The sequence below is a fragment of the Cupressus sempervirens genome, chromosome 10 (assembly GCF_028749045.1).
Source record: "Cupressus sempervirens isolate cs-2001-9-10 chromosome 10, ASM2874904v1, whole genome shotgun sequence".
In the NCBI taxonomy this organism is placed as follows: domain Eukaryota; kingdom Viridiplantae; phylum Streptophyta; class Pinopsida; order Cupressales; family Cupressaceae; genus Cupressus; species Cupressus sempervirens.
Window position 1 is genome coordinate 363,970,136 of NC_143127.1, and position 72,089 is coordinate 364,042,224.

Genomic DNA, 72,089 nt, shown 5'->3' on the forward strand with positions numbered 1-72,089 from the left:
TTGAAGTGTTATCATATGCATAAAATGGAGTATCTTGAAGATAATGAAGAAAAAATGAAATTGAACTAGAAAAAGAAGATAAAAATGGTATTGAAAAACAAATGTAATGACTAGGAATGTTAATAATTTCGTATTTTTATATTGTTTCAAAAAAAATGTGATGCAATATAAGAATGTAGGATGCAAGTTTTTTGTATTTTACAATGCAAATATATGAAATGAAAACAATACAAATAAGATAATGAAAAAGGAGATCTAACTAGATGCATACAATGAAAGCAAGTAGATCTAGCTAAGGATAGCAATCTAACAAAAATAAAATGGTAAGCAATCAAGTCTGCCAAAATGCTTAGGGGAAAAATGGAGGAAACAAATTGGATATGTAGATATGAGACTTGGACACTTACAAAACATTCAAATACAATAGAACATGGGAATTGTAAAGTAACTATAAATATAACTCAAGTTAGATGATCAAAACCTAAATAAGATGAAGGGATTCCAATAATAAACCCAAATTATACTTAAGGAATTATGCAAGAAAGTTCACTTTCACACAATGTTCATTATTATTAAATGCGCAATGTGATATAATTTAATTGATCAAGATAAATTAAAATTCTTAGGATTAATAGATCTAGGAGCAATATAAGATCATTCTAATTAAAGTAGAAAATATATCTATTATATAAAATAAAAAGAAGAAAGAAATCTAACCTCAAAAATATGCAAGGGAAGGTGTCTTTCTGCTTAGGAAACTATGGACATAGAATTGAAATGAAAAAATTGACTATAGATCTAGAATCATAACAAAAGCCCATAAAACCCTAAATATATCAAATCCTTGGGTACAAGGCAACCTATGCCGATAGGTTTACAAAATGATAGAAAATTTTTCGAAGGGAACAAGAAAAATTGACCCGAAATCTTTTGGAAGTTCCCAACTATAGGTTTCCAAATATAAATTTGGAATTTTGATAATCTATTCCTACTCACAAGGAAAATTGGTTTAGTTTTTTGGGGGAGGGATTTCTTTGGTCACGTGCTAGATTGATGAATCAACCTTTAAATTAAAATGATAAAGGAAATAGTAGAAAGTAGTAGAATTGACTCTAATAATAAGGAATATAATTACCTTTGTAGATGCAATTAGATTTAGTATGCAATCAAGAATGATAATGTAATAGCCTTGAATTAACATAAAGAAACCACAAAACTAAGTAAGTCAAAAAATCATGAATGGAAGAACACTAATATTTGATGGAGGATATCCTTCTTAGAAACCAAACTCCACTACTAGCTTGAAGGAAGTGTAGACACCTAAATTTGATTACACCACTTTGGTAATCCTATTTAGCTATCTCTAAAGGCATCATTAATTAATTTCCTATTTAATTAATCTTTTTCCATCCCCTAGCTGATTAATTTAATTAAATCATCTATAGTCCTAATTGATAAATCAAATAACCCATCATTTATCAATTAAATCCTATTCTCCTATCTAATTCAAAATCCCAAATTTATTAAAATCTCTTTAATAAATAAAACCCTCAAATCTAATAGCCTCTAAACTATCCTAAATCCTCCATTTAGCCTAATCCACCTCATCCACCCATACTAACTAAGCTTAGCCACTAACTCACCCACCCTCATCAATACCATCCACTTGCACATTTCTAAAATCCCTAAACTAATCCTAATCCAAGCCTAACCCATCCCCTAATCATTTGCACATTCCTAAGAAAGCTTAAGACTTTCCTAAACCAAGCCAAAGTCTCCCCTCAAAATATCCCAACCACCAAGCCATAAGTGCTCTTACAAGCCCATTTATTGCTCTTGCAAGTCATTATGAGGTTCTTTATGAGCTTTGAGCCTCCTTTGTTGACCCCTCAACCCCTCTTGCTCTAACCAATGACCCTATGACATGTGTCACTCCCTGATTGGCTATAAGGAAGCTTTATCCTTTCCTTCCATCCTAGCCATCGATCCCTCAAGCCCTTTGCCTATATAAGGACTCCCCTCCCAAGCCATTTTAAGCACAATCCATTACCATAAACTTATAATGCTATTTTGAGAATCCATTTTACCAATCTCACTCACTCACACCAAAAAGCCATCAAACATCCATTGAAGCCTTTGGAAGCAATTGAGCATACATCCTATCAAATAGACACATCTCTAAATCAAGTGATCATCCTCATTGAGAGAGCCTATCCATGGCTCATATTCTCACTTGAGGACCTCACTTTGTCTCTCTTTATATGTTTTGTTAGTTTGGTTTTGTGAATGCTTTGTTTATTTCATTATTTTCCTAATATCACTAAATTCACATACACATTTTGGCACGCCTGGTGGGACCCCGCATTTGGGTCAATCTAATCAATTTTTAGATTTTTTTTTGTTAACTAACCAAATTAACCTTGTTTGCTTGTGGGTTTTTGTGTTAGGTTTGCTGATCTTGTTGTAGGTACACAGGTCACCTTTTAGAAATTGTGCTCCCGACCATCTCATTGCTTTTAATTTTTGAAGACTTCAAAACTAATTTGTTTTGCGATCCCACGAATCAGGAACGTGATCCTACAACCATGGGAACGTGGCCATTCACTGGCGGGAACGCGAACCCATGACAGTGAGTTCACAGTTCATCACCAAACAACTTTCGCCACGTATCCTAAAAATTGCTCTGCATCCCTGTCGACAAATCCTCCAGCTAGAATGCACCTTAGAGAAGCAGGATCGTCATTCTCGCTTGTGAGAATGCACTTTGTTTTTATAGCTGCTATTTAAATTGTAATAAATTATCTTTTCGCGGGACTTTCATTCCCGCGTGCGAGAAAGTTGCAAAAATCCTAAACTAGCGGGATCACTCTATTCAAAAAAAGCTCCCTGGTTTTTTTTTTTTACCAATTTTTTTTGGCATTCCTGTGCCTGGGTAAACTTGCGAGAACACATCCTTGCAAAAGAAAACTCCAGTGGGATCACAAACCCGCTTGTGGGAATGCTAACCTTGCGGGAACACTGCTTCTCGCATTTTCCTTGCGGGAACACTATCTATTTTGTAGAGTTTGGTCGTTGTCATTGTCTTTGTGTTTATCTTGCATGGTTAAATCTTAGGAAATGAACATGTATGCATAATCACAAACAAAAACACACATCTCAATTTGGGCTTAAAATGAACAATATTATTTATTTATTTATTTATTGGAATGTATGTTCACTCAAATTCACTCTTGAATGCAAAGCTAAAATGAACACCATCTTGTCATGAAGGGCCTCTAGGTGCATGTTGAAAACAATCTTGCAAACACACTTCATCTTTTGGAGGATAAAAAGAATCCACATTTTAGAAACTTTCTAAGTTATAAAAACAAATAAAGACACTTTGAGTGAGTTTGTTGTTGGACTCACCCTCTTTAATCACCCATCATTCTAACCATTGGTTGCAATATCAGTACCATATATGGGGATGGGTCTACCTAAGAGGGTGTTAAGTGCTCCACAAAAATCAAATTCCACTCACTTGAGTTTTTATTGGGTTTTCTAAGATAGAAAATTTCTTGAATGCACATTAGTCTCACTAACACTTCATTTGGGCATAAAAATTCAACAAATCTTGACGTGGAGGGCCTTCGGGCACACACTTGAAATCAAGCTTTACACACATCTTTGTTTTTTCCTTAAAACAAACAAACACCAACTCTTGAATGCCTTAAAGGAAATCAATCAATACTTAACGTGGAGGGCCTCTGGGTGCATAGGTTTACTTTCTTGTTGACCCTAACTCTCCTTTGTGTATTCATTCTTCAATCACATTTTATTTTATTCACATATATCAAGTTGGAATTGAACATTTGCATTGTAAACATGTGTTTGCAAGGTCTGGACTAGACTACTTAAGTGTCAGTGGAAAAGAACATCTGTCTTTTAGCCCAAGATCATCCGAGTCTTCTCTCCCCTTATCGCCTTTGCAGGCCATCTTGGGTGCATAAGATTAGAATCCAAAATCTTGTCTTAGTTTGTTTTAGGAGGCCTACTTGGGGATTTCATCACCCCTTGGGACGACCTCAACTCCAGCGCTCCAATGGAGTATAAAGATCGAGAGGTGAATCCAAAGACACCTCTCTTGGGATCAAGATTTTGTCACTTGGGCTAAGCCTTAAGAAACTTTATACCCTTGAGAAGTGAAAGAGGAGAAGTGGGTTATCGCTTCTCTCAGCTGTGTGACATCTTTTTGGTTTCATCTATAGATTTGGGCCTCACGTACCTTGCGTATATCAAGGAATCCCCAAATAAACCAATTGTCAAATTTGTAGCCAACCATCTAGGATATTCATGTGCTTGAAGTGATTGTTCGAAACATTTGTAAAAACATACACACTCCTTGGCGCAAGTATCACATTCTAGGAATAAAAGCTTCTATCTGGTTGTTCCTGTCTATTGCTTGATCTTTTACTTGTTGAATGAATGTTTGTCAAACTTGGTCAATCATAGCTTAGGGCACTTAGTGTGGTCACCACCTCCAAAAACCCCACGGTTGTGATTTTAATCCTTGGAAATATCTCATGTCAAGCCATCCCAAGACTAAGTTTAAGAAGGCTAAGCTTCCTCAAATACTAGCCTATAAGGAAATCAAAGCAGAGTATAAGAAGCATACCCCTAATCCTAGGATTGTCAAATTGGATCAAATTGAGAAAGATGGAGCTGAGGTAGCATTGCAAACTGAATGGGACTGCAAAATCCAAAACCTAACCCTTCAATGTGGTGTTAATATGAGCCTTATCGAAAAGTCTACTATTACTCATTCTGATTAGGTCCTTCCTTTTTCCACACACACTTACACACTTATAAGTTTAGTCTCTCATCTAGGAATTACACTATCCCATTCAAGCATTTGAGGTTAGACCATCTCCTCTCATCTTGGGTTGTTGAAGAAGAATCCTCCACCTGCATTGTTAAAGTCTTAGCATTATTTCCTCACTCACTTAGAAACATTTTTGCATCACATCTCTCATCATCTTGAGTATCCTTGAAACACAACACTTTGCTAGGAACATGTTGTTATTAGTGTCCCACATCACCTTGAGCCAAAGGTCAGGGTCGCACCTTTTGCATCACCATCACATTTCCCACATTCGTATTTTAGGAAAACAGAAGCTTCTTGTGCAAGCAACATATCATTTAGACACCCTTAGTATCATCCCTCATTGCATTTTCATCTTTAAGGGAAAGCATCCTTTCATGCCACCCACCACATGTTTTGGTAGGCACAGATGCAAAAAAGACATGGATCCTAGTCATAGTGGTAACACATCCTGAGCTCAGTCATACTCTGTAGTATCTCTGACACCATCAAACCCACCACCACAAATCCCAAAAGAACGAAGATCATCCATAGATATTGAGGCTTTCATGAACCAACCTGGTCATGCTACTATCGTAAATGCCATCATAGTTTGCAACAAGGAAACCATCATGGAAAATTTCTTATGAGACAATGTTGGTGTCTTTGAGTTTGGACGTCCACCACCTATCAACATAATAGATCCTACTCACCCATTGTTTGGATGGAAACCACCTCAAGTAGAACTAGCAAACCCAAATATCCCCTCGACCCAAGTGCCAGTTCCCATTCCACAGAACACTCATCCCATCCCACTCAACCATTAGTGCATACTACATCTCAACCAACCTCAAGTATACCATTTTCATATGTTTCCACCACTCATTTTTCCGCTCCACCAAATCCTCCATTTGCATCTAGCATCACTACCTTTTCACTTCCACCCCATATCATATCTAGTTCATTTTCTACTCAAATACCACCATTAGGGTCCAATACGTCATCCTCCATCCCACCGAACATCACTATCAACCCCTTTGTAACTAGCCAAAACTCTTTAGCCGCTTTTCCTTTGGGAGCTTGGAATATTGCTGCGACACAGGCACCTATCACTAGTCTTCCCCCTAGCGCTTTAGTCATGTCTGCACCTCCAACACTATCATCCACTGCTTCACATAGCTATTCACTCCCACCCCTCACCAACTATTTCTCCATGACACCTCTAGGAAATAGCCCAAATCCACCACCACTACAGTTCCCTACAGTAAACACTTTGCCACAAATTAACTAACTTGCACCTACTCCAAATTAGTCCTACTCTCAAGTAGGCACAAAACCCACATGTATTGGGCATGGCATATATTCCTAGAGCATAGAACAAGCATTATCTTCATTACAACCTTTTTAGCCATAGTCTTCACATTAGCAGTATGTCCAAGCACCCACACAGAACTACCTCATAGGGTAGCAACCTCATAGTTATCTACCACACCCACCTCAACAGATGCAATAGTATGCACAACCCACCTTCCAGCAAACCATAGCATCCACTCTGCCAGTTATGCAAACCATTTTTCCATAGATGCCATATGGTCATCAGAGTTCTCCATATCACACTTCAGATTCTCGCACGTATCCTACACCTGGGGCACTTGGATTGGGGGCACCCGCTCCTCCACCTGTAAAGTCTGAATGGGAAGAAATGAAAAATGCTCTCAAAGCCCTCAAGGATGGGATAAACACCAAAACTTTAAAATTTGAAAATGATTTCCCATACCCATTTGATAGGACTATCACATTTACTCCATTTCCTAAACATTTCGAGATCCCCAAGTTTGAAAAATTTAGGGGGAAGAGTGATCTAGTCACACATGTTAAGGAATTCTATATGCATTGTCAAGAGGTAGCTTATAATGATGTGTTCCTCATGCAGCTCTTTCCCAAGAGCCTAGTAGGACCAGCCTTGGAATGGTTCTGTCGTATCCCTCAAGGTACTATTAAAACTTTTGTAAAACTTTTTGAGGCCTTTGTTGCTTAGTATACCCATCTCGTTGAAACTAAATTATCTATAGTAGACCTCATCTACACTAAACAAAAGGGAGGAGAAAGTCTTACAGAGTACCTACAATGCTGGTAGATCCTCACAACAAGGATCTCTTGAACCATCCCTGAGCGCCATCTTGTCAAGATGTTCATAAACAATGCACACCCTAGCCTCACTCATCATATGGTTATGAACTATTTGCAAACATACAAGGACATCAAAGAAAAAGGAATGGGCCTCAAGCAAGGCCTCATTAAGGATGGTCTCATTAGATTGTACAAAGAAAACACCCAGGACCACTTTTTGAGCAATGATAAAACCCAATATTGGAATAAAAACAAGAATACAGTGACAGATGGTGCCACTAACACTCGATAGGTCCATATTGTTGGGGTGGCTACTAGTGTTCGCACCACATTTTTCCAACAACATACTTATCAACAACAACCTCCTGCGTATCACCAACCATCCATGCAAAGTCATCAACAAATACCCGTTCCTCATAATCAAACTAATGCTATCACATTGTTGATAGGTAATAAACCTCATGTTTAGAGAGAACCATGAACATACACCTTGTTGGGGGAACCTCTTGATAAAATCTTTGAAAAATTGGCCAAAGATAACGTTGCTCGATATCCACAAACGCAACCCTTGGAACCCAATCAGTCTAGAGCATCCTAGTACAAAGATAACAAATATTGCAAATTCCATTGTGTCAAAGGGCACACTACCCTTAAATGCATACAACTTAAGGATTATGTACAGGACCTCATTGATCGGAAAGAGATCACAGTGGGTGCACAACCCTCACCTAATATAGGATTAATGATGTATCAAAATGCTTTCCCTCCTCATAACACAAACCCGAGAAAGGCACCTGCAAACCCTCCTATCAACAAACCTAACAATGCTTCAGGTAAACAAGATGACAACTGAGATACGTCTCATAATTATACCTCAACATACTTAGACTATGGTAGCTTAATTGGTTGCATATCCACAGTTCAACCATCTGTCAATGTCATCAATGTCAAAGGCCCAGACACTCAGTGTGTAGTTGCTACTTGTCAGATGCGACTCAATATAGCTGGTCTACCTATATCCACACAAATTAGACCACCATTAGCATGTCCACCTCCATCTCGAGCATCTCCATCAGAATCACCTTCACTAGGGCCACAATATAACATTTTGGAACACCTTGGAAACACGCCGGCCCAAATCTCCATCCTGGATCTCTTACAGACAAGCCCACTTTATCAAGAGATCCTTGACAGCACTCTATGTGAGTCCTACGTCCCCTATGACATAAATGCCACTGAGTTTTGCAACTTGGTTGACCATCTTTCACCCTCCTGTGCCTTATCTTTCAAAACCACTGATATCCTAGTAGTTGAACTCGATCACATCCTCCCACTTCGCATCACTTTCATGGTCTCTGACTTTGCAGTTAAACATGTCATGATAGATAATGAATCGACTCTAAACCTATGTACTCTAAATTTCATCAAGCAGGCAGGATATGCTGAAGCATATATCATCAATGAGGTGATCACCATCAAGGCATATGACAATTTGGAGCGTACTATTGAAGGAACCATCTTGCTCCCTATCAGAGTCGGCCCAACCACTCAAGAAACACTTTGTCAAGTAGTTGATCTTAATCTTCTATATAAGATCCTCCTCGATCATCCATGGATTCATGCCATGAAGGCCATTCCATCCACATATCATCAATGTGTCAAATTTCCACATAATGGCACTGAGATAACCATCCACGCAGATCCTAAACCCTTTGCTTATTGCAATGCAGTTGAAGCTTCATACACCAATCACTATCCTAGGATCAATATTGACACCACCATAGCTATGTTGGCATTATGATACATTTTTGTCATTAGTTACAACACTTATTGGATTCTGAATGCTTACTGAGCTCTCACCGGAAGCCAAGCTTTACCTAGTTCTCAGTGTTTACCGAGTAATCAAGGTGAACAAAGAAGTCAGTGTTTACCAAGTAATCAAGGTGAACAAAGAAGTCAGTGTTTACCGAGTAATCAAGGTGAACAAAGAAGTTAGTGTTTACCGAGTGATCAAGGTGAACAAAGCAGCCAGTGTTTACCGAGTGATCAAGGTGAACAAAGCAGCCAGTGTTTACCGAGTGTTCGAGGTAAAGAAAGGAATCAATTTTGACCAAGTGAAGATGTACTAAGATGTAACCGAGAACTTCATGATAACCGAGCTCCTGAGGTTATCAAGGAAATTATTTTTTACCGAGCTCAGACGGATATCAAGGAAACTAACTATCACCGAGTCACAAGGTTCTATCAAGTGTTTCCTTTGATCACCGAGCTACAGTTCAGATAGAAGTATTCACCGAGTGACATCTCTTCTACCGAGTCTCCAATGGTTATTGAGTTTAGAACTACTCGAAGTGTTTAGTATGAACCGTGCCTTCACTTCTACCGAGTGCATGACGATGCCGAGTAACGCAGTGGACGCCGAGTATCAGAAGGACACCGAGTCAGTTCAGTGAACCCGAGTTTTTACCTTGGGCCGACTTTGTATAGAGATTTGCACTTGTTGTTTTGGCCGACCTTGCATGCATTGTTTATTTGGATGGTATATATATGTAATGTATTGTATCATTCAGAAGAAAGGAAGTAAGAAATGAGATGAAAAGAAATTGCAATGGCAATAGAAATTGTAATTAATGAAACTGCGAAAGTGTGAAAGAAATACATGCGTGCGAAAGTATGTGTGCTGAGTTGTGAAGGTATTCAGCAAGGTCAAATTTTGGAGCAAAAAAGTTTTATCTATCACATCAAGGTGAATCAGAGCATAGCGGATCTTATCAGCAATTCGTTGTAATCAGATCCACTGTTTCATTCTAACAGGTGAATCAGTTTTTGTAAATCCTTTAACAAGGTAGACTTAACAGTCTTTTGTAAATCTCCTAACAGAGTGCATACTTTATTGTATGTTTGGAAATCCTCTAACAAGGTGGATCTAGCAATCCTTTGTGCTCCTAACAGGGAAGATCACTAGAAGTGGTCATTGTAAGCCTTAACCGGCCAACTTCATACTGCAGTAACGAAGCTTGTGGGTTTCATCCCCACCCCAGTTTTACTTTCTATTTGGAAGGTTTCTGGGTCACCAAATCTATGTGTTCAAGTGTTGCAAATGATTTTGTTTCATGCTTACAGTAGGTTACTTGGATGAATGATGAATATATCAGTATGCAGTTTTATTGTTGAAGTTTTAGAAGTTATTGATTCACCCCTCCCCTCTCAGTAACTTGTCATATCTTGAATATTTCCAACAATTGGTATCAGAGCATTAAGGTTCTCAAGATAAAAGTTTCACAGCTTGAGCAAAGATCAAAGACAATGGAGATATTCAGACTTGACAAAACTATTGAGAATGAAAAGCTAGATCTGAAAATGGCCATGGCTCAACTCAATGAAGGAAAAGAGCATCTTTCACAATCCTTGAAAAGAAGAAAAGAACTTGCAAAGCAAATGAATGACCATCAGTATGTTGAAGAAAAAATTGAAGATCTCTCACCATCAAATAGTTTAGATGAAGCTGACAAAGCAATCAAAGAACTTTTAGAAAAGAATGGATCTCTGCAGGAAGAAGTAAGAAAGCTCAAAAGGGAACAAGGAATCCAGTCCATTAGGCTATGCAAAATCTTGGAGCAAAGGAACAAGGCAGCCGAAGACTTAGAGGTAAGGAACAATCAATCCTCTCAGCTTGAAAATCTTGTAACTCAATTATCTAATGCAAATGAAGAAATTATGAATCTGAGATCTGAGAATGAGAATTTGAGAAATGACTTAATTACTGAAAGAAAAATCAATGCAAGCTTACAAAGTGATCTAATCTCTGAAAAACAAGTCAATGAGAGAATGATAAAATCTCAAAAGGACATGGATCAATTGAATCTGCAAAATGAAGAAAACTTTCATAAACAAAATGGTAAAGCAGGCCTTGGATACAAAGAAGAAGGTGAATCCTCCAAACAGGGTACTCAAAAGAATCAAAAACCTACTTGCAGCCACTGTGGTAAGTTAGGTCATACATCTAACAGATGTTGGAGCAATGGAAAAGGCAAATTTAATGGAAAGTGCTACAATTGCAATCAGCATGGACACAAAGCCAATGAATGCAAAAAGAAACCGAAATTTGAAGGTAAATGTCACAAATGCCAAAAGCAAGGTCATAAGGCATCACAATGCAAATCCAAATCATTTAATCCAGCTGAACAACTTGTCAAAGAAATATTTGGTTGGGACTACAACACTTGGTGCAGATGTCATTATTGTGGAGAATATGGTCATACTGGCATAAACTGTGCAAGGCATCACCTAAGAAAAAGGGATACCACTGTAAGATGTTATACATGTACAGAACTTGGTCATATATCTAAAAACTGCATGAACATAAAGAAAGTCGAGGATGAGAAGAAAATCAAAGTAGACAATATTCAGAAACAAATGAAGCAGCAATGGATTCCAAAGTCTACCGAGCCAGATAATTCAAGTAATGGAATGGTCACTCAAGAAGTGAGTGACTCTCCCATTTCCAATTAAGACTCATCAGGATAAGACCAGGACTGTATCTACAAAGCAATATCCTAAGCAGTCCTAGAATGAAAATATGATCAAATTAGTATTTCAGATACATCAGGATCATGGTCGGTACATGACCTTACCAAGCTCAGTCGGGTGCAATAAGGCCTCTTTCACCAAGTTGCACTTACCGAGCATGGTTGGTTCTTCTCTTACCGAGTTAAGGGCGGTTTAACCTATTTTCTTTTGGTCACCGAGTTGCGAAGTTTAAGCCAAGCTAGTGGATGACAGTCTGTCGATCACAGCTACCTCCGTACTGAACATTAATGGCAAATTTTTCATCAAAAGGGCAGATTTCAACCTCATTTTTCACCTCGAATTCAAGATTTACAAAAAGAGGGCTTTCAAGCGAGTTCAAGTGAGTTGAAGAGATTTTCCAGTGAAGTATTCTTACAAAATCTTTTCACTCACCAAGCAGCAATGGCTTCCGCAAGCACCAGCAGCAGCAAGGCGAAGAAAGGATCCGAAATGCTTGTGAAGGGAACGGAATGGAAGGCACCTACATTCAAGCTTGTTCCTGCCATCGCTGAATCACTCGACCCGCATGGATCTCAATCACAGATCCCTCCAAAGGTACTTCTAATCAATGATATTCGTACTCATTTCAAGTGTACTGTGCAAGAAATAGGGACACTAGATATGGATAGCACCCTAGCCGAATTATGCATGGATGGAACCCTAAAACCTGAGTTCAAACATTTGGAAACCAAAGGCTTAACCCATATCCCACATTTGCCAAGAAGTTTCCAAGTGAAATGGGTGAGGTATATCTTGAGCCGAGTGCATAATGGTCAGTTGTGGTTGGAACAACCAGTTTTGATAACCAAGAAGATGATTCACAAAATCACGGGTCTCCCGATACTCAGCAAAGCCAAAACCACCAAAACCCTAGGACGGGATGAGTTACAGAGGAAAACCCAAGCTGAATGGGATGGCAGAGGTTTAAAGCTCAACAATGTTTTAGATATAGAACTGAAATTTGGTATTTATGTTATTGCATACAAACTGTATAGTTCCAGCAGGCTGAATAGTGTACCTTGCGAGGCTGTAGATTTGGCATATAAAATTGTAAAGAAAAATATGGAGTTTGACCTAGCTGATGTGCTATAAAAACAATTCAATAAAAACATGGAAAGCATAAGGACTGCAAAGAGAAACCCTTGTAAATTTGGTTCTTTGCTAGTTTGTTTATTTTTCTATGTACAGAAATTCTTTCCATGTAAGGGTGCAATTGTATGGAGGAAAGATACTCCAATTTTGTATCAAATAAATGAATTCATAGTAGAAATGGGTATGAATTTTGACAAAGTAATGGATAATTATTTTGAAGATTTCAAGGAAAGGATGAACAACAGATTCAGAATACCTCCAAAACTTGTTGAAGAGTATAAGGATGATGTCTATTTCATGGTTGACTGTGACAAGGTATACATACAGGCAGTTAGACCCCGAGTTGCATGGGTGAAACCTCTTCCATATGAGGTAAATATTGATGAAACAAGGGATATCATTGAAGCACTAGTAAATGAGCCAGTAGACCCAAGGCAACGAATTTTTGGTACTTATGATGAAGCAAAGGCCAGAATTGAACTGGAAATCAAAATTTCACAGGCCATCAGCAAAGGTAAGAGGAAAGTGGCCAAACTGAAAACTGAAATGAGTCCTCTTGTGCTCACCGAGGGAAAAGGTGAAGATAAAGAAAGTGAAGAAGAAGAAGAAGGAGAAAAAGAATCAGAAAAAGAGCAATCGGCAAAGAAGAAAGGCAAGGTAATCATTACCAAGCCCAAGAAGCAGCCTACTACAGTATTCACTCGGAGGACGAGAAAAGGTATTCAGGAACCTGTATTGGTCAAACCTGCACCTACATTCGAGCAAAGGCTCAAATCATTGGAAGAAGGAGCTGGCATCGCAAATTTCAAGGCATTGAGATTTGAGACAAGGACTGATGCAGAGAAAATGCAAATTGAGGAACTGGTACTTAACAAAATGGGAAAATGGAAATACTCCCCGGACCAGATTGCTCCTCATATCTCTAAAGAACTACTAGAGAGAGTACAGCCAAGATGGGAGTTAGCCACCAAGACGGTAAAAGATATATATGAGCAATCCCTGAAGAATCTTTGGCCTAGTCTCACTGGAGCAAAGGTAAAATTTGAACTGAAAACCTATGAAGGTAAAATGATGATCAGATTCCACACTCGTTTGATTTTGATCAAAGATATAGAGCATGTTGTAAATGATGCTACAAAAATGTGGAAAAACATCTATCATCTACATAAGCCTAGTGTAGACCCAGTAGAAATAAAGGATGATGACAGCAGCAGCAGAAGTGATGAATCAGATAGCACTCCATCCATCACAGTTACACCAGGAGAGTTGCATGCAATGATGGAAGAGAAAGAGGAAGAAGACAAAGAGGAAGAAGCTGAAGAGGAAGATAAGGAGGATGATACGGTAAAAATTGCAACAACAGTTATTGCATCCCTTCCTCACTCCCCAGCTAAACCTGTGACATCATCAAGGTTGGAGTCCGCTTCAGCAGGTTCATCTACACCAGATTTACCATCTACACCTGCCATATCTCAGCTCCAAGTATCATCAGTGGAAGTGACTACCACTTCATCTACCGAGCTGCATCCCTCTTCGTCTACTGAGCTGCACCCCTTTTCATCTACCGAGTTGGCCTCCTCGACTCCATCATCATCAGTTGGTATTGCTGTAAGTTCTCCAATTTTGACTACTCCAATTTGTTCTACAATTTTGTTGCCATCTACTTCAGGCACAGTGAGCTTAGATACTATATTACCGAGTGTATCACCATTTTTGGCCAGCACTCAAATTTTTGACCCTGTACATACTCCTATTGGCACTCAAACCTCAAGCATCCTAGTTTTTATTGCTAGTCCTTCTGTCTCTACTGTTGTGTCTATTCCAAAGGTCAAACCAGTCATCTCAGAAGTCAAACAAAAGCAACCATTAAGACTTATGATCACTGGAAAGGAAATTCCTGAAGACATTGACTTGGACACAGAGATAGTAATTCCAAAGATTGACTTTGATAATGCTACCATTGAAGAAATGAGGTATGCTAGTCAACTTATTGAGAAAAAGGCTACTCAGATGCAGTTAAGATCGGAAAGGGATAAGGAATATAGGATAATTGAGGAAGCCTGAAACATAATTACTGAGGCTATAGGTGTTGATGTTGATACTTCTCAACACATTTTGATTCAATTGGAAGAGGCAGTTAATAAATTCAATGAAGATGCCTCCGGACAAGAAAAGCTAATTGAGCGTGCAGAAAAGAAATTTGATAATAAGGTATTGGGGCACATTGCCCAGAACATTGCAATAAATCAGGTTGCATTAACCTCAGTTTTGGCAGATATGGAAAATTCTTTTAATAATGTAACATCTCTTTTTGCTAAGCTTTGTGATGTTACCGAGTACACTAAAGGAATAAGAGAGAAACTAAATAAAATTGATGAAGATCTGAAGGTGAGCGCACATAACTTGAAGCTTGACCCCAGTTCAAGCTCATCTCATCACCTCAGAATCAAATTTTTGTCAGAGAAGCAGGCAGAGCTGTTGAGGGAAGAGGCAAGGATCCGATCTACATTGATAGATATCCAAAACATGATCCTTCCCATCATGGATTCAATGCAGAAGCACATTGCACATTCAAAGACATTAATACATGATAATAACTTCTCCATTGCAGACCATGTGATTGAACTTTCGGCTGAAGTTCAAGTAGCTCTTTCCACCTGCAAAATTTTGCAAGAGAATTGGGATAAGACTCTCCAGCTTATTCTCCAGGTACATTCAGAGTTCATCTCTCATTTTGGTGTTTCTATATAAGTATATATATTCTTTTATTCTTTGGCATTATTGTCAAAAAGGGGGAGATTATTGTTAGATATGTATACTATGGGTGAATAAGTGTTTTCAGAAAAATTGTACAAAGGAAGAGATAGACAGCTCATGTAAATAATGTATGTACATTCTATGGGGGAGTTGTATATAACAAAGCTATTCTATGGGGGAGTTGTATATAACGAAGCTATGTATATTTAGAATCAGTCATCAGCATGTCAGATAAACTTTGTCTCATAAGTGTTTTTGTCACTAATGCCAAAGGGGGAGATTGTTGGCATTATGATACATTTTTGTCATTAGTTACAACACTTATTGGATTCTGAATGCTTACCAAGCTCTCACCGGAAGCCAAGCTTTACCTAGTTCTCAGTGTTTACTGAGTAATCAAGGTGAACAAAGAAGTCAGTGTTTACCAAGTAATCAAGGTGAACAAAGAAGTCAGTGTTTACCGAGTAATCAAGGTGAACAAAGAAGTCAGTGTTTACCGAGTGATCAAGGTGAACAAAGCAGCCAGTGTTTACCGAGTGATCAAGGTGAACAAAGCAGCCAGTGTTTACCGAGTGTTCGAGGTAAAGAAAGGAATTAGTTTTGACCGAGTGAAGATGTACTAAGATGTAACCGAGAACTTCGTGATAACCGAGCTCCTGAGGTTATCAAGGAAATTATTTTTTATCGAGCTCAGACGGATATCAAGGAAACTAACTATCACCGAGTCATAAGGTTCTATCAAGTGTTTCCTTTGATCACCGAGCTACAGTTCAGATAGAAGTATTCACCGAGTGACATCTCTTCTACCGAGTCTCCAGTGGTTACCGAGTTCAAAACTACTCGAAGTGTTTAGTATGAACCGTGCCTTCACTTCTATCGAGTGCATGACGATGCCGAGTAACGCAGTGGACGCCGAGTATCAGAAGGACACCAAGTCAGTTCAGTGAACCCGAGTTTTTACCTTGGGCCGACTTTGTATAGAGATTTGCACTTGTTGTTTTGGCCGACCTTGCATGCATTGTTTATTTGGATGGTATATATATATGTAATGTATTGTATCATTCAGAAGCAAGGAAGTAAGAAATGAGATGAAAAGCAATTGCAATGGCAATAGAAATTGTAATTAATGAAACTGCGAAAGTGTGAAAGAAATACATGCGTGCGAAAGTATGTGTGCTGAGTTGTGAAGGTATTTAGCAAGGTCGAATTTTGGAGCAGAAAAGTTTTATCTATCACATCAAGGTGAATCAGAGCATAGCGGATCTTATCAGCAATCAGTTGTAATCAGATCCACTGTTTCATTCTAACAGGTGAATCAGTTTTTGTAAATCCTTTAACAAGGTAGACTTAACAGTCTTTTGTAAATCTCCTAACAGAGTGCATACTTTATTGTATGTTTGGAAATCCTCTAACAAGGTGGATCTAGCAATCCTTTGTGCTCCTAACAAGGCAGATCACCAGAAGTGGTCATTGTAAGCCTTAACCGGCCAACTTCATACTGCAGTAACGAAGCTTGTGGGTTTCATCCCCACCCCAGTTTTACTTTCTATTTGGAAGGTTTCTGGGTCACCAAATCTGTGTGTTCAAGTGTTGCAAATGATTTTTTTTCATGCTTACAGTAGGTTACTTGGATGAATGATGAATATATCAGTATGCAGTTTTATTGTTGAAGTTTTAGAAGTTACTGATTCACCCCTCCCCTCTCAGTAACTTGTCATATCTTGAATATTTCCAACAAGCTAGTTCCTCTAGCACCTGCCATGATCCAAACACCATTTTAGCCTCCACTCTTTCCATAGTTAAGATCAACTACTAAGGTTGTGGCGAGTATAGTCTCATAGATGCTTTTGCTGTTGGCGCTCTACCACTTGACCCACATACTCAAGGACGCCCAATACATCAAGGGCCTATACAAAAAACCACCTCTCAACTTCACTAGTTAGGCCCTACCACTTTTTTCACCAAAGGTATCCTTGATGGAGCAGAAAACACGCCAGACATTAACACATGGTTATACAAAGAGCCACCTCCTAAAAGTGAAGCACTTCTTGATCACTTTAAACAAAAATATCCCTGGTCACATCGCTTGGCCACGGAGCAATGGGATTATCAAGGAGATGGTTTAGGCTACAAGGAATCAAGTATGAGATAGCCTATAGAAGCACACCAAGGGTAGAAAACCAAAGGCTTGGGCTATGGACTCCCCGCAACTGGAGACACTACAATAGAAGGCCACACCTTTATGAACATCCAAAACACTCTCGTCGAGGTTGAAGACATCCCTGAGGAAGTTGAAAAGAAAGCTTATGACGATATTTTTCTTGACAAAATAATCCTTGGAGCCTCTGTGCTCTACCAATTATCCTTGAATCTCATCGATCTCCCCCTTGCTCACCTTGAACTCATAGATTGGGACCAACTAACTGTCCTTCATGTTGACAAGTTCTATACCGAGCATGCGCTCCTTAAATTCATGGGGGTAGAAATGCCACATAAACGGCTGCCTCCACCATCGACATATGTCTACAAGCTGGATTCTATAGGTTACTTTGGGGAGGAGGAAATCTCTAGTCACAAAAGTGAAATTCTAAAAAAAGCAAAAAAGCAAAAAGATAAAAGAAAAACATCCTATGGTGAAAACTCCTCTGGAGGACCATTGGGTGACTCAAAAAATGAAACAAAAATAAAGCACGTATCCAACAGTGAAAACCTCTCAGAGGCACCGGAGGATGGAGATTTCATCCTCCGCCCACAAGAGCATCGACCTCCTATATCTTCAATTTTGATAGAAGAAACTCGGCCTCTAAGCATCAATCTGACAAAGATACCACATATCACATACATCACAGCCTCTCTACCACCTGAAAAAACATGTCTTCTTCTTGAAGTTCTCCATGAAAATATAGGCCGCTTTGCATGGTCATATCAAGATGTGCCAGGGTTGGACCCCAAATTAGTTGTACACCATCTGGAAGTGGATCCAAGGGCCAAGCCCATCAAGAAAAAACTTCAAAAAATGCACCCCAAAGTGGCTTTATTAGTCAAAGCAGAGCTAGAGAAGTTGCTAGAGGCCAAAATCATTCGACCAATAGATTATTCTGAATGGATTTCTAATATGGTACCTATTACCAAGCCCTCTGGTGATATCAGAATTTGCACCGATTTTAGAGATCTTAATAAAGCTTGTCCAAAGGATGACTTTCCCCTACCAAATATCGACATAATTGTGGATCTCACCGCAGGTCATGAACTCTTGTCACTAATGGATGGTTTCTCTGGATATAATCAGATTCGTATAGCAGAAGAAGATCAGCATAAGACAACATTTACTACACCTTGGGGCACATTTTGCTACAATATTATGCCATTTGGGTTAAAGAATGCCGGGGCAACCTATCAGGGCATAATGATGGTCATCTTCCATGACCTAATCCATAAGATACTTGAGGATTATGTGGATGATATTCTAGTCAAGTCTCTCAATGCTTTGGATCACTTATCTCACCTTGAGGAAGTATTCAATTGACTGGCAGAATATCATCTTATGCTGAATCCGAAGAAGTGTGTCTTCGGTGTTACTTTAGGGAAGCTCCTAGGCTTCATTGTGTCATAGTGCGGTATTGAGATTGACCATAAGAAGGTCAAAGCCATCATGGATATGGCTCCTCCTAAGACACTTAGGCACCTTCATTCTTTGCAAGGAAAACTCTAATTAGTCTGGCGGTTCATTTCTTAGCTTGCTGATAAGTGTCAACCTTTCACTCACTTGCTTAAGAAAGATCAAAATTTCAAATGGGACCCAGCTTGCTAGCGCAATTTTGAGCTCATCAAGCAATACTTAGCTAATCCACCTATTTTGGTTCCTCCAATTGCAGGGCGCCCCCTCATATTGTACATCACAACTACTCCTATAGCATTAGGTGCTCTGCCAGCACAACTTGACAATGTAGGAAAGGAACGAGCTATTTATTACATCAGCCGAACATTAGTGGGCTATAAGCTCAACTACACACCAATGGAGAAGGCATGCTTAGCAGTGGTGTTTGCCACCCAAAAGCTATGCCACTACATGTTGAGTCATAATGTACAACTGATATTAAAGATTGATCCATTGAAATATATGCTCTCTTGTACAGTACTCACCAGATGCCTGGAAAAATTGGTTATGCTTCTCAGTGAGTTTGACATTCAATATGTTGACAGAAAGGTCATCAAAGGCCAGTCTATTGTAGATCACTTGGCTGATGCACCCTTAGTTGTAGATCACCCACTCATCATGGAATTTCCAAATGAATACCTCTATTTTATAGAAAAACAATCACTTTGGAAGCTATATTTTGATGGCTCCTACACATTTCATGGCTCCGGTATAGGCATACTTTTGGTTACACCTCAAGGTGATTATATCCCTAAGTCTTTCGAGCTACAATTTTGATGTACCAATAACATTGTAGAGTATGAGGCTCTTGTTGCTAGACTAAAAATTGCCATTGAATGGAATATTACAGAGCTTCAGGTCTATGGTGATTCTCAGCTTATCATCAAACAAACTTTGAATGAATATCAAACCAAGGATGATAAGTTACTACCTTACAAAGATCTGGTTGATCAACTAAAGGAGCATTTCACTCAGATCCAATTCATACAGATACCTAGACTCCAGAATAAGGTAGCTGATGCTATGGCTACTATTGGTTCTCTCTTGGAAATACCACACGAAGCTATGCAATATGAATTCTTGGTTGAGCATTTGCATGAACTCGCATATGAGAATGATGAATCAACATGGGTTTGTATTTTGGTTGGTCCCCAATCTCCATGGTACCACAAAATTCATGCTTACCTACTAAATGGTATCATATCTCCTCACCTCACATGAACCCAATGCCAAAACCTTATTCGAAAAGCTTCCCATTACACTATCATCACCCAAACCCTATATTGTCGTGGTTATCATGATACTCTTTCTTGATGTTTAGATCAAAATGAGGCTGTGATGGCTCTCAAAGAGGTACACGCTAGACTTTGTGGTGCTCACACGAGCAAGATGGTGCTAGCAAAGTAGATCCTTCGAGCTAGATATCATTGGCCTACTCTAGAATAGTATGCATGTGAATTTGTGAAATGATGTTTACCTTGTCAAAAAAATGCTAATTTAATTCCGGCTCTAGCACAAGACTTGCAACCTATTGCACCACCATGGCCTTTTGCCTACTGGGGATTTGATCTTGTTGGTCCTATCGGGCCACTTTCTTTAGAAGGGCACAAGTGGATAATCACCGCCACTGATTATTTCACTAAGTGGGTTGAAGTAGTTCCCCTTGTTATGGCGATGAGAGTTTAGGTGTCCAAGTTTATATTGTTTCATATCATATGCCGCTTTGGCATCCCAACTACCATTTTCACAGACCATGGAGGTAATTTTGAAAACTTAAATATGGAAGAATTGTGCACTTCCCTCCACATCCACCACCGCTTCTCGAGCCCATATTTCCCACAAGGTAATGGTTAGGCTAAGGCAACTAATAAAACCCTCCTCAAAATCCTCAAGAAAGTTGTCAATGACTCTGGCCATGATTGGCATTTGCAAATTAATCCCGCCCTATGTGCATACCACACTTCATTCAGTACAGTCACTGGCACAACTCAATACTCCTTGGTCTATGGTGCTGAAGCAGTCTTTCCTATTATGGTTGAACTCCCATCACTCTGCATTTCTCTCTGAGGACAGATATTTGATGAAGAATATAGAGTGGCTCGACTTACTCAACTTGATCTACTTGATGAAAAAAGGCAACAGGCCTACAACCATCTCATGGTCTATTAAAGTCGGCTCAAGCGCAATTTCAATAGGAAAGTCCATCCACACATTTTTCAAGAAGGTGACATGGTCCTTAAAGAGAATATGAAGGTTCAAGCTAACAGAGAAAAGAAAGGCAAGTTTGAGCCCACCTGGCTTGGTCCTTATGTGGTCATGACGTCTTTTGGCTCAGGAGCCTATCAACTAGCTATCTACCCTTGAGGGTGAAGTCCTAAATGATCCTACCAACATTATTCACCTCAAGAAATTCTATGCCTAAGGATAAAATTTGAAAATCAAGGAAATAAAAAAGGCACAAAATAAAAATAAAGCATCCAATGGTGAAAACTTGGCAATTCAGCGCTTTAGATACGTCCTTGGTAAAAACCTAGCAAATAGGTGCCAGGTGTACTACAACTCTTCCATTATCTATCATTGACAGACACCCCTTTATCACTCCTCCATAATATATCACTCATCCCCCCCCGCCTTTCCAAGGTGTTCCTTATTGTTATTCGACATGCTTCGCAAGATCATCCTCTAGCACTTTGCACTAAACCAACATCCCACCTCATTTTGATATTATAGCATCCCATGTATCATACTTGATGTATCCCACCACTGTACTTTACTAGATCTACCCTATTAAGTGCTTTTTATTTGTGTACTTTACCATGTGTAGCATATACAACCCATATAACATGTGTCTTGTACCTCTACACTAACCCTTGTCTCCCATGTACCCTATACCTATGTGAATACAAAAATATCTGAACCCTTGTACATAAATCACGCTTTACATAATCCCACCTAACCAAAACCATGTATTATAACAATGCTATCTCCTCATCCTAAGCTTTCCCCCGTCATGCATATATCTACTACTATGTTTTGCTATCTAGTCACGAGTTCTCATGTCCTTAACTAGTCATACTTGTACATACTATCCCAGTCTTGTTGCAACCTGTCACTTGATCCCTTTGACAAAAGGTTCCTTTTTCACTTTGTGGAATCTTTTGTTGTTTCTTTTTTGGTTGATTGTTTCCACGTATCTTTTGTTGTTTCCTCCTCAAGATTTCCATGATCATTTCATATCATGGTGTTTTTTGACTAGGACAACTAAGGAGGTTGGTTCGATCATAGTCTTTTGCTGCTTGTGAGTCAATTTGATATTATCCTTGCATATTTCCAACATGTTTTCATCTTTTGATAAAACATGATGCACTTGGGTAATCTCATTTTCTTGTGGATCATCCAGCATCATTCCAACACTGATCTCTCCGAGACTCATGTGTGTGCTGGGGCAATCCTTGCGTGCCTATTTGAGTCAGTCCTATGGAATTTTTGGGAAAAGGCGTTAATGTTCTTAGTAACCTAATACTCCTATATCAACTAAAGTGTTCACAATACATAGTGGTAATTCCTCACGAAGTTCCCCTGCTCAAGCTTCCCCTACGCCTCACTTTTATTTTTAGAAACCCCTGGTATCTTCCTCCTTGTCATCACTCCTCTCCCTTGAACTATCACTTTTCCACCCTCAGAATCATTTTATTCAAAACCTTGAACATCAATCCTTATTCTTTCTCATGATGTGATCCCTATCATAAGTTACTATCCTAGCTCTAAAAAATCTCTGCTATCCTCCTGATTGTGAGTTTGTTGGTCACTTTTTTTCCAACATTATTCTCCTTAGAGTTAGTATCTCCTATGAACACTTTTTATATCATAAAACACTATCATAAGTTAAAACATTGGTTATCCTATTCCACCATCATTGTTTGTCTTGCATCTCCTAGAATCTCGTAAGTTGTATTATCATAGCTTGTATCCTTTTATCATATCGTAGAATATCATTGGATTTGGTCTTTTTATGTTATTCTCACATGCTTATCATAAATCCTAGGTGTATCTTTTAGTTTGTGTTCTTTTTAGCATATCATAAATTTACTGTTCTCTCTTTTAGTTCATTTTAGCATAGTCATCCATCATTAGGTTATGGTTCATTTTAGCATAGTCATTCATCATTAGATTATCAATCATTTTAGCATAGTCGCTCATCATTAGATTATGATTCATTTTAGCATTATAGTCATTCATTATTAGTATAGGTTTCATTTTAGCATTAGAGTTCATCATTAAGTTGTACTTTATTTTTTATATTTTCATCTTTTATTTTGTAATTCTTTTGTTTTAATCTTTGATCCATCTTTAGTTTGTGTTAACATATCCTAAGTGTCATGACATTATATCCCTTTTTCGTATCATAAATTTGTTGTTTATCCTTTATTTGGTGATTCATTTTACATTTGTCACTTATTTTATAGTTTGTACTTATCATCATGCAAAATCATATCAAATACTCTCCAAAGAACTTAATTTTTCAGGATCACATCACATCCATCATAAGCCACATCACATAATCAGGATCGTATCAAAAACCTATAACATCTATCATACAAAAAATCTCATCATCATCACATATACAATATCATAAGGAAAAACATGTCATCAAGGATCACATCAAATCACATCACATCATATCTGCACTATCATAGCTGAATCACATCAAAATCATATTATATCATGTATAAAATGTCATCAAAAATCACATCCTACATCACAAACTGTTAGCACAATCATAAAATCATAGCACATATCACATTCTGCATCACCAATCGTCAACAATACCATCAAAACATCACTCTCAACCACTATACATAACACCACCAGTCCATAACACATATATCACCAGAATCATCAGATCTATATATCAATGAAAGAATGAAAGAATAAAAGTCCACCAGTGTAAAATGTCCATATAATACAAAAGGGTCTGAGCTCGCACAAAACCTCCATGTGTCTTAAAAAGGTGATATATACATGGTACTCAGTATCCCAAAAAGTCACCTGCTCCTTGACGATCAACCCATCATACCTACCTCATCAGTCTCCTCCTGTGCCCCTCTCCCATCACTTGACATTGGTGGTGGTGGCCTCATCAATCCTCCGCCTGTCCCAAAGCTCTCTGCCTCCTCTCTCATCCCATTCCACTAGCTTGACCTTGCCCTCTGACTCTACCCCTCTCTATCATCCCACCCTTCAAACAAATTCCCATCTCGCAAAAACAAAACAAAACAACTTTGTACACTTGTAACATCTCTTGGTCTGTCAGCTTGTCCATCCTTTTTTGCTTCATATCATTGTCTCTATCCCATCTTTTGCATCTGTTCATCCTTGCTCCGCATCTTGCACACCTCACACAACTCTTGGTTAGCTATTCCAATGCATCCTTTAGCTCGATCTCCTGTCACCAAAGTGTTATCCTTCTTCGTTTAGCTTGCCAGATGCATCACTCATCCCAATCCCTCAGCTTAGGTGCTCTCTGATAGATCCTTGTAGGATAGAGCTTTCCTCCTATCTGATCTTGGTCCATTAGTACCTCATCCTACACATCTCATTGGCAAACGGTTCTCTTTTGGCTTTTGGCTTTCTTTTACTTTTGGTGCGTTCCCTTTGGGTCTTGACGTATCTCTTCCAAGTGATTTGGGTTGTTCCCTCCTTACGGTCGCCATGATCTTTTATATCATGGTGTGCTATGAATGGGGCAATTCGAGTGCAAGGTCTTGATTAGGTCTTTTGTTTTTTTTTCTTTTCTACTTGTGGGTTACCTAGTATCAATTCCACGCTGCTTCCTCTGTGATTAATGTGCAATGCTGGGGCAATCCTTGCGTGTTTGTTTTGAGTCAGTTCGTCCATACTTTGGAAAGTTGGTAAAAAGGCCTTACTATTCTTTGTAACCTTGGCCATTAACCAAAATTCCTATATTAAATCTCATGCTCAACTACATGTTAGTACTTTCCTTTGAAGTCTCCCCCTGCTCAAACTGCTTCCATGACTTCCCTTCATCTCCATTATCCTCCATCCAAACCACTTTATCTTCCCATCATCCATCCCCTCCTCTTAGTCTCCTTTTATCATGCTCCACCCCTTCATCCCTTCCCCACCCCCCCCACCCAATCTTGGCTCATCTTAGGCTTTCTTTTGCTTGTGCATCTGACCTCCCTTTATCATTCTCCCATAGTGAGAGTTTGAGCTAATTCAACCCCTTCTCTTTGCCAATCTGTGTCTCTGCTCATCTTGAATTATTTTTCTTTTCATGAAGCCATCGAGCCTCATCTTCACTCTCTACGACCTTCTTGAGGGGGCATCTCTAAGTCTAGTCTCTCCTCTTCTTATCCGAGACTGGGGAAACCTTGTTGCTAAAACATCTTCCTCATGTTGGCTCCGTTCAAACTTTTTTGAAATAGTGTTGTCTCAACACTATGTCAAAGAGGGTCAAAATGTAGACATCTAAATTTGATTACATCACTTTGGTAATCCTATTTAGCTATCTCTAAAGGCATCATTAATTAATTTCCTATTTAATTAATCCTTTGCCATCCCCTAGTTGATTAATTTAATTAAATGATCTATAGTCCTAATTGATAAATCAAATAACCCATCATTTATCAATTAAATCCTATTCTCCTATCTAATTCCAAATCCAAAATTTATTAAATCACTTTAATAAATAAAACCCTCAAATCTAATAGCCCCTAAACTATCCTAAATCCTCCATTTAGCCTAATCCACCCCATCCACCCATACTAACTAAGCTTAGCCACTAACTCACCCACCCTCATCAATAGCATCCACTTGCACATCTCTAGCATCCCTAAACTAATCCTAACCCAAGCCTAACCCATTCCCTAATCATTTGCACATTCCTAAGCAAGCTTAAGACTTTCCTAAACCAAGCCAAAGTCTTCCCTCAAAATATCCCAACCACCAAGCCATAAGTGCTCTTACAAGCCCATTTATTGCTCTTGCAAGCCATTATGAGGGTCTTTATGAGCTTTGAGCCTCCTTTGTTGACCCCTCAAGCCCTCTTGCTCTAACCAATGACCCTGTGACATATGTCACTCCTTGATTGGCTATAAGGAAGCACAATCCATGTGCTCTCCTCTCATTCAATTTGAGCCCTCCATAAGCTTTCTCCTTTCCTTCCATCCTAGCCATCGATCCCTCAAGCCCTTTGCCTATTTAAGGAATCCCCTCCCAATCCATTTTAAGCAAAATCCATTACCATAAACTTATAATGTTGTTTTGAGAAGCCATTTTACCAATCTCATTCACTCACACCAAAAAGCCATCAAACATCCATTGAAGCCTTTGGAAGCAATCGAGCAAACATTCTATCAAATAGACACATCTCTAAATAAAATGATCATCCTCATTGAGAGAGCCTATCCATGGCTCATATTCTCACTTGAGGACCTCACTTTGTCTCTCTTTATATGTTTTGTTAGTTTCATTTTGTGAATGCTTTGTTTATTTCATTGTTTTCCTAACATCACTAAATTCACATACACAAGAAGAAGCTTGATGCAAGAAGGAAATGCTAGATCTTAATGAATTCTTGATGTATGCATTTAAAATCCTTTCTTTATGTATCATTTACATGTGTATGATTGATCTTGAATGCTTCATTTTTTGTGATGAATGAAAAATGAAATTTCCAGGCTCCGTCATATACTAGTTTTCAGGATAAAAAATAAAGCAGGCTAACGAGGACATACAATAAAATAATTCAAATACTTGAGACATATTAGGCCCTAGGATCAATATCCCTCTAAGTATAGGTCAACGTTGTTGACATATACCCTAGGGTATCACAAGGAAAGATGACCCCGAGGTCTAGGGGAAAGTGCAGAAAGAATTAGGAAGTAATGAAAGCATCAAAAGATATGGCCAAAAGGTGATAAAATAAAACCTAAAGGGTCATGCATAGAAATGGGAGAAGACCTAGAGGTTTTAGGAACACTAATAAATTTGATCTATATTTATGATGAAGAAGGAATTTTTTGTGAATTTGTATTTCTTTAAATACCCCCCAAAGTTTGTTGGAATTTTGATGACCTATGTTCATTGAAATGATCTAACAAACACAAGCACTTTAAAAAAAAATGCATCATCACATATTTCATAACCATAGGACAATAGAGTGATAAGTGATGATCGATGGTAAGAAAACTCTTGAAAAAGGTAAGGGCCAAAGCTTCTCAGTTGTCATAGAAATTACTAAATTAAAATGACAATTTAATGTATTTTGGGGATTATTATTTTTTTATTTTATTTACTAGCTAATTTATAGTAGTTGGATTCCAACTAATTGGAATTGATTTTTTAATTTGGAAAGTCTTAATTAGATTATTTAGTTATTTAAATAATCAATTTTGAAAGTCACTTTTGGAGAAAGTGCTTATAATGCCAAAATGTGAGTTTTACTCTCACTTCTCACTTGGATGCTATAAGAACTGGACAATTTTTATCCAAACCTCTTGGAGAGAATCATTTACCTTTTGATAAGATAAATAGGTTTTACAGGGACCCTGAAACACAAATGTACCTACAGAACCAAGGCTGATAATAAGTAGTTAAAGCCCAGCCAAAAAAGACAAGTCACAAGGCTGATAATAAGAGAATCATTTAGTTACTCATTATGTTTGACCTAGTTGTCAAATTTTCCAATGGAGTAGCTTGTTAAAATCATGTCGAAATTGCTTTTCTTTATTGAAGATTTCATGTGAATTGGTGAAGTCTTTATTTATTTCTTCCTCTTCTTGTTTTTAACCATTCATATGATGTAGGGCCTTCATATTTTTTTGTTTTACATTGTCTAATTGATTTTTTAAATTGATAAATACTTGGGGTTTGAAAACTATTGTTCTCATACATTTTTATGCAATTCCATGACTTGGTTGGAGAGGCATGATTATTTATGTGATTTTATGTTTTGAAAATGGAAAATTTTACAAAGTTATGTTGTTGAATTTTCCTTGCATGCCTAAAATATATTTTTTATTCAATATTTGAGAGTTTAGGTATGTTTTGGAAATAGTTTTCACTTTCATTGATTTTTGGTGTTTTTGGTTTCACCTCATTTTGCATACCGCCTAGTAATTATATGTCACTTTTTGGCTTGATTCAAAATTTGAAGTTAGTAACCTCTACTACAAGGATTAGGATTGTGGAGAAATAACGGTTAGACATTATGAGTATTTTAATATGAGGATCCAAAAGTTATGATCTTAGATCGATTTTAACAAGTGAATGCCAACACACTTAAGCCATTTACTTTGTTCATGTCAAACTAGTAATATGTGTCAAGTACAACATGTAAATATTAGACCGTGCCGAGTTGCAATGAGTGCCGAGTCACTCATGTGCTGAGTCACTTAGGTGTTGAGAAAATAGACCATGCCAAGTGATTCAAGAGTTGAGTAAATAGTGGATGTTGAGTAATGCAAGTGCCGAGTCATAATATATAGAACAATGCATGCTGAGTATTAGAGACTTCATATGCCAAGTGAAACAATTTTGACATATTTGTTTGTAATGGCACGAAAAGCTATGCAAACCATTTTTGAGCTGACTTAAGATTATATTTCAATATTTTGGAGATAAGGACGAATCTCTACTTGAATTCCCTATGCAATTACATGCAACCAATCATAAAATGGGAAGGATTAAGTGACAAAATGGATGAATCTCAGCTGTAGATTCATACCTAACCCTAAGCCACCCAAGTCTTGTTAAGGAGGATGAAGCCCCAAATTCCATAGAGATAGAGGAGAGAAAATGTGGAACAAATTGAAGGAGCAAACAAGATAGCTTGGATGCAGAGCATTCAAGGTGACTTAGAAGAAAGAGTGAATTGCAGAATTAGTTGGAGAAGAATAGAGGATAGAGGAAAGGATACAAAATTGAGACATCTGATTGAGAAGGATCAATTAGACATTTTTTAGAGGTGATCTGTTATCAGGTAAGCAAGTGCCAACCGCAAGATCTATGCTAAGACATTTTAACAGGCTATTTCAGTTAAATCTCTTAAGAAAAGTAGTACTAATAGGTTGTATGAAATCCTTTAATAGGGTGCTTACTTAATTGTAAGTTAAAGTCCTCTAACAAGGCACACTTCTAAAAGGGTCTTAAAATCATTTAATAAGGTGAGACCTAACTATCTTTGTAAACCTTTAACAAGGTAGACCTTTCATAGGGTAGATAATGTTTCATGGTCAAAATATTGTAACCTTCATTGGATACACTTTATTTCTGTAGTAGTAAAGATTTGTGGGTGTCATCCCCACCCCAGTTTTACCTTCTAATTTGGAGGGTTTTTGGGTAATCATATATGGTGTTATGTGTGTGAATGCTTACATGGTTATATGTTTTAGATGCATATGTTTACATGTTATTTCAGCTTACTTGTTAATGCATGTGTCGAATATATGGTGAAAATTTTTAAGGATCCAAGTTTGAACTATTGATTCACCCCCCCCAACCACCCTCAGAAGTTCAACTTTCCTATTGTAATTCCAACAAAAAGTTCTCTTTCAAGTTGAAAATGATGATTTTTTTCCTTCCCAAATTTTGTTGGATTTTGCTAAATTTTGAGTGTGGGTTTCTTTTGGGCATTTTGTGCCATCTTCATGTTCTAATGAGATGACTTATGGATTTCATGAGAACCCATGCTCTTGGAAAAGTGGTTAATTGAGCTATATGTTCTTATGCTTTTTATGGTTTCAACTCGATTAGTTTCCTATACTGTATTTGTTTTTTAATAATCTTGTTGCATTTTTAAAATCTAGTCCCTTGCATATGGTTGTTTTACTAGATTATGTGTAGTTGGTTGTGTCCACCCACATGCACATGAGCATGCCTATGGTCAGATCATGCAAGACACAAACTCTTAGATATAGGCAACCAATTGAGTGTTTGTCCATTTGGGGTTAGGTTGGGATACATTGCCTTATGGAACTTGTACACTAATGTTTGTGTAAGGCCTCCTAAGATAGTTAATTTACCATACTCACATATAATTTTGGCAAGTACAATCTAAGCATCTATACTTTGCCAGAGCCCCTACATAGTTATCTTACAAAGTGTTTTGAGTACTGACCTAAAGCACTGCATTGCATTCATGATCATATGTGTTTTTGTTTCATGCATTTTTTGGTGTGTATCTAGGTGTTTTTCTTTTATGGTTGTGGTTGAATCATCATCTCCACGAGCACAACAAGGTGTGTACTATACTTAGTTGAGAACTTACACAATGTATCTTAAATTTCTCGATTGAACTTTTGCAAACTAATTTCACATTTCTTCTTTGTCATTTTAAATCTTTGTTTCTCTAGTTTTATTATTATTCTTAGTCAAGAAGAACACCTAGGATGTAAACATATTGCAATAATTTGCCTCAAGGCTTTATAGATCCATGCCCTTATGTTTTTCTTGGATTTTTCTGCAAGGCACTCGAGGGCGTTGATCCTATCGTTTCTTGGAATAAATTATTGACTAGATTTATACCATCCTCTCCCTAAATACACCTTTTTTCTCTCTGATGAGGCTACCCTTATAATTAAGTTTGTTTAATAAACTATATGTGAATTGAAAAGGTCATGGTATCTTGGTTATAACTCTATCTTAGAAGGAATTGTAATGACCCTTTATGATTCATCTATTTATATATGAATAAATTCATTATAATTTTATTAGATGTTTAACTTAATAACATAATTAAATCAAAATTAAACTATGGTGAACTATGATAATTCACACTATTATGATTATAATTCTAGCTTAGAGGTAATACTAAGATAAATAGGCCACTTTGAGACCAAACTCAACAGTCTCCAGTAAGGTTTTTGTGTCCATCCAAGCCCTTAAGCCTCTCTTAAACATGTCATCAAGGGGTTTGGGGATCCTAACTCTTACCTATATTGAGATAACTTGTTGGTTGAATTTATATAGGTCTTTCCCATATTGTATCCCTACTTATTCCTTTAGAATTATAATAGGACTGAGTATGCAGTTCTTTTAAGTAAACTAATTCTAAATATTATAATAGATACTATACTTACCATAGAGATGCATAAATATTATTCCACCAAAAAAGTATCCTTACTTCTATGTTGGTGATTTATTTTATTTTTGCTTGTATCAAATGTCACTTGTAGAGTTATGCTTATTGTTTATACCCTTCTCGAGTACCAAGTGTAATAAGACATCTACTATTATCAACTATATGTGTCATCTACCCTAATTATACTTATAACTCCTTTTTTTGAGAAAGAAAGAAATGAAAGCTTTTGAAGTAAAAAAGAGGAAAATAGTCTTCAAGAGGTTTTATTATAGAAAACCGATTTACAAAATCCTAGTCACCATTAAAAGCACAATCGACATTTGTAAAATATCTTAAAAAAAGAAGAAAAATCAATTAGCATCAAGCTTATACTAGTGACAACTAAGAAAAATGAGAAAAAATAAGTTATAAATACAATTAGTATAGATGACACATATATTCGATAATAGTAGATGTCTTATCACACTCAATACTCGGTAAGGGTATAAATAATAAGCATAACTTTGTAAGCTGCATATGACATAATCAAATATACAATACATCACCAACATAGAACTAAGGAAAATCTATTGGTAGAATAAGACTTATGTTGAAATCAGATTGAAAAGAGCATTGTTGAGGGAGATTGTTAAAGTTTATTGTTGAAGAAGACTATGTATTTCAATCATTGTTTTGTCGCTGATGTCAAACCTACTATATGCTGGTAAGATAATTGCTTATATGATTTAAGTACTATCACTTATTTTATTGATGAAGAGGATTTGATCAAAAGATGTAAAAATAGCACCTAGAGGAAATTTTGAGTTATGATCATGTAATGAAGTACAAGAATCAGTTAAGATAGTGATGACATGATGCATTGATAATCTGCTTAAGGTTACAAAAGCTGGTTACACTAAGAAAGTTTAGAAGAACAAGTTACACAAATTTTTTCTACCAAGCTTGATTGAGTGGATAGTAGGTGCTGAGAAAAGTCAGTGCAAGCCAGGTAGAAAATTAGTTGGAGCCAAGTAAAAGTTCATTCTAGTGTATGTAGAGAAAAATAGTGGATGCTAAGTAAATTTCAATTGATGTCAAGCACCAGTAAAATTTAGTTGATGCTGATTGATATTATAGTGGATGCCAAGAAAAAAAAAATGTGCTGAGCATCAAAAGGTTGATAATGCCAAGTTGCTACATTATTTGAAAGTTCGTGGATTTAATAAATTTGGGCCAACAAGTTTGTTTTATTGGAATTTGTGAACCAAGTAGAAGATACAAATGATGAGTTCGTGGCACAAAATTCAAGGTAAACTATTTTTAGGTGAATTCAAAGAGGATTTTCTAGAAGAATGATCGAATATGGTGTAGATACATTGTATCCTACCTAATCCATCCTAACCCTAAATTGGATGATGGAAAATGAGCAACAAAGTATCTTAATTTTCTATTTATAGGAATAGTTGGTCATGAAGCAAGAGAGTCATGTGCAAGAATCTAAGGAAGACAGGAAGTCAAGGGCTCTGCTTAAGGAGATGAATGCTTGAAGTGTGAACAAGTTGTCAAAACTACAAAGTATGAAGGCCAAGCAGAATGGAGGATTGAATAGTGATCTGTAATCTACAAATGATATTGTAAGTTCTATCAGATCAAGCCTTACTGTTACTCTCTAAAAATGGTATCAGTCTAGAGTAAATCCTTTGGATTAAGGTTGATCTAACAGTTATTTTTAAATCCTTTCACCGGGTAACATTCCAAGTGAATGGTCTAAAGTCCTCTAACAAGGCTGACTCCTAACAGGGTGATTGAAATCCTTTAACAAGGTTGGCCTTTCACAAGGTATCACTTCAGAAGAGTGAAAAGAGTAGCATGTTACTGGTGGTTTTTTCCAAATTGGATTTCCATGTAAATCATTATGTCAAGTGTGTAGATGAATCTATTATGTTTCATGTTTTACATTTTTGCAAGTTGATTTGATAGTAACCTACAAGTTTTAAGTGATTGCATAGTCTTATGGATGAATGCATATGTATAAATGTTTTATGGGTTAACTAAGCTGAGAAAAGTTTTATTCATACATCTAGACCTTGGATAACTGATTCACCCCCCCAATTATTCTGAAGTTTTCCAACAACTTATGCATCTCTAAGGTAAGTATATTATCTATTATAATCATTAGAATTAGTTCATTTAAAAGATATGCATGCTTAGTCTCATTATATAATATACTTACCTTAGAGATGTATAAGTCTTATTCTACCTATAGATTACCCTTACTTCTATGTTGGTGATGTATTTTATGTTTGATTATATAAGATGTAACCTATAGAGTTATGATTATTGTTTACACCCTTTCCAAGTACAAAGTTATAATAATTAGAATTAGTTCACTTAATAGATAATATACTTAAATAGAGATGCATAAGTCTTATTCTACCAACAAAGTAACCTTAGTTCTATGTTGGTGATATATTTTATGTTTGATTATATTAGATGTAGCCTATAGAGTTATGCTTATTATTTATACCCTTCCTAGATACTGAGTATAATAAGACATCTACTATTATCAACTATATGTTTCATCTATACTAATTATATTCATAACTCCCTTTTTGTCTTATTTTTCTTATTTGACATATGTACAAGTTTGATGCCAATTGCTTTTTCTACTTTTTTCTAACATTTTACAAACTTTCACCCTGCTTTGAATGATGACTAGGATTGTATGTGTGTTGTTGTAAATGAGTTTGCTGCATTAAAACTTGTCGAAGACTGTCATCCTCTTTTTCACTCCAAAAGGTTTCATGCCTTTCTTTCTCAAACAACTTAATAGAGTCTTTTCATTTCTAAATTGTATTCAAGAAAGTCTAATTCTTTTAATATCCTAATTTTCTCTTTCTAAATTGAGCTCCATAACCTTCTTGTTAGATTTTTTCATTAATTTCATAGCATATCGCAATTATTTTTTCTAAAATATTAGAGCATCTCTTGAATATGATGTCATTATTCTGCAGTGGTAATGGCTTAAGCATTTGACAATTTCTAGTAACACAAATACATGGCAACACAACCCACAAGGTTTTTATTTTAATCAACTAAGTATTAACAAAAGCTCTCAAATTTTAATTATTTTTCAAACATTTTTGAGAGAATGGTTGTCACTTCAATTCTTAGATATGCATCTATAAAAAGATACAAATAGAAAAAAAGTAAACATATATATATATATATATTTGAATGATATATAAAACAAGAACTTAGCCTCCACCATAATATGCATAATGTTAGTCAAAGTGGTAATGAATGTGCCATGTTGAAAATAGTTACAACCTACAATGTTTGTAAAAACTATGGAAGAAATTAAGTTGTAATATGTTAAGGCGATTATTTTTATTGGGATTCCATCCCTCAACATATTGTTCATATATATATATATATATATATATATACATATACATACATACATACATACATACATACATACATATATATATACATACATATATATATATATACATACATATATATATATATATATACATACATATATATATATATACATACATACATATATATATACATACATATATATATACATACATATATATATATATATGTATGTATGTATGTATATATATAGATGTATATATCTATGTATATATATGTATGTATATATATATGTATATATATATATATGTATGTATGTATGTATATATATATACATATGTATATATATATGTATATATATATATATGTATGTATGTACATAGATATATACATATGTATATATATATACATACATACATATATGTATATATATATATATATATACATATATATATACATACATATATATATATATATATGTATGTATGTATGTATGTATGTATATATATATATGTATATATATATATGTATATATATACATACACATATATATATGTATGTATGTATATATATATGTATATATATACATACATACATATATATATATGTATAGATATGTATGTATATATATATATATGTATCTTTATATATATACATATATATATATATATACATATATATATATATACATACATATATATACATATATATATATATACATACATATATATACATATATATATACATATATAGACACACACACACACACACACACACACACACACACACACACACACACACACACACACACACACATATATATATATGAATGAACAATATGTGGAATGGCTTAAAATGACATGGTTGAATTACTATATTGAACATAGTCAAAGCTTTAAGAGAATATGACAAGTTACTACATTTCTTTAAAATATGATATTGACATATTGGTATCAAGCTGCAAAGAAAGTATAAAGGCTCGATAATAATTGATGATGTCATGGCCATTTTGCACTCACTAATTTATCTATGATGAAAGAAAAGACTCCTCACGATGCTTATACAAATATATATTTTAGCTCTGTCAAAAAAGATAGTGTATAATTGCTTAGTTGTATTTGTTAGGATAAACCATAGACATAAATAAAAAAACTACATGCAAATATAACCAATAACAGAAAAATAATAGAACACACAGAAATGAACACAAGGCACCAAGATTTAATGTGGTTCACCCAATCCCTGGGCTACGTCCACCAAACAACAAGTTCGATCTTATTACAATCTAGTGATTACAACCTGATTACAATCCGTAATCCCTTACAGCTCAATACTGCCGCAAGAACCAATTTTGCATCACAACATTATGAAAAATACCCAACCCTAAGCCCTTTTATACAAGTATTAAACCACTTTAGGGTTATAACATGTCGGCCATATGTCGGCCATAATATGTCGGCTACCATGTCGGCTACTGCCCAAAAAAAATTTCAGGGAGATGCCCCGAACCCCACTATTTATGAAGTATGTACAGTACTTTCCTGATCAGTCACCACAATCTAACAATCTCCCACTTGGGGATTGATTAGGCTCCACACTAAACAACAATCTCCCACTTGGAGACTGATCTTGTAGCAATACCACTACCACATGGGGCTTCCACTGGATCAAACCATCCTGGACTCTACTGTTCTTTTATTCATGTTCAATCTAAAAGACCAACCGAACCTGAAGAGGAGTTCAACTTCTCCCTTGTTACAACCTTTGTCAACATATCTTCTAGATTGTCATTGGTATGTATCTTCTCCAGCTTTAACTGTCCATCCTCCAAAACTGACCGAATGAAATGGTACCACAACTGTATGTGTTTGGTCTTAGAATGTAGAGCTGAATTCTTAGCAAGATGAATGACACTCTAACTATCTGTGAACAAATAATTATCCTTCTGAGGATGTCCCAATTCTTCCAAGAAGAACTAAAGCCATATCATCTCTTTGGCTGCCTCTGTAGCAGCAACATACTCTGCCTCTGTAGTGGAGAGAGCATTAATCTTCTGTAACCTAGAAACCCAACTCACGGCTGCCCCACCAATAGTAAAGACATAACCTGTAATACTCCGCCTGGTATCAATATCCCTAGCCAAATCTGAGTCAACATAGCCCTGTAAATCAATAGTAGAGCCCCCAAAGTGTAAACACTTATTGGATGTTCCTCTCAAATATCTGAGAATCCACTTGACAACATTCCAATGCTCAAATCCTGGATGACTCATATACCTGCTAACGACTCCCACTGCATGTGCAATATCTGGCCTAGTGCATACCATAGCATACGTCAAACTTCCTATAGCTGAAGCATAGGGTACCTTGGACATCTTATCCTCCTCTTCCTGTGTCTTGGGACACATCTCCTTAGTCAATTTCAAATGACCAGGTAAAGGTGTGCTGACAGCTTTAGCATTTTCCATAGAGAAACGTTGCAACACCTTCTCAACATAATCAGCTTGAGATAGCGTCAATGTTCTGTTCTTCCTATCTCTACAAATCTTCATACCAAGGATTTGTTTTGCTGCCCCCAAATCCTTCATAGCAAATGCATGTGCTAATTGGCGTTGCAGCCCCTTAATATGATCCATGTTAGACCCAGCTACAAGCATATCATCAACATATAAACATAAAATAATGTAGCTATCATCATCCAACCTCTTAAAATAAACACAGTAATCTGAATGACACCTATTATATCCATGCTCATGCATAAAACTGTCAAATTTCAGATACCATTGCCGAGGTGCTTGCTTCAAGCCATATAAACTTTTCTTCAATTTGCACACTAAGTTCTCCTTACCTTTGACCTCAAAACCCTATGGTTGAGCCATATATATTTCTTCATCCAAATCACCATGAAGAAAGGCTGTTTTAACATCCATATGCTCTAAATGCAAATCTTCAGTAGCCACAAGACTTAAAACAGTACGAATAGAAGTCATTTTAACAACAGGAGAAAATATCTCATCAAAATCAATTCCCTTTTTCTGTGCAAATCCTTTTACAACTAACTTGGCCTTAAATCTTTTCTTACCTCCTTCCTCTTCTTTCAACCTGTAAACCCATTTATTCTGTAAAGCCTTTTTACCTGCAGGCAACTTGCACAAATCCCATGTCTTATTTTTCAGCAAAGAGTCCATTTCATCTTTCATTGCAGACTCCCACTGAATCTTAGTATTGACCTACACAGCTTCATCATAACTTTCAGGTTCACTAGCATCAGTAAGTAAAATAGAATACAAAGAGGGAGAAAACCTTTGTGGAGGTATAATTTGCCTTGTTGACCATCTAACATTCACTGGTGTGTGTGGTATTTGTTGTTGCAGTTGTTGCACATCATGAGGAATGGCTGGAACATCAGCTTTTGGAGTATCATCCAACACTACATAATCATCTTCTTTCTTCTCATGTTGCTGCAACAGATCTTTGTACAACACTTTCTCATTGAATATGACATCCCGACTTCTAATAATTTTAAGATTTTCAAAATCCCAAAGCCTATAACCAAATTCATTAATGCCATATCAAAAAAATACACATTTCTTTGATTTAGCTTCTAGCTTGGTTCTATTTTCAGAGTCTATATGAGCAAAAGCTTCACAACCGAAGGTCTTGAGAAAAGAATAACGCACCTTCTTACTAGTCCATGCTTCCTCTGGAATACCACAGCCCAAAGGAGTAGAGGGACCTCTATTAATCAAATATACTACAATATTGATAGCCTCTACCCACATGTGTAAGGGCAACCCAACATGCAACCTCATGCTCCTTGTGCGCTCCATTATAGTCCTGTTCTTGCGTTCAACCACTCCATTTTCCTGTGGAGTCCTTAGAATAGTTTTTTGTCTATGAATACCATTAGTGGAGCAATAATCTTCAAATTCATGACAGCAATACTCACCACCATTATCAGATCTGAGACATTTTAATTTCTTACCAGTCTCATTTTCAACCAAGTATTTCCATTTCTTAAAAGTTTGAAATACATTAGATTTCTGTCTAAGGAAATAAACCCATACTTTTCTAGTTGCGTCATCAATAAATGTAACATAATAATGAGAGCTACCAAGGGAAGATACCTGGGCTGGTCCCCATACATCTGTATGCACAAGCTCTAATTTCTTCGTTTTGTTTTCCTTCCCTGTCTTTACAAAACTCACTCTCTTTTGTTTTCCATACACACAACTTTCACAGAAATCCATATTCACACATTTTAGACCTGGTAAAACTTTCCTTGAATGAAGTACTTTCATACCTTTCTCACTCATGTGCCCAAGTCTATTGTGCCACAACGCTGTATCAGAATCTACAACAGCTATTTGTTCTCCTTGCTCAACTGCAGTAATTGTTCCTGAATATTCATTTTTCTCTGAAACAATCAAAGTAGAAGGAACAATATGACCTTTACAAAGATATAAGGTGCCTACTTTCACACCTTTTGCTACTACAAGGGAACCTTTTGAAACCTTCCAATTTTTATCATTAAAAGTAACTACACAACCCTCATCACCGAGTTGCCCTGCTGAAATTAAATTTCTACTTAGTTTTGGAACATGTCTTACCTCATGTAGTAGCCAATGATTCCCATTCTGCAACTTAATCTTAATTTTTTCCTTTCCAACAATCTGATAGGGTTCATTATCCCCCAAATAAACAAGCCCAAAATCCCCTTGGACATAATCAATGAAATAACCTCTATGAGGTGTAGCATGAAATGAAGCACCAGAATCTAAAACCCATGAATAATCAACACTCTCTAAAGACAAAAGCAAAGCATCCTCTTCGGATTTGTTACTTACCACATTTGCCTCCTTGTCTCCATCTGATTTATCTCCTTCATTTTTCTTTTGATTCCAGCAATCTTTCTTTTTGTGCCCTGGTTTCCCACAGTACCAGCAATCATTTGGTCCTCTCGATTGAGACCTCCTCCCCTTTGACTTTCCTCTTGATTTCCCACAATTTCCAAAGTTACTTCCTCTTTCAGTCGTTCTGCCCCTGCTTTATGCATTTAAAGCACTTCCTGATGTAGATCCACCTGAGGATTTTCTATGAGTTTTCTCACTTAAAATAACACTGATCACATCATCATATTTTAGGGTACTAGATCCAGGAACATAATTACTCACCGCCATTACCAAGCCATTCCAGCTTTCAGGCAAAGAACACAAAATCAAGAGAGCCCTAATTTCTTCCTCAAAATTGATACCCATAGAAGATAATTGACTAGTAATAGTATTAAAATCATTTAAATGATCTGCAACAGATCCACCTTCTGCCATTTTCATATTAAATAAATGCTTCATGAGAAATACCTTATTTGAAGCGGAGGGATTTTCATACAGTGTCACTAGGGTTTTCATCAAATCGTCTGTCGTCTTTGCTTTTGTAATATTAAATGCCACCGATGGTGCCAAGCATAACCAAATGCTTTTGAGTACCTTTCTATCCAAAAGATCCCATTCAGCCTCTGACATAGTTCCTTGATTCTTGGCTTTTCCTTCCAATGGCTTCCATAAATCCTTCTGATATAAATAGTCTTCCATTTGCATCTTCCATAACTGGAAGTTCTACCCATTAAACCTGTCAACCCTCAACTTACCCTCATCTTCCATCGTTCCCACTCAACCGTGAGACTCCCACTTAACCGTGAGACTTTCCTACAGAGGATAACTAAAAAACAACCTTGCTCTGATACCACTTGTTAGGATAAACCACAGACAGAAATAAAAAAACTACATGCAAATATAACCAATAACAAAAAAAAATAGAACACACAAAAATGAACACAAGGCACCAAGATTTAACGTGGTTCACCCAATCCCTGGGCTACATCCACCAAACAGCAAGTTTGATCTTATTACAATCCAGTGATTACAACCTAATTACAATCCGTAATCCCTTACAGCTCAATACTGCCGCAAGAACCAATTTCACATCACAACATTATGAAAAATACCCAACCCTAAGCCCTTTTATACAACTATTAAACCGCTTTAGGGTTATAACATGTCGGCCATATGTCGACCATAATATGTCGGCTACCATGTCGGCTACTGTCCAAAAAAAAAATTCGGGGTGATGCCTCGAACCCCACTATTTATGAAGCATGTACAGTACTTTCCTGATCAGTCACCACAATCTAACAGTATTTCTATTTATTGGGCCTTCATTTGTTATAACATTTTACCAACTGAATTTATGCCATGTTGTCAAATAACTGAATAAATAAACAATTAAAATTAAAGATATTAGCTTTACAAAAATTGTATAAGACTAGCCATAAAGACAAAAAGGACAAAAAGGTTTAAGATGGTGGTTACTTAAGAACGGGTTGCTAGTAGGCCTAGAACTTTATGGTTTTATTGGTCATTTTTACAATTTTGAACCATATATGATAGGGTTAAAATTTGTAAGAACATATGAATTGATAGGCTAAATTTTTAGAGAACTGTCAATATGGCAACTAAATTTATTACTAAACTATCAATATTTGTTATGGGCAAATTAGTATTTTATTTGATAATATACAAAAATCTAACTTTATAATATGTATAAAGCATGTGTATGATAAATATATATTATTTTATATCAAATATCTTTTTATTTTGTTTGGTTGTTTTTGTTTAGATATGTTCTATTTTCATGATTCTATATTTATATTAATTTAGAACCTTGTTGAAATATAATATAATATAATAAATTTTAAAATTTTCATTTTGTTTTTAATATTATTTTTATATAATTACATTAATTTTTTTATAAGTAACATACATCAACTTAGAAACATGCTTCTTTTATTTGAGCTTTTTGTATAGATTGCTAATTTATTATTATAAATTATATTACTAATTTATAAATTATTTAAATTTAAAATGAAATAAAAAAATTGACTATCAAAATTTCCCTTAAAATGTAAAGTGAAATGTATGAAAAAATTTTAGTTGCCATTAAAAAATCATATGATAGGCACGAGTGCCCAACATATTCTAGGCATGGTTGCTATGGATCTAACTATACAGACAACAGTCATCTGTTTGATTCATTCAAAATTATCTATAAAAGTATTATTCATTTGAGTGAGTATGGATGCTACAACTTGATAGAATACTTTTAGAAATTATGACAGTTATATATTTTGACCTAACAATTAACATAAATGTCTTGGTATGAAGAATGGTCCATTAAATAGTTGCAATGAAATGTGCATAGGCTATTGATGAAGATTTTGTAGTAAGGGAAGAGTTTAAATTTTATCCATGATGGTCAACATATTCATTTAATTCATTTTCTTTGAGTGAGCTCAACACTTATATGTGAATTCTAATTCAATCACCATGGTTTAACTATTATGTCAATTGCTCAAAATGACATAATAGTTGTTGATGTCATAATTAGGTAACCCCGTATTCCTCAATGCCGATGTTATGAATTTTGATTACCAGTGATGAGGCCAATTTAAGGCCTATTTGGTTCATATTTTTACATGTTTTTATGGCTAAGACTTGGGAGCTATATAATTTTTTGATGGACTTATTCAGACTACCTATAATTATACTGCTATATGTGTGTGCACTTTGACATTTCCAAGATATGATGAATATGTTGTATATATACATTATATAGTTACATGGAATGAAATGATGTATCTTTCTATCTTTCATTGATTGGGTAGTTCTTCCTATAGACATGTGGTAAGAGAAAAGATATTATGAGAATTTTTTTTTATGAATTTTATCTTGGATATGTATTGTGATTTTTGCATGTGCATGCTAATATTTTGTAGGGAAATGTTGAGTTAGCAATGGAAGAAGAAGTCAGCATCAAAAGGCAAAGTGTTGACAAGAAGTCAGATGACTGCTTCTAGTTCATAATGATTCCATGACTTTTCAGTTATCAACAGTTACTATTGTAGATTAAGTCAAATAGTTATCAATCATTATAGAGTAGATCTAGAATAAATGAACTCCTAAATTCATGAGCAATTAAGTGTAACTTGCTCCTATATTAAATGATGTTATTTTATATTTTTAATATTGTCATATCCTTGATGTTGGAGGATCCTAGATTTAGGGAGTTTTATTTTATGTTAATGTTATATATAAGCTAAAGTTTAGATTCCTAAGTTAGTTTTTTGGTGTGGAATTCTCTTGTAACCCAATAGTAGCGATAAATACAATTCTATTACTAAAATATGTACTTATGAGTTACTCATGAATGAAATGATATTTACAGTTCTTAATCTCTAAGTTTTTATTAATTCATTCTTTCATGGGGGCCTACACGAGAGGTGAACTTAATTCATAGCTAGGTAGGAATCAATCTTCAGTTTTAATAGAATAGAAGTATTTTTAGAACTTTGTTGCTCCTGTAACCATATGGTAACATAATTGTTAGTTGTTTCTTGCAACATAAGTAGATAGTTTAGTTTCATGTTTGTTGTATTATTTTTGAGTGCTAGGTTAGACTTCTATTTCATTCCCTAGCTTAGTATTTCTTTCAACATTTATGTTGCATAGTTATAATGACATATAATATGGACTAAAGCATATACTTTGTGGGCATCATTTCAAATTTATGTCCCTAGTCGATAATTTAATGATCTCAATATGTTATTCTAGTATGATATTTGGCACCCTTGATATGTAGAGTCATTATAAGAAGGATGCCCAATCCTTAGTTACAAAGTCATTATACTGACCAACTATTTTTGGCCCTATTGCTAGGGATGGGGTCAATCTAATCCACTCCTGAAGTCATTACCCTAGTTTATTTTGCACATTTTTATGCTTGGAAGAAGAAGAGATCATCTTGGGATATTTCTTCCTTAGAATATTCAAATTGAACCAGAAGAATCGTTAATCTTGAACTTGAGGAACCCCAAGTTCAGAGCGAAGAAGAAGAAGAAGGACTATTTGAAAATCCATTTGCTGATGCACACAAACTATTGCCTCCACCATCTAAAGAGTCATTACACTTGAATGATCTTTTTTGTGAACCTCAGAATCATGATAATTCATTAGCTCTTTTTATTTATCAAGTCCAACAACTAGTTCCCTCACCAAGGATGGTTCAACCTACCTTTCCTTTCCCCATCCATGACTTGCATGATAACAATAATTTAAAAAACATACCTGCCTCTGTGTTTCCCAATTTTTATGGCTTTATCACTAAAGACCCTAAAAATTTCAATCTTTCTATTTGAATTTGATATCCTCTATAGGATCTATGATTATACAGAAGATGCTCACAAGCTAAAATTGTTTCCAGCTACTCATAAAGAGGCCTCTCTACGATGGTTCATGGGATTAGGTGCAAATATTGTAAGGGATTGGGGTGCAATGAAGAATATATTTCATGCTAAAATAAAAGGAGTATTGTAGGGGTCATGATATGAAGGGAGATGACATTTTTAAAATGTCATAGAAAGAGGATGAGACCTTCAGGACTATGTCTCAAGGATTATGTTTAACTCACAGTGAAATACCTAACACCAGTTGAATGAAGAATCACATAAACATATTTTCTAAAAAGTGTAAATGATGCAAGTATAGAGGATTTAGATCTTATGGAAAGAGGATACATTACTTAGAGGAACTGGGCTGCTATACAAAGTATATGCTTGACTTAATCAAGAGCTGCTGTGAAGAAATGCATATGACTTAGGGCCATGCCTAGTAAGACTAATGGTTTAGGAGTATCTCAAGTGTAATTGTCCGATCTTCTATTTGATTTCAAACATGACATCATTAATGATGTTACCACTTAGCTAGACAACATACAAGCAAGAAGGAAGAAGCTAAAAATATGTTAGTTGAATATTGCTCACATTGCAGAGAAAGGAAGAGGAATTGCAAATGCAAGATTGTTGCAAGTTTTGAGCCACAACCAATGCCTACTAAATTCAAAGCCATTGATGAAAATGGGGAGGTGCTCTATGTTGCTCAATGCAGACCATGGGACCAAAGACTAGGTATGCCACAAGACCCTCTACAAAATTATGGTTCAATGACAAAATTATAAAAATATAGGTCCCCAAGGTTTTAGTGCGAATAAAAATTGGCAGAAACCTCAACAAGGTTGGAAGAAACCTCAAAAAGGTTGGAAACAACCTCAACAATGGTCTAACTAACCCAATCAACAAGCCTTAATTCCACCACCTCAACAATAGGCTATAATGCCTCCTCTTGCAACCAATAACAATTTGACTAAGCAAACCCAGCTTCTAGCTTAGCCTAATTCTAATTGTAATCCTAATAATAGCAAGCCACCAACTAAGAAACAAAGCTATGTTATCTCTTTGAATGATATCCATTTAAGGCCAGAAACCACTCTGATTTTGACAAGTCTTTCTTGTAGCTTACAAAGGTTCTAATAAAAGCATCGGTATTGAGAGGTCCCAATTGGGGATTTCCATTTCATATTCACATAGATTCTTTCCACTATTCCATAGAAGAAGTGTTAGGCCAAAAATAAGGAGTGGTAGAACATGCCATTTATTTCATTAGTAAAAAATTGCAGGGAGAAAAATTCAATTACACTATGATAGAAAAGGAATTGCTTGCAGTTATTTATGCACTAAATAAGTTTAGAAATTATATTACTAGTTATGAGAAATATGTCCATACTGACCATTCAACTGTTAAATACTTGATGAAAAAACCTACCATATTAGGAAGACTAGCTAGATGGTTTCTCCTTATCTAAGAATTTGATATCACTATTGTGGAAAAACCTAGAAAATCCAATGTAGTAGCTGACTTTCTATCTTGTTTACATGTTCCTAAGGACCCTATAGTCATTGATGATAGTTTTCCATATGAGCATCTTTTTCTACTATCAACACAAAATCCATGGTATATTGACATTGTAAATTACCTCACTATAGGTAGGATACCAACTCACTTTTCTCCCAAGAAAAGAAAATTGTTAGCATAGAAAAGTTTTAACTTTTCTTGGATTGCTGGATTTATGTTCTACACTGGTCCTGATCAAGTGATGTGTCAATTTGTAAGAGAAGATGAAATATATGATATCCTTCATGCATGTCATGATGAACCATGCGGAGGTCATTTTGTTGCCAAAAGAACCACTTTAAAAATATTGACCACAAGATAATATTGACCAACACTCCACAAGGATGTAGATAGGTACAACAAGAAATGCGATAGATGCCAATGAATCAGAATGCCTACTAAATGAGATGATATGCCCCTGCAACCACAGGCTTTTGTAACACCTTTTGATAAATGGGGAATTGACTTTGTTGGACCTATTGACCCTACTTCACAAGGTAAATCTTAAATCCTGGTCTATATTGATTATGTCACCAAGTGGGAAGAAGCCAAGCCTATGAAGCACCCTAGGGATAATAATGTTTCTAAATTCTTATATGAATCCATTTTCACATGATCTGGTGTCCCTAGAGAATTAGTATCTGAACAAGGTGCTCAATTCACCTCAAATCTTATAACTGCCTTGATGGGGTAATATAAAATTAGACATGGAAAATATTCTCCCTACCATCCACAAGCCAATGGCCATGCAAATGTAACTAATAGGTGGCTTGAATTAATCCTTACTAAAACAATGTTAGTTCATAAAAAATATTGGGCAAAAAAACTTACCAAAACATTGTGGGCTTATAGGACTACATGGAAAACCACTACTGGATTCACCAATTTTCAACTTGTCTATGGTAAGTCAACTATGATGCATGTGGATTTTGAGCACAATAATTTAAGAACAACATTGGAATTAGATTTGGATCTTACTACTTCCCGTAGAGAACAAATTTTGACTCTAAATGGACCAGATGAATGGAGGAAATTTGCCTTGCATAATATAGAGATTTGCAATTGGTGACTAAACCCTTCTTTTTGATTCCTAATATCAACATACCCCTGGGAAGTTTCAAATGAGGTGGTTGGGACCTTATGAGATTGTTTCTATTTTTCCCAATGGTGTCGTTCAATTATCCACTATTGATCTTGTGTGTTTCAAATTTCTAGTAAATGGATAAAGGCTTAAGCTCTATCATAAGCCTCAAAGAAAAGAGGATCTCCCATAGTAGTTTCAATCTAAAATAGATGAAGGACCTACTATAGCATTCAGTCTTAAGCCTTTCAGTCATGCCCATTCTTCTCTTTAGCATTCAAAACATTTCCTAATAAATACTTTCTTTATGAAAGTATCTTTTCTGTAATAAATTCCATATTTCCACCTCATCATTCCTTCTCTTTCCACCTTACTATCTCATCATTCTCCACCAACAGATGAAATTTTGTTGTTGCTGTTAGCACTTTGATAGGTTTGTACATACTATCCATGGTATATATTTCATTGTTTATTTTCTTATTATTTGGCTACACTCTTGTCACATGTGCAATTGTGGGACCAATTGCTTAACTAAGTTGGGAGAAAAGATATTATTCTTTTATTTTAAGTAGTTATCATTTTGTAAATTCTATTCTTTCACATTCAAATTTTCACCTTCGTAAACTTTTGCCAAATCTTGCCACATTTCCACTTTTGCATATGATGTGACACTCTAAACAAATTATTTATTTTGCACACTATTTTCTAAGGTGTCTGGTATGTGAAGTATGAGAGATAATTATGAGAAATTAACTCTTGTTATGTTGAATATTTTCAATTATGTTTCCATAAGAGCTTAACTCCAAGGTCCTTTTTATTTCTCCTATAATTGTTTCCTTTGTCATCTCCACATTCTGAATTTTTTTGCTACAATTCCTTGCTATGACCTTTTATTTCATCTTGTTGCTACCAATTTATTTGTTTTGCATGTGTTTTGGTACTCTAAGAATATGGGAGGAGGTTTGGTTCATCATAAACCTACAATCCATAATGTCTTGTTAGGTGACCAAGCATGTAGGCTGCATTTTCAAGCCAGGGGTTGGCTTAACTACATTTAGAACCTTACTAATTGGGATGATGAATTGGCTACTCAATTTTTTAGTACATTGAGGAATGATGTAGCTATGGCCAAGGGATAAAGGGTATCATTCACCAAGGAAATTGTAGTAGAAGTCATGGCTTTTTTGCAAGAAGGGGAATAGTTTTCAAAAAAATTTGATCTGACAACTACTAGAGCTTAGTTTACATTACATACATACCCACCATTAAACATCAACGAGAAACAAGGTATGAATAGATTGTAATTTACAGATCCTTATAGGGAATGTGTGATATATGTTATAAAATATTTTACTTGTGAAGGTCGGCAAACATTTGTGCATTATGTTCATTTCAAGTTTTTAAGTTGCTTATGCCATGACAAGTGACCAATGAATATTCCCAACTTTCTATTTCATATTTTAAAGAAGAGGGATTCACTCATGCAGGGAGGTAAGCTTAACATTGTTTCTCACCATTATCTGATCAAGTTAATAGTGGAAAAGGAATTGGGAGAACAAACATGGGAAAATCTTCTTTTAGGAGAATTTGAAAATCAAACCCTAAGTCATATAAGACAGAGAGTACAAAAACTGATTCACATTGAACATGATATTAGAAAAATAATTGAAAAAATGGAATCAATTTCTACCTTTGGGGATTCTAGAAGATTTAGGAATAAAAACTCTAAGAATTCTCCTAGAACCTCTATTTCTGGTCCAAACTAGACTAAAAGCAAGAAGAAAGTCAATTTTTTTGAAGAGAAGACTACACCCTTGTCTGTAAAAACTAGGGCTTGTATGAGAAAGGAACAAGAAGAAAGAGATATTCTCTCTAGTTCTGGTAAAAATACAAAAGAAAATGTTCTTGTACCTCGTTCACTTCCAAAAAGTAGAAAAAGAAACACCAATAAGGAGAAGCTATAAGGAGAAACATAATTTGTCTGCAAATGAACCAAAAATTGGGTCATTGATTAATGTTAATTTTTTTGAGCCATTTTAGGAGGGAATAAATGAACCTAGTAATAGTCAACAAAATTTTTCTGATTCATCGAAGATTGAAACAAAGAAAACCTTTGTAGATGAAAAGGGTGAAGAATGGGTAGTGATTGAATATGATTCTAGTTTTGACAAACATAAGTGTAGGTTTCAGAGGAAGGGTTCATCCTCACAAGGACTTCAGTTATTTAATGACCCTATTAACTTAGAGAATGACAATGTGTCAGTCAAAAGGAAACTTCCCTATGGAAGAAGACATACTAGAATCACCTCCTGTAGCATCAAGAAGATTGTTTGCTAAAGTGGATTTTGGAGTTGACAAGAGTTTTGTGAATGAAGTGGTTGAGTAAATACTTAAACAAGGCTTAGATGTGCTAGCTTCAATTGCTCAGCAATTTGACAAACCTAAGAAGATTAGAGTTGTAGAGACACACCCTCCAAAGGACAAAGTTCTAGTTAACAATGAGATTATTGTTTCAAAAATAGTAGGAGAAAACCCTAGTGAGAAAATCATGTCAGGTGCCTCTCATTCTATATCATTACTCTCTGTTATTTCTTAGTTTTCTGGTGTGTTAAATTTGGAAAGAACAAAGTGGAAACAATAGCATAAAAAGGTTGAATCAATCCATTGATAGTCATTATTAGGATCTTTTGGAAAAGGAGGAAGAAGTAGAGCACCTACATACGAAGCTTACAAAGGTAACTTCAATGACACCTGAACCCATGAGTTATCATTCCCCATCTCCCATTTATGCATTGTTCTTGAAAGAATAGTTCATGAATTATCAAATGACTTGTGTAATGAGAGACAAGTCTCCATCTTTGGTTGAGCCCCTTGAATTTTCTCAAGCTTTCCATAGTTCTCTTGCAACCATACAAAATTTGTTGTGTGAACTTTTTCTTCATAACCTTACAATACCTAGCGATAGAGAATGGAATCCCTTGTTGTATGTTGGGGATATTTAGTTAAGAGCACTTGATGTCATGGATATAAATGAAGTAAGTAGGGAAACACAAGCTAAATCTTATAGGGAATTAGAGGAAGAAATTTCCCTATACCTAAGGCCTAAAGCTAGAGATCCCAATACCTACTATTATGAATGGTTGAAAATTGCTCCATTAGATACAGGAAGCCATGCAATTTATCCCCTCAAAGATGCATCATTTGATGGATATGTTAAAATAGCAGAGACTGAGCTGCCTAAGGCTATGAAATAAATATGGTGGCAATAGGCTAGTATGTCTGAGGATCTAAAAAATAAAGAGCCACATACACCCCTTAATTTTATCATGGAAAACATAAGAGTCCCTTGGTACATAACATTAGGTAGAGTTTGATAGAGTTCCTAGATTCCTCTCACCTTCTAGCCACCCATGCTCATTTATCCTTTTCTTGCAAATGCTGAAAATATGGATGATTATGATATGTCAGGAGAAGTAAGAAGATGGGAGAAATATATGGAAACAAAGAGTTTTTATTGGAGCTTTACAGAAGGAGGTACATGATAGAAAACTAGAGTAGATTATAGAATGACAACCAGGGTCAAGAATTTCATGATTTCTAGAGGACCAACAAAAAGAAAAATTGGGGACAGATGATGAGGCCAATTTAAGGCCTATTTGGTTCATATTTTTATATGTTTTTATGGCTAAGAAATGGGAACTTTATGAGTTTTTGATAGACTTATTCACTTTGACATTTCTAAGATTGGATGAATATGTTGTATATATACATTATATAGTTACATGGAATGAAATGATATATCTTTCTATCTTGCATTGATTGGGTAGTTCTTCCTGTAGCCATGTGATAAAATAAAAGCTAATATAATATGAGAAATTTTTTTAATAAATTTTATCTTGGATATGTATTGTGATTTTGGTATGTGCATGCTAATATTTTGTAGGGAAATGGTGAGTCAACAATGGAAGAAGAAGTCAACATCAGAAGACAAAGTGTTGATAAGAATTTGGTTGATTGCTTCAAGTTCATAATGATTCAACAACTTTTTAGTTATTAATAGTTACTATTGCAGGTTGAGTCAAAGCAGTTATCAATCATTATGGAGTAGATCTAGAAGCCATGAACTCCTAAATTCATGAGAAATTTAGCACAATCTACCCCTGTATTAAATGATGTTGTTTTGTATCTTTAATATTGCTGGAGTAGATTATAGAATGACAACTAGGGCCAAGAATTTCATGTTTTCTAGAGGACCAACAAAAAGAAAAGTTGGGGGTAGATGATGAAACCAATTTAAGGCCTATTTGGTTCATATTTTTATATGTTTTTATGGCTAAGACTTGGGAACTTTATGAGTTTTTGATGGACTTATTCAACTTGCTTATAATTATACTGCTATATGTGTGTGCACTTTGACATTTCTAAGATTGGATGAATATGTTGTATATATACATTATATACTTACATGGAATCAAATGATATATCTTTCTATCTTGCATTGATTGGGTAGTACTTCCTATAGCCATGTGATAAAATAAAAGCTAATATAATATGAATTTTTTTTAATATAAATTTTATCTTGGATATGTATTGTGATTTTGGTATGTGCACACTAATATTTTGTAGGGAAATGGTGAGTCAACAATGAAAGAAGAAGTTGGTTGATTGCTTCAAGTTCATAATGATTCAACAACTTTTTAGTTACTATTGCAGGCTGCGTCAAAGCAATTATCAATCATTATGAAGTAGATCTAGAAGCCATGAACTCCTAAATTCATGAGAAATTTAGCACAATCTACCCCTGTATTAAATGATGTTGTTTTGTATCTTTAATATTGCCATACCTCTGATGTTGGAGGATCCTAGATTTAGGAAGTTCAATTTTATGTTGATGTTATAAATAAACTATAGTTTAGATTCCTAAGTTAGTCATTTTTTGGGTGTGGAATTATCTTGTAATCCAACAGTAGCGATAAATACAATTCTATTGCTACAATATGTACTTATGAGTTACTCATGAATGGAATGATATTTATATCTCTTAATCTCTAAGTTGTTATTCATTCACATGCAAGAGGTGAACTTGATTCATAACTAGTTAGGAATCGGTCTTCAGTTTTAATAGAATAGAAGTATTTTAGAACTCTATTGCTCCTATAGCCATATGATAACAAAACTATTGGTTTTCTCCTACAACATAAGTGGATAGTTTTGTTTCATGTTTGTAGTATTATTTCTGAGTACTAGGTTAGAGTGTTATTTCATTCCCTATCTTAATATTTCTTTCAACATTAATGTTGCATAGTTATAATGACATATAAGATGGATTAGAGCATATACTTTGCTGACATCATTTTAAGTTTACATCCCTGGTTGATAATTTATTGAGCTCAGTATGTTATTCTAGTATGATTTTTGGCACTGTTGAGATGCAAAGTCATTATAAGAAGGATATCCAATCCTTAGTTACAGAGTCATTATACTGACCAATCCACCATATTGATATGGTAATAGTAATTAGTGATACCCAATCCACTCATCAATATGTTTCCCTTGTATTATTCATGGACATTTCAAATAAATCTCAATTTCTTTTTAATTTTTAATAAATAAATAAATAAATATATATATATACATACATGTATATATATATACATGTATGTGTATATATATATATATATATGTATATAGATACATATATATATACATACATGTATATATATACATATATATATACATATACATGTATATATACATATATATATACATATACATGTATATATACATATAGATATATATATACATATACATGTATATATACATATAGATATATATATACATATACATGTATATATACATATAGATATATATATATATATATATATATATATATGTAGATATATATATATATACATATATGTAGATATATATATATATATACATATATATATATATATGTAGATATATATGTATATATATATATATCTACATCTATATATGTATATGTATACATATACATATGTATATCTACATCTAGATATGTATATGTATAATATACATATGTATATGTATAATATATATATATATATATATATATATATATATATATATATATATATATATATATATATATATATATATATATATATATATATATATATATATATATATATATATATATATATATATATATAATTCAACGATTCTCCTTGTAATCAGTAGGTGAGTATACTAGTGATAGTAGTTTCTCTTGCAAAGATAATCTCCAACGATGGCCTTTCTCAATTTGATTGCAATCTTCTTAATTTTTCTATTTGATCTCTTTTTTTGCAATCTCAATTTTCTTCAAAACTTTCTTCTTTAATTTATCTGTTGTTACTTTTCATATAGATTTGAATAAGATAGTCTTTGTGTTTTTCCCACGATCATGCTCTAATACCATTTTTAATGTCCCTAGTTGGGACTTTACATAATTTATCTTAAATTTCTCAATTGTACTTTTACAGATTAATTTTACTTTACCATTTTGAATCTTTATTTCTCAAGTTTTGTATTCCTTTATATACGTTGTAATGAGAAAATGTGTCTCTTCATTTGATTTAATCTATTATATTATTATTTATTAATAAAAATAATATTATTTATTATGATTAATATTGTTATCAATATTAATGTAATTTAAATATTTTGATTAATTAATCACTATAAAAGATTATATTTTATTATTTTATAGAGTAATATTCAATTATTATTTGATTAATTCTCCTACTTTAATATGTGATATTATAACATGATTATAATGTTATAACTATATCAATACTAATATTATATCATTATTTTATATTTATATTTATTATTAGTTTTAATTAACTTAGCATTAATATTTTTAATTATATAGATCTTATTTTGATGAAGGTATTTTAGGGTGGGCCTATAAGTTCCATGTGGATAGGGAGGATTTCTACCTGTATAGCTGCTAGGGATCAGAGGTCAAGAATGATCTTCTTCCAATTATAGGACTACGCCTTACCTTCTCTCTCCTCTTGCCTTCTTGATTATTACTTGTAATATTTGATGTAGTTTATCTTCTAGAATTTATTATATGATGTAATCGACATGTTAAATGATTTAGATGTTATTTCTTGTTATATGTGATGTTCATGATGCATTTGAATGTCTATCTCCTTGATTCATACATTCTCGGTGCTCTCGATGTTGATTTAATTATTTTTATGACTTTTCATCTTTATTTTTTAGGTTAGATGCCATAAAGTTTCATCCAAATTTTCTTGAGTTACTTCAAGGATCATTGGCCACTTTATGCAAATCCTAAGACACCTTTAGGTTGTCTTTAGTCATATTCAAAATGCATAGTCACATCTAGATATTTTTATTTGGGGTTTTGAGTCACACTTGGGATGATGAGTCACTTCTAGTTAGTCATTTTTGGGACAATGGGTGCTTCTACTCATGCATTATATTAGACCATCACATATTTGAGTACCCTTTTGGAAGGTGTATCATTTCAAGTCAAATAGATCCCTCAAGTTAACAAAAAGTTAATGCAAATTCATGATTAGTCTCCATGGTTAAGTCAATAAATAAACTTGTAAGATTAACATTGTAGGGATTGCACTTAAAATGAACATCAATTTGAATGGAAACAAAGTAATATGAATGAACCTTTCATGTTAATCACATGGTAAATGATCTTATGAATAGAGAAAAGGGTTTGAGAGTCTTTGGTTGTTGTGTTAAATCTTCCACTTGCGATATGTTTATTTGTTTGATACTTTTATCTTTAAACAAAAAAAATTGTTAGTCTATCATTGATCCTTGTTTCTAAGGCTTCTCAAAAAAGACATTACAATCCTCAAACCATAACATTATAAAACACACTTTATCAAAGAGTTTACAAAATAATGACCTTAACAAATCTGGTTGGGTCAAATAATCACGACCGAGTAAACATCACATAAATACTAAAAAAAATGTCACAAAGACAACATCAACCCCTAATCCTTTGGTGTACCACTCCTAAAGACGATTTGATTTCCTCAGATAAAAAACATAAAACAATGGCATAAAACCCATCAAGTAGTCAAACATTAATATATGTCTTGGTTGCATAAGAACTATCAATTTGTTTATGAAAATCTAATTTGACTAAGAATTCATTCACATAAAAACGTCATGCATATACCTATTTGATAAAACTTCCCATACAAATTAAAAATAAAGTGTTTATTAATAAAATAATGATAATCTTAATTTTTTAAATATAGATAACATTTCTATTTATAGAATTTACTGAATACTTTAACTTTTAATGTAAAAATCTCCATTTGTTAATAAATATTAATCTTAAAATATAATTCTTATTAATACTAATATTAATATTAAAAGATATTAATATTTAACATTTATGAAACATGTAATTTAATATCATTAAAAATCATTAATTAATAAAAATTAAGTAACATTTAATATATTAATTATAAACTCAAGTTAGAATTTATTAAGTTCTCTATAATATAATTAATAATATTTTTTTGTTGAAAAATGGAAGAGGGAGATTTAATAGGGCAAAGGCCTCTACTATTTATGCAAAAGCATTAAAATGTGCGTGGGGAGAAGGAGAAATTCCAAGCATAATCTCTTCTGAATTTGAATTAGATTAGCAAAACTTGTATAGAAGAAGGGATGCCCATATTGAATTAGAATTGGAAAAAGGAATGAAATGCAAGGAATGTTCTTTGTCCTATGTGTGATATGTGGGTCTAATTGTGGAATTGAGTGAACTGATTAAGTATGAAATAGAGTGTGAAATTAAATGCTAAACATATGGAATCAACCTAATTAAGATATGCAATTATATATGTTAAAACTAAAAATGGAAATGAACAACAAAATACTCACCTTGAAATGTGTAGAGTAAAGTATTTTTTTGTCTTAAAGAAATGTGAATCTGGGCCTAATTCTTAAATCATGTTTGCAGATCCCTAAATAAAATTAAAAACTTAGAAAAAAAACTAGAAATGATTTTTCTTGTCCAAGCTCCAGGAATAGGTTAACCTAAAGGGAAAGGCTCTAGATGCCAATCCATGAAGTCACCATGTTCTAGAGACCTTTGTAACAAGGTTGACTTGACTTTTTTCTAAAAGTTCTTAGAGATTTATTTTTAGATTTACAACTACAATTTTGTTAACCCGCTCTGCGCATAGTAAATCTAATTTTTGCTTTTGGGTGGATGAGGGTTTGTCTTGGTCAAGCCCTAGATTGATGAATCAACCTTGAAATTGAAATGTAAATGTATGTAAAGGAAACAAGATAAATGCAAGTATTCACGTTGCTTCTAAACACCCTTGTCAATAAGGATTTGTATCACTTGTGAGTTATACATGTTGAATTTTCTATGTAGAATGTATCATATCTCCACAATTACAATGGATCTACCAAAACCACATCATGAATCCATGGATGTAAATGTACAACAATAAAGAAGATAATGAATGCCTCAATTTAGATCTCCTCCCTTGATGGCCAAAAAAATGCTAGATCTTAAAGAGGAAATTTTCACAAAGGATCCTTGAAACTTTGAGTGCTTTGACTTTTGATGAAAACTTTCTTGCTCAAATGCTTGGATGCCTTGAGTGTGCATGTATGTCTCTTGATTGCTTTATGATTTTTTATAGATGTCAATATGAAGATCTCAAACCCCCTTTAATACTTTTTTGGGGAGAGAAAATAATACAAGTCAACTGCATATTAAAAGAAAATAATAGGAAACCCCAAGGCCTTTTTCCCTTAGGGAAGAGGTTGACCTAGTCGACCTATTCTAAAATAGGTCAACCAAGTCAACTTGTTCCCAACAAAGGGCACAAAAAGAGGTCTTGAAGGCCTCAAAGAGAGTGTAGACAAAATTAGGAGAAGCACATTGAGCACATGTCCATCCATGGTCCATGAATTCACTATGGGGTGAGTGCTAAAATGTCTTAAATAGTGGGTGCTTCCATTTTAAGAAGGTACATTTAGCCCCCCATTTTAGTGGGAGTATGAGTTGCCTCAAACTCATGGTAAAAAGGAAAAAGTTGATCTCATCATGACAAAGGAGACAAAGAAACCATCAATCTCCCAAGAGACTTGAGTCCTTTTCATATCCAAAATCACAACAAAAGAGATGTCACTTACAAGAAAAAGTGTATTCATTAACTCACCCAATAAGGTTTGTGTGCCTTATTTTGAACCACACGAGAAAAAGAATAGAAAAGGGGTGTATTGCAACAAGAGATTACATTTAATGGTCTATAAAGTGTGTGTGCATGCTAGCCAACCCATTGAAGATAAATCTAATGGTCTAGCAAGTGTGTGTGGCATGTTAGTCAATCTATTAAAAAGATACATCTTTAAGGGAACTCCATGTCCAAAAAAGTAAAAGAAAAAAAATGACCTAGGCATAAGGAAGTGTGCATCCTTAAGGGATAAAAAACAAGACCAGGCTTCCTAGACTATCAATTAATGCCGAAAGTAAATCCTCTCACACAATTGGTTGTGAGAATGGCCCCTAGTTTGCTAATATTTATCTCTATTCTATATAAGTAAATAACATGAAAATGAAGAACATAGAATAAGAGAGGATCATAGGCCACCTATCATTACCTATAATGACTGGTCATATGTTTTTGCTCCAATCCTCCTAGTTTGTGGTCTCAAATTGTATCTCCTCCAAGTCTCTATGCCATGCATGCATGAAAGTGACATGTTAGATCCAATGGATATAAGAAATAAAGGAAACCCTTACCTCATGTGTAAATATTCTGTACTACCATCATGAAATGTACTTGCATAAAACCAAAACATAGAACAATACTCAAGGCAAAAAATTAGACCCAAATACATAGATATAACTGTAGGATCCCAGGATGGTTATTGATCCCATCATGCCTATATGAGATAAGATCACTTAAGGAGCTTATCAGAATGGTACAATACAACATGACAAAGCATTAAAGGGACAAAATTAAATTTTTATTATTTTGGAACCTTTTGTTTTAGAGTATAATTTGTTGGTAGTGGGCCAACGTCCCTCACATGATTCACAACATGGCTTAACTACCTCATGTGGTTCTATAAGACTATTAGTTGTATCAAGAATTGACAAGTTGATCTTTTGGTGCAACGAAAACCCTAGATTTTCTAACAATTGGTATCAAAGCTTGGTCATAAGTTAAAATCTCGTAGGCCAGAATGAGTAACACTAGGAGAGGGATTGTTGGCAATAGGACAATGTGCCTCACAAGATTTGTGACATGGCTTAATTGTCTCTTGTGGTTCAATAAGACTATTGGTTGTATCGGGCATTGACAGGTTGGTCTTTTAGTGCAACGACAACCTTGGACTTCCTAACAGAAGAAAATGTAAATGCATCAGAAAAAATGTAGAAATGGACATGATTAAATATTACATCAGTGATACAATGGAAAAGAGGAATGTTTTAAAGAAGCAAATTAACTTGATGATGCAACAATGAGGAACTTGTATAGGAATCCAAGAAATAAGAAAATGTTGTTGTTGTAAGCATAAAGTAGAAAGGTGTGAATCAATTACAAATAATCTCAATATTCTACTATTATTCAACAATGCACGAAGAGTTAAGCTAAAAATGGAGTAGGAAATATATAAATGTGGTAAATTGCCATGCATCAAGGGATCTGATATGCCATGAACAAGATCAGTTAAACTTTGAGCTACAATATTATCAAAGTGAACATCACAAGTAGTAAGAGCATATTAGAAAAATGCTAACACATTGTTCTTACAACTTTTTGTATAAAGTTGGAGATGTCTCAAGGAACACATGAATTCAAGTATACAAAAAATATTTTACAATAAATTTAAGTTGTTTTCTGTCAAATAACAACTTTTCAAGTCATGACTTCTACTATATCTAAAGAGAAAACTATGAAGCATTCATTAGGAGATCAAAGATAATATATGTGTTTCAAAAGTTTTCAGTAAATGAAAATGGAAAAAGCCCTCATCTGTGGAGTGAACTTCAAATCAAGTAAATAGAAGAAATACCCATAAATCTCCATAAATACATGTTTCAAAAGGATTCCAATAGAAGATAGAAAAATCCTCATTAGTAGAAAAGAAGAACTACTAATCTTTCTTGAATCCCAACATGTGTTACCCACTTTTTATAGTAGATCAAGGGATTTTCTAGTAATAGTTCCAAATTTTTTGAAAAGGGAGGCCATAGTCATAACCATCAAACCTAGAAGGCAACAATAAGGAAAATATGAGAGCATAGAAAAGGTTTTCTACATATGCAACATCTTAACATAAACAAAAATGTTGGCCACATTCATGGAGTAAAATACCTCTTATAGATGCAAGAGAAATAAATAAGAAAAAACACTTTGTTTCAATACTTCATATTCATTAAATAATGGTAAGATCTATGGATATAAAACACAAATAGAGAGTCGGGTTTATATTTACACACGGAAGAAGAGAATGCATTCAAACAATAGCTTCAATGATTCATAACTACAAATTCCATACGTGGCATTGAAATAATAGAGAATGAAAACCATGTCATGGTAACATCAAGGAACAACAAATATCATTTAGCAAGAAAACCCACTTTGGTGTTGACCTAGAGTATTAAGAATGCTGAAAATTAACTCTAGGATGGCATCGAATACTCAAAAGCTTCAAGAGATAATTAAAATGTAGCAAGAAAAGAAAACTCCATATTTGATGTTATAATGCAACAAGTAAGACCACAACTAGTTCAATCTTCTTAAGAATACAATAGATCTTCATTGAAAGTAGCTAGGACCATGTATTTCAAAGTACCCAAAAGTAAAGAATGAAGAAAGCTATGAATCATTATTAAAAAAAAACACTTTTCTTAAAGAAGCAACAAGAGTTTCCAAAGTTTCCAAGTATGATTAATTTATTATTACTTACAATAGCTAGATAAGGAATAATCCCAACAAGTAGACCCAGTCATGCCATTGGAAAATCAAGCCTCATTTTCTCAATAGATCTAGTCATGGAAACAACCAAAGATCCAATGTGCCATTGAAATTCATAAAATAAGGCATGATAAAATAAGAAATAACTCCAAATCCCTATGTCAAAGGTAAGAAGAGAAGTCATTCATCAAAAATGACCAAGGAATCCTCAAATTACCAAGAAATGCAGAGAGAAAATGCAAGAAAAATCTCTAGATCTTCTTTCAAAATAGTAGAAAGTAAGAGATAAATCTTCTAAATTGGAAAGAATACCACAAAAAATACCTCTAGTACTCACGATAACATAAAAAAACTCTAGATTTCAACCACAAAATCTAGACTTATTCTTAATGGCAGCTAGGGTTTTCTCAAACCCTCTTTCTTATCCTTGATTCATGATAAAAAAAAAGACTATGAAATGATACATTATGTTTTGGTTTTGGTTTTTCCTTTTACATATTATGTTGGATTTCATATGTTTTTGGGTCCACCCCTTTGTATTTTGGATTAAGTGAGATTGCATATTAATAAATTAATATAGTAATATGCAACCTAGCTTCATTTTTAGTTTGCATATTATTATATTAATTTGTTATTATTATATTCATTTTTGTTGGAGTCTCTAAATATAATAATTATTAAGTAATTGATACTTTATAAATCAATTAGTTAATAATAAATTAAAATGCAATAAAATATAAGAGGGAATTTGAATTCGATAGGGGTGATGAGTCCTTAGATTGAATAAGTGTTACAAGAGATAGGTGGAGTTCTATTTTCCTAAACTCAAGGAGTTGAATGCATTTTGAAATTGTACATTTTAAATGACTTGTAGTGCTAGCATGTTTGAGTCACCAAGTGTCATAGAGGTTGTATTAGACCATAATGTTGAAAATAGATTGATACAAGTATGAGAATGTGTTTCAATCATTATTTTGTCACTGATGTCAAACCTACTACTTGCTGGTAAGACACCTACTTAGTTGATTTGAGTACTATCATTTTTTGATTGATGAAGATGATTTTATCAAATGAGATGAAAAAAAGCACCTAGAGAAAAGGTTGAGTTATGATATGATAAAGGAGTACAAAGATCAGTTAAGATAATGATGATATAATGCATTACTTATCTACTTAAGGTTGAAAAGGATGGATACAATGATTAAGTCTAGAAGAACAAGTAAGAAGAATTGAGTCTACCAAGCTTGACCGAATGGACAGTAGGTGCCGAGCAAAGTTAGTGCAAGCTGAGCAAAAAATTAGTTGGAGCCAAGAAAAGTCAAAGTTTAGTGTATGCTGAGTGATACATTGTAAGCCGAGTGAAATTTAGTTGATGTTGAGCACCAGTACAATTTAGTTTTTGCTGAGTTATCTAGTGGATGTTGAGTTGAAGAATAGTCTAGAAGCCAAGTGGCAACATATTGATGCTGAGTGCCAGTATTCATGTTAAATTGTATATTTGAAGAATATGAGCTAACTATTTTATTTTCTTGAATTTTTTGAAGTGTATGGAAGATAAATATGATGAGTTGGTGGCATAGAATTCATGGTAAATCTTTTTAAAGTGAATTCAAAGAGGATTGAAGGAGAAGTTTCTAAAAGGGACTAAAATGAAAAGATGGGTAGATTCATTGAATCCTACCTAATCCTACCTAACTCTAAAACATACAATAGAGGATGAATGACAAAAGATCTTAATTTTCAATTTATAGAGATGGTTGGTTAGAAGAAAGGTTGGTCAATGTTTGAGAACCTAAGTTAGACAAGAGGTCTAAGGTACTTCTTCATTTAGAGACCAAACTGAAGAGACTGCTAATGGCAAGCAAAGAAAGAAGGTTTAAGAGTATGAATGCTCGAAGGGTGAACAAGCTATTAGAGATAAAGTTTGTTAAAGCCAAGCAAAATGGAGGACTGAAACAAAGATCTATGATTGCAAGTGAGTTGGAATTTTTTATTAGATCAAGCCTTATTGTTACTTTCTAATCATTGTACCAATCTAGGGTAATCCTTTGGATTAAGGTTGACCTAAAAATCATTTATAAATCCTTTAACTAGGCAACATTCCAAGTGAATGATCTAAAGTTCTCTTACAAGGCTCACTTCTAATAGGGTGATTGAAATGCTCTAACCAGGTCACATTTAACAATGTGTATTGTAACCTTTAATAGGGTTGGCCTTTCACAGGGCATCACTTTAGAAGAGTGAGAATTAGTAGCATGTTACAAGTGTTTTTTCCCAAATTGGTTTCCATGTAAAATCATTGTGTCAAATGTGTTATTGAATCTATTATGTTTCATGCTTACATTTCTTCAAAGTTGATTTGAAAGTAGCTGAAAAAGTTTAAGTGTTTTTATGATCTAATGGATGCAAGCATGAATATATTTTATGAACATGGGTTCACTAAGCTGTGAAAAGTTTTATTTTTACATCTGTGTTAGTTTTATAGATCTTTGATAGATAAAAATATTACAATTAAATATGAATAAATACTCTTACTTGAATGATTGCAGAATTGATTTGATTCTCAACTGATGACTGTTTAGTGATTGTTGAGATGGAAAATATCTTCCAATGAAGACTAATGATAATCCTGTACTATAGAGTGAATGCAATAATTGTCTTTCAGTAAAGAGTGTAGAGGAGAAGGTTGAGAATGATCTTGTGTCTATAGTATAGATCGCTGGGACTTATAATGTTGTGTATTGATATTGTCCTCTACGATTTGACTATTCAATTATATATAATAGTGAAGAGTTATGCCTCTATGATGACATGACTAATAATTGCTTGTTAATGTAATACAACATAAACACAAGGCAATCAATGTTTTTAATTAATACTGTCGATGCTTACAATGTTCGCTAATACAACATTGACAATACAATAACCTTCGCTGATATATAATATAGTCTATTGACATTCTATCTTCCGATAATGTCATTGATTGTATATTAATCCAAACAACATAAACACACACACACACACACACAAGTAATGATAATGAACATTTATCTGAGAACTTAAATATAGCTTTGTATATCAGATGAGCATCATTACTTCTACTGATGCTATACATTAACACTCCCTCTTAGCAAGGGAGAAGTAATGCACCATTAGATTTTATAATAGAATATCTAATCACTTTATTTGATCTTTAACACTCTGAAATAGTGACTAGTAAGATAATATCAATCACTATGCTATGAACACTATCATAACATACATAATGATCTCTAATTATCCAAAACAATATCTAGAGTAATTATAATGAATAGGTTATCTATGATCTCCAATTGTTTGAAACAATATCTAGAGATGTCCATAATAATACCATAATAATTCATTACCCATGATCTCTAATTGTCCGAAAAAATATCTAAAGATGTCTATGGTAACATAATGGGTTCGTTATCTATGATCTCTAATTGTCTGAAACAATATCTAGAGATGTCCATGATAATAGGCCTATCATTTGCAAGATCGTCACCTTACAAATAATTACCTTGTTAATAAGTATGTTCATGAAAGATCGTCACCTTTCATTACACATCTGATGCAACTAAACAACAATAGATGCATAAACTCACATGACTTGAAAAATTAAATTCAATATTCAATATTACAAATTAATCATACCAAGTTTTTCTTTGAAGTATTTCAACTTCACTTTAGCAAGAGGTTTGGTAAAGTTATTAGTTGTTTACTCATTAGTACTAATGTAATCTAGTTGAATGATTCCTCAATTCACCATATCTCAAATGTAGTGTTAAGGAATTTTAATATGTTTGGAGCGATTGTGGAAAGCTAGATTGGTTGAAAGCTTGATGCAACTTTGATTATCACAATGAATCACAATGGGCTTCAAAGGTCGTTTGAATAAGTTTGCTAACAAATTTCATAGCCATACCACTCCTCTAGCACCCAAGGAAGATGCAATGTATTCTACTTCGATAGAACTTAATGTAATTGAAGACTATTTTTGGTTGAACCAAGAAACCATACTAGATCCTAGACTGAAGCAAAATCTAGAAGTACTCTTACGTTCAGTAGGACTGCTTGCCCAATTAGAATTAGAATATCCATGAAGTTCAATGTTGACTTTATCACACTTGTTTCCCATTCCAATAGTACCCTTTAGATATCTCAAAATATATTTAGCTATATGTAGATGTATCTTCTTTGGTGCACACATAAAATGACTCAAGATGTTAGTAGCATAACATATGTCAAGACGAGTATTCACCAAATACATTAAAGATCCAATAATCTTCCTATAGTAAGTAGAATCTATAGGATCTGATTTAATTATATCACCCTTCAACTTGTGTAGATTGAATTCCATAGGAGTAGTAGCTGGTTTATATTCCATCATTCCAAATTTTGTTAAAATGTCGATTGTATATTTTCCTTGATTTAGAAGAATGTAGTTATCCTTTTGCCAGACTTCTAATCCAAGAAAGTAGTGAAGTAGGCCTACGTCTTTCATTTCAAACTCTACTATAAGTTCTTGTTTGCATTTATTTATGAGATGTTCTTCACTTTTTATTAATAAATCATCAACATAGAACACAAGAATGATCATATCATCACCATCTATTTTGATTTATAAGTTAGGATCAACTTCACTTTTAAAATATCCTAATTTCATTAGATAGTTGTCTATCCTTTCATACCATGCTTTGGGAGCCCGTTTGAGACCATAAAGAGCTTTCTTTAATTTACAAATGAAGTTTTACTATCATGAGTGATGAACCCTTCTGGTTGCTCTATATAAACTTCTTCTTCAATTTTTCCATTTAGGAATGCTTTTTTAACATCCATTTGATGAACCTTGCATCCCTTTGATGTTGCAGTGGCCAAGATGGTTCTAATTGAAGTATATCTAGTGACTATTGCAAATGTTTCTTCATAATCAATGCCTTCTTTTTTTGAGAAACCCTATGCTACAAACCTGGCTTTGCATTTTTCAATGCCGCCATTAGATGCATGCTTAATTTTAAACAACCATTTTGAAGAAACAAATAATTTTTTTTAAAGTCTCAGTACATAATCCCATACATCATTTTTTAATATAGAGTTATATTCTTCAATCATTGCTTCTTTCTAAGACTGATTTGAAAATGCTTCTTTAACATTAGAAGGTTCAATTTTATAAGTTCAGTTAATAATGAAACATAACATGATTGATTTCTCATTATTTTGCTTTCCCAAATCACTTCATTAGGTTCAACCTAATTTTCTTCTATCATTTTCCTAGCCCAAAATGGCCTCTTTTTACTGTTGACATTTTCAGAATCTTCATGATTAGACATAGTGGAAGAGGATGGTTCAATATCATTCTCCCCCTCAATTTCTACTTGGTGATTTTCATCTACTTCAGGAATAGATACAGTAATGGATTCATCACAACTTCTAGAAATATTAAAGGTGATATCTTCTTCAAATTTCACATCTCTATTAATTTCAATTATTCCTTGACCTAGAATGAAGACCCTGTATCATTTTGTTATTTCACTATATTGAATAAGTACCCCCTTCTTTCCGGATGGTTATAGTTTTGTTCTTTTCTCTTTAGGAATGTGGATATAAATAGGATATCCAAATATTCTTAGATGACTTAGACCAAGTTTAATGCCTATAAATACTTCTTCCAGAGTGGTATTCTCTAATACTGAGTGTGGACATCTATTTTGAATGTATACTATAGTGTTAGATGCTTTAGCCCATAAGGAAGTATGAAGGTTTTGATTGTGCATCATTTCTCTGGCTGATCCAATAATTGATCTATTTTTACATTCAACAACTCCATTCTATTGAGGATTATATGGTATAGAAAAATCCCTCTTAATCCCAACAACAATGCAAAAGTTTTTTAAAATATTAGAGATGTATTCACCTCCATTATTTGACCTTAGAACTTTTATTTTCTATCCTGACTAATTTTCAACTAGGGCTTTGAACTCTTTTAATTTTGATAAAACTTCAAATGATTCTTTCTATTTCAGAATGTAGATCCAAGCTCTTCTGGAGTAATCATCAATAAAAATTACATAAAAGAAGCACCTGTTAAGAGAAGGTATATACATAGGACCACAATGGTCAATGTGAATCAATTCAAGAATGGATTTTGATTTGTGAACACTTTTAGGAAATGATTGCTTAGTATTTTTTCCTAAAGCACATCCTTAGAAAATACTTAAGTGATCAATTTTTAGACAAGGTCAACCTTTTACAACTTTTCCTATGGATGATAATGCACGATAGTGAAGGTGACTGAGCCTCCTATGCCAAATTTTGGTGGAATTTGAAGTTTCATGACTAAGAGCTAGGTTTTGATTATTACAAAGTTTATATAGATTTCTATCTCTATATCCAATGGAAATGGATTTCTTGATATTAAATTTCTTTGGCCAAGATAGAACTTAGTCTTCTTGGAAAGTGATTCTGAATCCTTGATTAGCAAGACCATAAATAGATACTAAGTTTCTTTTTATTCCTAGTACATATAAAACATTTTTGAGTTGTAGAGTAATTTCTAAATTTGGGTAAATTGAATAGGAACCAATGCCTTTAATAGGATGAGTAGAGTTATCTCCAATGGTAACTTCTTCTGAGGATTGTTTAGAGAAGGTTTTAAATTTGTTTTTAAAACCGGTGATGTGCCTAGATGCTCTATGATCCAAGTGTTGTGGTTTGAGTTTAATTCACTTGAAAGGGCTAAGTAAAAAGCATAGTTTTCTATTTCTTCTTTCTCTACGTCCTCTCCTTTGATTTCTGCTAAGGCTACTTGAATTCTCTTCTTTTTAGGGCAGAAGTTATGGGAGTGACCAATTTTATCACATTTGAAACATCTAACTTTGGACAAATCATATTGCTTATATGATTTGTTATATTCTATTTTATTGTGTTTGTATTTTCTTTTCTTGTTTGATTTTACATGAATTGCTTCAATGTCTTCCTCTTGATTTGTACTTAGTCCTCTTGAGACTAATCTAGATTCTTCTTGTGTGCATTCATTCTTTAATAAAGTAAATTTAGGGATTTTGGGTTGAGAGCTTAAGCCATGAATAAATATTTCCCATGATAGAGGAAGACCTCTGAGTGCTATCATGCTAAGTTCTGTGTCATCAACTCGATTCTCCATTGTTGCAAGTTAATATTTTAATTCAAAAATCCTTAGAAAGTAGGAAGTTTTAGATTCTCCATTTTTTATCTTTATATATAGTAGATCTTGCTTTAGGGTTAATAATCTACTAGTATTGTTGATTTCAAATGTATCTCGTATAGTGGAGAACATCTCAAATTTAGTCTTGAGATTAGATATGGATGGAAGAATATGATCTTTTACATAATATATTATAATTTTCATTGCTTTATTATTATGTCTTTTCCATGTTACTTTCTCTAGTTCATTTTCAAGAATGGATATGTTTGTTTCAATATATTCCTCTAATTTCATTTCCCTTAATATTATCATCACTCTAATTTTCCATGATGAGAAATTAGATGCACCCTTGAGCCTATTTTCTAGTCTCACATGATTCACCATTTTGATTTAATAATATAATTTAGCTTTTGAAAAAATCTAAGACTTTAGATTTTAATTATGAGTAATAGCTTTTCTTATCAGAATGGCTCTAATACCATGTTAGTTTTATAGATCTCTGATAGATAAAACTATTACAATTAAATATGAATAAATACTCTTACTTGAATGACTACAAAACTAATTTGATTCTCAATAGATGACTATTCTATGATTGATGAGATGACAAAGATCATCCAATGAAGACTACTAATGATCACGCACGATAGAGTGAATGCAATAATTGTCTTTCAACAAAGAGTGCAGAGGAGAAGGCTAAGAATGATCACGTTTCTATAGTGTAGATTACTGGGACTTATAATTAGTGTATTGATATTTTCCTTAATGATTTGACTATTCAACTATATATAATAGTGAAGGGTCGTGACCCCCCATGACAAGGCCACATAGAGTCATGACTCTATGGTGGCATGACTAATAACTACTTGTTAGTGTAATACAACATAAACACAAGACAGTCAATGTTTATAATAAATATTGCTGATGCTTACAATGTTTACTAATACAACATTGACAATACAATTACCTTCGCTGATTTATAATGCATTCTGTCAATATTCCATCTGTCGATAATGTCATTGATTGTATATTAATCCAAAAAACACACACACAGATATATATATACATATATATATATATATGTATGTATATATATATATATACATATACATATATATATGTATATATATATATATATATACATATATAGATGTATATGTATATATACATATATACATACATATATATATATGTATATATATACATATGTATATACATACATACATATATATATATGTATGTATGTACATACATATGTATATATATATACATATATATATATACATATATATATACATATACATATATACATATACATATATATATACATATATACATATACATATATACATATATATGTACATATATATATGTATATGTATATATGTATATATGTATATATGTATATATGTATATGTATATATGTATATGTATATATGTATATATATATATATATATATATATATATATATATATATATATATATATATATATATATATATATATAAGTAACAATAATGATCATTTATTTGAGAACTTAAATACATATTTTTATATTAGACGAGCATCATTACTTCTACTGATGCTATACATTAACAATCTAGACCTTTGATGACTAATTCTCCCCCCTCCCTCTTAGTTATTCTAAATAATTCCAACACATAGGTCATGATTGTTGACTCTTGAGTCACTTTAGGAATTTTTTAAGGAGATTTTAGAGTCGTCTTGGACTTTTCATCATGTAGACTTGATAAAGGCACAATTTGGAGGCCATTTGGCATGTATCTCTAGTTCCTAGAGTCCTTTTTGGAGAGGTTTTTTTTTTTCTGATATCTAACCCTTAGTCCCTATTTTGAGGGGAGAAAATCGAGTCTTGATGTTGATATATACTTCTCTTTTTTTATAGAGAAGGGGCTCCATTTTTGGAAGAAGGGCCTTTTTCATTTTTAGGCATTGTGTTTATCATCCTACTATATCAGATTTGTAGCACATATTTTTAGAGATTGTAACAGTTTATATAGCTTATTTTGGATTTATTAATGGAGTTATACTTGTATGCCTTGATAGTGATTGATGTCATTTTCTTGTGTTTCTTGTTAGTTACTTTAAAATTATATATCATTATGCATCTTTTATGGTTTGAAGTACTATGCACAAGTCAGGGGTCAAATCTAGTGTTTTAAGGTATTGATTGTGATTAATTCCTTTTAATATTTTTAGGTTTCAAATTTACTTTGAAATACTTATGTGATAAATATATAAATAGGAGTTTTATCTGTGTTTAGAATGATGCAAGGTGCTAGGTTGTGCTTGAAAAAAATATTTCCTTTAGTCAAATTAATTGGTGTATCACCTTATATTTCTACAATTTAAAGTTTTTCCATTATGAGTATTTCTTAATCCCTTTTCCATCCAAGTTTTATGAATTTCATTAGGATTGGTGAAATCATCAAGTTAATCATATAAGAGCCATCCTAGAATCCATTGGTTCAATTAGGGCATAGGATACCCATGACCTCTAATTAATCCCATGTTACTCCAAAATTATTGAAGTTTTTGAGACCTTAGTATAGTGTCCAAAATTTTTGGAGTTGACAGAGATCAAACTACCAAAGTTGCATGTGTTCACAAATGAGTCAAGTGTATGCCCCCATGTTAAAGAAATTATGAATTCCTTAATGAGACCAATAGCTTTAACATAAGTGTACATGCATCCACTAAGAATGTTTCCACTATGAGATGTCGCCACATGAGAAAACATGAAGGAAAATTAGTACATGGAAAAAGACAGAGCAAGAAAGATCTAACAATTATGGGGTCAGTATTATCATATGATAATATTTAATATTATATCAAGTATGAAATGTCATCATTCCCCAAAAGAAGTAGAACCACAACACAATAGATGAAAATAATGTAAGAGAGATGAAGAAGAGTCTTTGGGCCAACAACATAGAGACCAAAAAGAATCAACACTACCATCTCATAAGCAACCAAATATACAATACTAGGGAAGATGCACAAAAAATAGAACATATACAACATAACATGTAACAACAATTAGAGGAAGAGTGATACAAAGAGAAGAATGTGTACAACATGCTTGATTACTTTATCCTCTTGTGCAAATAGAGAAACAAGGACCACCTAAAGGAATCTAGACTAAAAAAAGAACAAAGAGTACAACATAGGGGAAAGACAACACAACAAAAAAAAGACAATAATGGTAGTGGAGTATGTGCATAAAGATTGGGGACCAAACATTTGCCACATTTTTGTTTTCCCTCATCCAAGATATAATGGGTACACACTATAGTGCATATGCACTATAGTTTGTACACACTATAGTGCATATGCACTATAGTTTGTACACACTACGCTTTTTATTACCCACTCCATAGGGTTGGACATGGAAAAATGTAGTGAGCACATATAATGCCCACCCTAGTTTGTTTTTTCGTTATATTTACCAAACTCTTTTTATGCCTATTTCATGGATGTGTTAGTTTCAAGGATATTATTTCATAACTTGGACTAGAGATATATCAACGATGATTACTTAGTTGACTATATTTCATGTGTTGTTTAATGATTATGGTTACTGATGCATTAATGATGCTTTAATGATTCATAGTTAATAAATGTGATTTCTTTCATAGTAATGTCAGATGATGCTTTAATGATGATTACTTCATATTCGTAAAGATGCATTATTGTATCTGAGCATTTGATGTTCAACTTATAATTATTATGGTACGTATCCCATACTTGCATGTGTATGGTGCATGTGTCTATTTTATCTTTTTTTTTTGTCATGTTTGATGTGGTTAAGGGAGGGAGTTGTAGTCACCTACTAGTTGAGATATACACGATGTACCACTCCCTGCCATTGCTTGTTTAGTTTAGATATAATTATATACATGTAGATGCTCATCTTTTATGTAGAATGTAGGTACCAGGCATCGATTTTCCTAAATTGCCAAGATGAGTGTGCCCTGTCACAATAACTCAATGGTAAGAATGAGGAGATAATGTTTAGGTCCAATCCTAGTCATAGCCTAAATACTTGTCTTGCAAGGAGGACTTGTAATTGACTTTCCACCCTTTTTAAACCCCGTGGGTTTATCTTTTCCTATGTTGTTTGATTTTGAATTTCAGTCTGTTTTGGTAATATTGCTTTTATGTGGATTTCACTATGTGATTTATTTGGTAAATGATATAATTATAATATTTTGATTAATCATATAATTAAATATTATTTGATTAAAAAGAAAATATTAAAGTATGAGAATATTTAATTAATTAAAAAAACTAATTAAATATGTTTTTTTAATTTAAAAGTCTTAATTTAGAAGTCTAAATTTAGAAAATTGATGATATTTAATTAATTATTAATTAACTAAATATGTAATTCAGATTAAAAGATTAAATTTAACAGTCTAATTTAAGAAGTTGGACAAAAAAAGAATTAAAATATCAAAATATTAAAGATTTAATATTGCTTTATTATAATTATTTATCTAATAATAATTAAATTAGAGTTGCATTTAAACAATGAGCTTTGATTATTATTAATAATTTAAATAATAAAATATGCTTTAATTAGTGCTTGTACTAATTAATAAACTGGAGGAAAATAAAATAAAAAAGAATGAAATTTAAAGATAAAGTTATAGTTCTAATTGTGGCATAGTTATACTTATTTAATTTAATGATAGTTATTTAAGAGTTTTATTTTAATAATAAACTCTAAATAATATTATTAGTTAAATTAATAAATATATTACTAAAAACGCTTCGAATATTAATTAAAGAGAGAAAGCTAATTATTTAAGTTAAGATATTTTATAATTAAATATCTAAAAGAGTTGTGCATAAAAAAGTAAAAGGTAATAAAGTAATAAACAATAATTGATTAGTGAGTTCCCTCTTGTGATTGCACAATCAAAGCCCCAATTTAAGGGAGAACTCTTTAACAGAGATCTAAAGCTCATTTTGCAATTACAAAGGTTTTGGGGAGCGAAAATTCAAAATTGGATCAAAAGAATTGTTGAAAGCTTCAAAGGGTTTGGATTTGCACACATTCATAGATTGTCTTAGGTTTTAGCAGTGGTTTTGAGGTAGGGTTCAAAAATCTATTGTAGAATTTTATTGAAAGATCTATCTACTTCGTGTCTTCCTGGGTGTTTGCATATTGCTTATTAATTTACTGTATTGATTATTGAATAACGAATTATGTTGTAGATTTAAAAAAAAAAGAAAACTTATTAATCAAAAAAACTTAACTGAGGAAAATTATAGAAAATCTGTAAAAAAAATTTATGATTGCATTCTTATAAACCCCTTTCTAATATAATGATAATTTTGATTATTTAAAATTGGAAGAAAATAATAAATTGAACAGTTAGAGTTTCAACTTTAAATTTGTCATTAGAACCATGAGATTATCATGAATTTTTT